The sequence below is a fragment of the Tuber melanosporum genome (assembly GCF_000151645.1).
Source record: "Tuber melanosporum whole genome shotgun sequence assembly, scaffold_59, strain Mel28".
Classification (NCBI taxonomy): domain Eukaryota; kingdom Fungi; phylum Ascomycota; class Pezizomycetes; order Pezizales; family Tuberaceae; genus Tuber; species Tuber melanosporum.
Genome location: NW_003299105.1, coordinates 365,056 through 428,818, shown reverse-complemented (window position 1 = coordinate 428,818; position 63,763 = coordinate 365,056). Strand labels below are relative to the sequence as shown.

The 63,763-nt window shown below is 43.8% G+C and overlaps 5 protein-coding genes; 2 read left to right on the top strand and 3 right to left on the bottom strand.

Moving 5' to 3' along the window:
• Nucleotides 1-9,329: 9,329 nt before the first annotated feature.
• On the bottom strand, nucleotides 9,330-10,784 carry GSTUM_00009584001 (uncharacterized protein). XM_002840795.2 has 3 exons: nucleotides 9,863-10,784; nucleotides 9,625-9,801; nucleotides 9,330-9,550 (listed from the first exon to the last, which is right to left on the bottom strand). Exons 1-3 carry the CDS (start codon nucleotides 10,612-10,614, stop codon nucleotides 9,439-9,441), a joined length of 1,041 nt encoding a protein of 346 aa, XP_002840841.1. The 5' UTR covers nucleotides 10,615-10,784; the 3' UTR covers nucleotides 9,330-9,438.
• Nucleotides 10,785-11,495: 711 nt separating this feature from the next.
• Nucleotides 11,496-13,807, bottom strand: GSTUM_00009583001 (uncharacterized protein). XM_002840794.2 has 5 exons: nucleotides 13,365-13,807; nucleotides 12,787-13,273; nucleotides 12,201-12,730; nucleotides 12,011-12,140; nucleotides 11,496-11,955 (listed from the first exon to the last, which is right to left on the bottom strand). The coding sequence occupies exons 1-5, from the start codon at nucleotides 13,464-13,466 to the stop codon at nucleotides 11,702-11,704; spliced, it is 1,503 nt and encodes a 500-aa protein (XP_002840840.1). The 5' UTR covers nucleotides 13,467-13,807; the 3' UTR covers nucleotides 11,496-11,701.
• A 19,875-nt stretch (nucleotides 13,808-33,682) lies between these two features.
• On the top strand, nucleotides 33,683-34,229 carry GSTUM_00009580001 (uncharacterized protein). XM_002840793.2 has 2 exons: nucleotides 33,683-33,984; nucleotides 34,044-34,229. The coding sequence occupies exons 1-2, from the start codon at nucleotides 33,715-33,717 to the stop codon at nucleotides 34,194-34,196; spliced, it is 423 nt and encodes a 140-aa protein (XP_002840839.1). The 5' UTR covers nucleotides 33,683-33,714; the 3' UTR covers nucleotides 34,197-34,229.
• A 154-nt stretch (nucleotides 34,230-34,383) lies between these two features.
• Nucleotides 34,384-39,128, bottom strand: GSTUM_00009579001 (uncharacterized protein). XM_002840792.2 has 4 exons: nucleotides 38,413-39,128; nucleotides 36,018-38,307; nucleotides 35,292-35,951; nucleotides 34,384-35,220 (listed from the first exon to the last, which is right to left on the bottom strand). Exons 1-4 carry the CDS (start codon nucleotides 38,959-38,961, stop codon nucleotides 35,117-35,119), a joined length of 3,603 nt encoding a protein of 1,200 aa, XP_002840838.1. The 5' UTR covers nucleotides 38,962-39,128; the 3' UTR covers nucleotides 34,384-35,116.
• A 1,737-nt stretch (nucleotides 39,129-40,865) lies between these two features.
• On the top strand, nucleotides 40,866-49,963 carry GSTUM_00009578001 (uncharacterized protein; the record flags this gene model as incomplete). XM_002840791.2 has 4 exons in its annotated part: nucleotides 40,866-41,459; nucleotides 41,541-43,836; nucleotides 43,914-43,953; nucleotides 49,863-49,963. The coding sequence occupies exons 1-4, from the start codon at nucleotides 40,969-40,971 to the stop codon at nucleotides 49,961-49,963; spliced, it is 2,928 nt and encodes a 975-aa protein (XP_002840837.1). The 5' UTR covers nucleotides 40,866-40,968.
• Nucleotides 49,964-63,763: the final 13,800 nt, after the last annotated feature.

Below are 63,763 nucleotides of genomic sequence, written 5' to 3'. Positions count from 1 at the left end.
GACAGGGTGGAGAGCCATCCGGAAGACCAAAGGTGTCCTGTGATATCTGTAATATACTACTGATCTTGGAATTCATTACACACAGTCAACAATACAATTTGTAAGATCTTTCCATGGCTACTTTGATGCAGATTGAGCTGTTGATGCTCAGGACCAGAAGTCTATGAGTGGTTATTTGTTTCTCCTCGAATGTGGGGCTGTATTATAGAAAGCACAGAAACAGTCAATTGTGGCCTTGTCGACAACTGAGACGGAGTATGTAGCTTGTTCAGAAACTTATTACGAGGCAATAGTACTTCAAAGGATATATGCGGATCTTCTAAAGATTGTATCACATCATGATCAGAACTACCTCTATTACCCCCTTCCTCCGACTATGATACTTGTTGACAATTAAGATGCTCTAAATCTTGTGCAAAATCCCCAATTTCATCGTCGAACAAAGCACATTGAACTCAGGTATCACTACGTATATGAAATGTATCAGTCCCATGATATCGATATCGACTACATCTCTACACACTTGATGACAGCGGATACATTCACTAAACATCTCACTCGCAAGCTTCACTGGAGAAATGTCAGTGTTAGGTGCAGACAACTTGATAGACTTCAAAGTTGTCTAGGCCAATCGAGATTCGTTTCTGTAGATGGAGAGTGTCTAGGAAGGCTCAGATTTGCTCATTTCGTTTATGACTACTAGGAGCGAAGTAAAATAGGTAAAGTAGTGTAAAATCTTAAAAACAATATTATATTGTTCAGGTCTCTTCTCCGTTGCTTGATGATGTCTAAAATTTGGGAAGTACTTCGATATTTATATTCTGCATCTGAGTGTTTGCGGACTACATCTATTTATCATACAACTATGTACTTCTTCAATCGTAATTCGCGACGTCGAGTTTTCTTCCAAGGTGCGAACACCTATGGACCATGAAAACCATCACACCCTCTTCGGTAATTACGATATTTCTTCTTAGAAAGCATGCTGTCCCCAATAGTAATATCCCGATTAGCAGAGTCTTTGGACTTATGGCCTAGTCCTTAAGTCGAACTGAGTTGGCTCCAATTGTCTTTGCCATTGATAAAATGATCAGTTTCATCCACGGCTATATCTGCAAAGGTGGTCGTCATTACAACCATCGTAGGTCGTCTGGCTCCGATCCTTTGTAACCCCATACCCAACCAATAGATTTTCTCTGGATGATTTCCTATTAACTCGTAGGAAGCTAATCCACCAGATTGGTAATTAATCCCACGGTCGGCAACCCTTGGTTGTTCTCTGGGTGGTAGGTTTCAGTAACCATTATAGTATTGAGAATCACCCCATGATTACGACATGTTCTAAAACCCAGTTGCAACACTCCGTGAAGATCGTTGGCTTCTTTGGTAGTGTCCTTTGGAGTTCTAGACTCTTCTGGTGGATGTATATGTATTGGTCTCTAGTAGAGATCCTTTACCATTTGATACTATCTCTTTGTGCGAAACCGTCCTGTTACCTACGGCCTGTGCCAAAGGTATCATGTCTTTGGAGCCAAGTAACTCCCTTAATGGTTGATGGAATCACTCCATTCTACTTCCCAGACCTATCCGAAGGTCCCCCATCATATACCCTGCAAACAGGATCTGGTCGGACGGACAGCGACGACATATATTGTGATATCCTAATACCTTTAGTTCTGTGGTAATATAGTCACAGGGCCCAACTGAGATTGATATATATGATGACGCGCGGGCCCCGTAAGGGAGTTGGAGGGGGGTGTTCGAGACCAGAGATTCCGATTCCAAGTGGGGTTACCCTACTTAGGATGGTTCCTAGGTATCGGGTTCTGGTATTCCTAACAGTCGGCCACATTGGTATGATGGCTTCTATGAGAAAACTCCTAGACTATTAGAATATTTTGCTTGCTTTCACTTGTTATAGGTATTTGTGGAGGATGGGTATGTATTGGGTTGAGTACTCTTCCCCTAACTCCTGGAACCTTTTTTCCTGATTTCAGGTTTTTGGACCAAGAGCAGGGGTTTAAGGAGGCTGCCTATTGGTTGAATTATTCCTTTTTTTTTTTTTTATTTGTTTATCATCATATCATATTTCTTTCAGGTTAGAGATATGGAGCGAGGAGAGGTATTGCGTCAGCATTCCATATCTGGTTAGTTATGTGTTTGGACTAATCACTATGAAGTAACCATGAGTGATAGTCTGTGTTAGTGGAAATGAGGCCACGCTGTACACAAGTATTAGGTTGTAGAAGCGAGCTTGCTAAGTATATATAGAGAGGCTTATCCCCACTTGGTAGCAAATTAAGTCAAGAAATCTCAACAGAATGAATAGTTGAAAAGTGTAAAGTTCCTAAGAGTATTGGGATATTCAGAATACCTGAGCAAAAGTGGCACAAAAACTGCATTCATGGGACTACAAATGGTCCTGGGATAAAGCTGATGGTTTGAGCTTGGATTTGGGATAAAAATAAAGGTCTACTGATTCCCATTTTTGAGAAGAATATGAATAGAATTGAATATATTAAAGTTTTAGAAGATGGTTTAGTTGATACCTGGCGTGAGGTGGAGAACACAGCTGGAGATCCTTTATTTCAGCAGAATCGTACAAAGATACATACTTCAAAGAATACTATGACTTGATTTGAGGAAAACAATATACAGGTTATGGAATGGCCATCCAATTCCCCTGATCTCAACCCTATTGAGCACTGTTGGAAGAGGATAGAGGGAAGACTATACCAGCACTTTCCTGACATTCATAAGACTCAGAGTGGTCTGGAAACTGTTAGAGGACATTTAACAGAAGCTCTTAATGAGGTTTAAACTCATAATATAGAGGGAGAGTTTTTGGATTAGATGTGGGAGTTTATGCCTAAGAGAGTAGCTACTGTTTTGGATCTAAAGGGATGGTACGTAAAGTATTGATTTTTTTATTCAATAAATTCAGATGAGAATCTTCTTATATCTATCGAATCTCTAACTAAATTTTCACTTTATTCAGAGTAGCTGTAGTTATCTAAGTAGTAAATTTATAATGGTAGTAGTATTGTAGTTATATCGCAAGACGAAATGATTTAGTCTAGTACTTTAACTGAGAGAAAAAGCCTAGAGTATAAATATATAACTGAGATCACCTATTCTATCCTTCCCGCAATTACTTTTATATCAAAATCTCTGATATATTCTCTACTAATCTCTCATTTACTCTGTGTACTCCTCAAGCTAATTAAAAAAAAAATAAACAATATACTACCCAAAGACTATCTAATGTCCTCCTCTGCTCCCACTACCTTCAGTACTCTAATTGGCCTTCTGCACCCCCACTAATTTTCATTCTACCACTTCCTTCCGTCTACTTCCAGCTAATAAAAGAAAATAAGGGAACGTAGACTCTATGTTAGGCAGAGACGATTTGATAGACTTCAGAATTGTCTGGACCAACTAAGATTCGTTTCTGTAGACAGAGATTGTCTAGGAAGGCTCGAGTTTACATGTTTCGTTTATGACTACTAAGAGTGAAGAAAATTTGGTAAAGTAAAATATAGAATCGTAAAAACAATATTATATAGTTAAGGTCTCTTCTCAGTTGCTTCATTATATCTAAAGCTTGGAAAGTACTTTGATATTTATATTCCGCATTTGAGTATTTACAGACTACATCTATTTATTATACAACTATCTACCTCACTGATCATAACTCGTAATGTCAGCTATTCTTAACAGGTGTGAACACCTGGAGACCCTGAAAATCATCACACCCTCTTCGGCAATTATGATATAACTAACCAGGAATCATACAGTTCCCAATCGTAGTTATCCAATCATTATAGTCTGTAGACTTGTGACCTAGTTCTCAAGTTGAACTGAGTTGGCCCCAATTGTCTCCATCATTGATGAAATGATTAGTTTCATCTGCGGGTTGTATCTGCTAAGGTAGTTGTAATCACAACTTTTTTTAGGTCACCTGACTTCAAACCTTCATAACACTTTACTCAACTGACAGATATTTTCTAGAGAACTTCCTACTAGTTTGCAGAAAGCTATTCCACCAGATAGATAAAGATTCCCTCAGTTGGCTATCCTTAGTTGCTCTAGGTAACACATTTCGCCATTGTAGTATTGGGAGTCTTTCTCGCAGCTATCACATATTTTAAAACCTAGTTGCAATACTCTGTGTAGTCCATTGGCTTTTACAGTAGTATTCTTTAGCGTTCTAGAGTCTTCAGGTTATTGTAGAAAGAATGTGAATGTTTTGGTCTCTTGTTGAGATCCTTTACCATTCTATATGATCTCTTTGTACAAAAACGTCCTGTCACTTATGGCCTGTACTACAGATATTACATTTTGAAGCCTAGTAACCCTCTGGGTAGTTGACGGATTTACTCTATTCTACTTCTCAGACCTAACCAAGGATCCCCTCCCATATACCCTGCGAACGGGATCTGGTCAGATGAATAGCGGTGACATATATGGTGTTATTCTGACACCTTCAACTCTGTACTAGTATAGTCACAGGACGCAACTGAGACTGATATGTATGATGACATGCGGGCCCTATAAGGGGTCCAGAGGGGGGTGTTGGAGACTAGGAATTCTGATTCCAGGTAAGGTTACCCTACTTAGAGTAATTCCTAGGTATCAGATCCCGGTATTCCTAACACTATAACCAACTTGACATTCATATACCTTACTACTACAAGTCCTTCTCCAAAGTACACATTAAGAACTCTTTTATTGATAGATAGAAAGACACACAAGGAATGAATGAATATACTGACAATGAAGGTATGGCTTGATACAAATCAACTGAATAAAGGGACTGAAAATGAATAAACAGATATTGTAACCATTCTACTCTCTCTTACTTAGTTCTTCAACAAGTAATAACCTTACCACTTCTGTTCTATTAATTACTCGATAGCTCAATGAGCTCATATTGTTACCATCATTTCTCATAATAAAGATCATTGTTGCACTCACATTACCTCTTGTAATGGAGACCTCTTTCGTATGTAGTATCACAAAAGGTGTGTATAAAGTATTGATTTAACTTGTAGTGTAGGAAAGAACTTAAGTGATTGTGTGAGGAGCCTGTACAGGAGGTTCTTTTTTATTTTTATTTTTTTTATAATCATTTAGTTACTTGTTTAAGGTATAAGAATATCTCATGCAGCGCTAGCTATGGCGTTAACAAAACTCCTCCACACCGGACCAAGAGAAAATCCGTACACCGAAGACCCTCTGGTATGGGCCCAACCACACTCACTCCAAGGGCGATCAACTCAGGTACCCAGCCCGCAGGCCTCATGACTTGAACACGAAAGGGTCTCGCCTAGAAGCCAACCAAAGGCCCAAGAAGATTCCTCGCCCAAAAGAAAACCCCACCCACTAACTACATATAGCCAACAGGAAGGAAACCAAACAAGCTAGGCAGGAAAGCATAAGGAAAAACTCCATCCCGTAAACTACTAGACCCATAGAGGCCACAAAGGAAAACAACCACTGCTCACCGTACCTCCAGATTTGCCATTATTTAAAGAACCACCCCCAACCAGCTAAGCCATAGAAGTAGTGCAATACCATGGCCCACCAATCGAGAACAGAGGCCACAGTACCAAGCCTAAGGAATGGATGTTTGGCAGAGGGGATGCCGCCCAGCAGTAGGGTGCCAGCCAAAGATCAACCACGGGCCGGCAGCAGGCCAAAACCCCAGAACGCCACGCGGCAGAGTGAGGAGGTAGTAGGGTACCAGCCAAGGAGGAGAGGCAGTAGGGTGCAAGTCGACGCGACCAAAGTGGAAAGTGGAGGTAGGGCCAAAGGCCCCAGTACAAACCCAACCGTAGACCGAACTGACATATTACCGCGTCTCTCATGTAGTCCCTTGTTCTCCGAGAGATAGCATCACTTAGTGGAAGGGATCCCACCAGCAGTAGGGAGGCGCAGGGCGAGGTGAGGAAGGCAACCAAAACTTGAACCATGTGACTAGGAGGATATGGTCAGATCTGACCGCAAGATAGCCCCCGAAGTTACTAGCCAAGGCGTTCCCCAAGAGGGATCATGCAAGTGGGGAGAAGGACTTCCACCGCTGCCAGTGCCGCCAGGAAGCGAAGAGAGGAAGCCGACTGTGCTAAAGCTAAGCGAGCCCCTATTAGCAAGACAGGACTACTAGCCGAGCCCAGATAACTCCTCCATCAAGCAGATAAGAGACAAGCGAGGCCAAAGCGGGAGAGGATGGAGGCGTTAACTGTGCACCTAGGCAGGAACCATCATGGGGGGAGAGGGGAGTGGGTGGGCCCACGATAGTTGATGTGGTGTTGCCAAACTATGTGGGAGGAAAATAGGAGTGACGGAGCGTGTGTACAGGAGGTTCCTGGACCTCGCTATTTAAACAGACACCTCACCCAACCCTAATCCTGTGTGACTCATACCTTCACATTACCATATCCTATGACTCACAATTATAAGTCATGTGAGATTCTCAGTTGACTTGTATGAGTCAACTGTGCAACATATCTAAACCAATCATAACCCTTATAATAACTTATCTGTAGTAGATGCATGTTGGATGGTAGTTGTTAGCATATCAAGAAGCTATTTGCAATGAAGAAAACCTCTAAACTACTTACAACAATGTAAGGAAGTGATACAATAGAACAAGTATCGATGCTACTAATGAATACAGGTTTCAACATCTACTGAACAAAGAATAGTAGTGACAAATGAGAGTATAGCTACCTCTTTAATGTAAAAATAAAGACCCTGTAGCAGGAAATTGGAAAATATAACAGATCATCAATATATGACTAACTTCGACTATGATTTAATAGTTAGAAGTTGAACAAGTGAAACTTTTAAAAGATGGAAGGTTAAAGAAGAAAATTGCACAAAAGGACAGAATCTAAGGGATGAAAGTTAAAACAGGATTGAAATATTGAAACTAAAAATGGTAACTGGCAACATAGTAACAACCAATCTCGAATTGAATCATACCATGAGATAAATACCATATTATATCAAAAATGGACAACCTGTAATGACAAATGTGATGCTTGACTCAGGAGTAATGGAAGGCTTCATAGACTACAATTTTTCTATGAATTATCAATTATCCATTACCAAAGTCAATAACCCACAAAATATCTATATAGTTGATGGTACAGTATTCGATTCAGGACCTATCAGGCATATAACAGAAATGTTGATGGTCATGAGAGGCTACCAAGAAAAAGTAACATTGCAGGTGGCTAACTTGCTTAACCATGAGGCTGTTTTAAGGATGATATAGTTAAAAAACTATAATTCTAGAATAGATTGAAGCAAAGAAAAAATGACTACTATTGCAAAAGATATAAGCTAGTATGCCATGAAAAGTCTCCCACAGTATGAATGAGAAATAAAGCAGAAGCCACCAGGGAGAATATGAGAAATGTGATTTTTAAGGTTAATATAACAAAGAGATGTAAAGGAGACTCCTGCTAGAAGAATGGATCCCAAGGTTGTGACTGCATTGAAGTATTCTCTCTGAAAATAAAGATAAAGATAATCAACAGCTGAGTTAAAAAACGAAACCGTAAAACTTAATATTATTAAGCTACAGCTTTACTCAATTAAGTTCTAATCTGTAGAGGTAGTTGATTGCTAGACTAGAGGAGAACTTGCAGATACTTAAGTAGACTTAACATACTACCAGATGCTTATCCTCACTTCCAGGCCATCAAGCAGGTCAAGAGGCAATCCTGGAAGGATTTCCTAGCTTTAGTCTCCCCTTACTCTGTTTGGTGGACTAAGAAGGCCGCCTATAGCGCTAAACCAGAGAGGTACCTTGATCTCCCTGGAGCTTCCTCCCCTCTTCAACTCGATACACTACTCCTCAATCCCTTTTTCCCCATAAAGCCACCTCTCCTATCTGCTGCCTTACTATACTGGTACCCTGGCATGCTATTTATCCCTACTGAGGAAATCGCTAGGGGCCTGTCCAAGTCATTTAACAGTTCCACCCCTGGCCCAAATTCTATCCCCTACAGGATATAGAAGAGGGTCAATGCCTTCAACCCTGCTATCCTGGTACATCTCCTGAGCTCACTCTTGGAACACAGATGCCACCACCAGGTATGAAGAGGGCCAATGGCATTGTCATCCCTACACCCAAAAAGCCAGACCACTCTATCCCTGCCTTCTTCAGAATAATTGTATTACTTGAGACTACCTTCAAAATCCTGGATAGAATTGTAACTACAAGGCTGGAGCTCATTGCCAGGTCTGTTGGCCTCATCCATTCACATCAGTGCTACTTTCTAGCAGGCCTCTACACTTTCAATATCTCTACTACCATTGTTCATAAGTTCAGAATGAGGCAAACTCTCCTGTCCTAGATGTCCACCGTCTTCCTTGATATCAAGGGGGGTTCGACAACATCTCTGCCTCTGCTTTATCTTTTAAGCTTTGCTTAAAAGGGGTACCCACCTACCTGGTTTGCTGGGTCCAGTCTCTCCTGACTGTGATGACTCAGAGTTGTAAGTAATATGATATTATGAATTTCATGCATGACTTATACTTATGAGTCATGAGTCTCACACATGTGATGCATTTACTACAGATAAGTTATTATAAGGGTTATGATTGGTTTAGATATGTTGCACAGTTGACTCATACAAGTCAACTGAGAATCTCACATGACTTATAATTGTGAGTCATAGGATATGGTAATGTGAAGGTATGAGTCACACAGGATTAGGGTTGAGTGAGGTGTTTGTTTAAATAGCGAGGTCCAGGAACCTCCTGTACAGGCTCCTCACACAATCACTTAAGTTCTTTCCTACACTACAAGTTAAATCAATACTTTATACACACCTTTTGTGATACTACATGCGAAAGAGGTCTCCATTACAAGAGGTAACGTGAGTGCAACAATCCATCCACTACAACCACTGCAAATGTTTTTCCTGCCACATCTCTAAAAGGTAGAGCGGTCCAGATGTTATTATGGATTGTGAGGACTGAGTTTTCCTGTCAGACGTGGTACAGTGAAGGTCAATTGCCTCAGTTAGTTAGCTCATGGTGGTATAAGTCTTTTGCGATACAATTTGAAACAATTCTGGGAGTTGTTCTTCTCAATTTGTGTTCAGGTTCAACACAATGTCATACAAGTCTCTTTGTTGCCGGCAGTTTACCCTCGACCAGGTGGCACCTCCTACATAGGCCTCCAAGACCTTTAGGTTAAACCCAAATAACCTGTTTTCCTCCCACCCAGACACCGGCGCGTATCCCCCCCAGTACTGTAACAAGTATGTGAAGGCTCACATAAGAGCAATCAGTATTCAGCAGTCACACAATCGAGCCAAATTTGTTTTCATAAGATAGCACTAAGTAAGCCATCCGCTGAAGACTACATCTGAGTATGGTGCTAAGTAACCCCCCCCCCGTACAACGGAGCCACCATCGCTAAGCATAAACTTTCCCCAACCGCTCAATAACCTCAACTGCCTCGCGCCTAACCTCCTCCACAATCTCCCCAGCGGGTAATACCTCCTTTACCAATCCCACTCCAGTCCCACTACAAATCGCTCATCAGTTCTCACTCGCCCCATTCCACTTCAAACACCCATTGAGAAAGGGGACGCAACATACGCAAACATGGTCAGCCTGTTCCAATCCTCTGCCTCCCTTGCTTTATCATAAAGCTCCTTGTTTCTGAGCTTCGATAGCCCGCCAACGTCATCCTGAAACGTATCATTGACAATCGCCCTACCATCGTACTGCTCCGGCCAATCCCCCGTTCCACGGAGTTCGTCGTAAAGCCTTGTCCTACCATAACCCCACTATTAGCCCCATACCCCATACTAAACGCCAAAGTATGTAAACAAACCTAACAGTACCACTCCCTCCATCCCTAGCCCCAACCACGGCTCCCCGAAACCTAGCATGCGCCTCGGACTCCGTAGAAGCAATAAGCCTCGTTCCGAGCACAACCCCCTGCGCGCCCAAGCCTAACGCCGCTGCAGCCCCTCGTCCATCTATGATCCCGCCGGCAGCCAAGACAGTCAAAGGTTTGTTTCCCCTACCATCTCTCTGGCCAAGCATATCTACAACCTCAGGTACAAGCTGCATGACACTCCCCCTACGCCCTGAGATCCCATGACCGCCCGCGTCCCCGCCTTGGAGTACCAACACATCGACATCCAACTGAACGATGGACTGTGCCTCCGCGAGGCTGCCGACTTGCGCCCAGATACTCACACCCGGAGCGTTACTCTTGATAGCGTACACCCATTCTTGCATCTGCGATTCGTCCTTCGGCGCGAATAACCAGACTGCGGCCGGGCGGTACGTCCTCAGCACATCGAGCACCGGCTCCAGCGGAGCTTTCCATAGGAGAAAGCCGACGCCGATGGGTAGTACCTCTGCAGGATCCGAGAGGGCAAAGGCTTCGCGGGCGGCTCGGAGAGCGCCCGGGACCGGGTCTACGTCGTAGCCTGGTCCGTAAAAGCCTATGCCACCGGCTTTGGAAACTTCGACTGCGAGTTGGTGGCCCGAGACTAGGCGCATGGGGGCGGAGACTATAAGGGGTGTTTTGATCCATGGGAATGTTTGGGAGAGTGCCGCAGGTCGGGAGGTCATCGTGGTGGGGTCTCCAGGCAATCTAACAACTCTCTCAAAGCTTTGGTATGTGGGGCTAGATATCGCGAGAATCATTCAAGTGGAGAAGCAAACTAGAGGAACAAGGGAAAAGGCAAGGACGGATAGGTGAATTGTATGCGGCACGCGCTTCACTAGTAATAACTCGTTGGCGGTGTTTGCCTTTAAGGCCCACGAATAATACAGCACCATCAAAGTTACCCTCGGTAGACTCCGGGTAATATCCTGGGTGGCCACTACGCGAGTACTGGAACGCGGGAATTACAGTGACACGCTGGTGAACAAAATAATATCAATCGCCTTTGTATTTGTAATTCAAAACGAAAATTTGATAAAAGTCAAGGTGTGGCATTCATCTGCTCACTAAGTTATATCAGAATATTCGAGTGATAGCAGATAAATGTCTTTTGGTGGCGGCAAAGTCTCATCCAGCCACACCCACCCTCGCCCAGACGCATGCTCGAGCAACATCAACGCGAAGTACCCGGCACAGTACCCGTGCCAAGGTTGTGGCTCCACCACAACTCTTGATTGCTCGCTTGCTCACAATCTTGGGCACTCTCGAAAGAGTGCCTAACAACTTAAGGAAAGTACCGTACCGGTAACAGCTCAACTCAACTTTCACGCTTATCAAAACCAAAGTCCCACCGTAAGAAAAGCATCTGAGAATGTTTTGTAGTGGATCGTAATTACAAATTGGAAGTTTCGTTGAGCTGTTACTTTCGGTAAGCTGTTAGACTAGGCACTCTCTTGAGGGTACATTACGAGTACCGCAAGATCAACCTCGGCAAATGCCATCTTAAACACTCACGATGCCAAACCCCCGAACCAATCATTACTCCAATTCCCGACAAAACTATCACTTGATACCAACCAGCATACCTCCAATTCACGCAGAATTGAATGTTCGTATTAATTGACAATTATAAACACTGCTCGTTTCGCTTTTCCGTGGGAGCCCCACCACCGCCGTCTATATACCAGTGTATGCTTACAATACTTTTTTCACCTGCCCACTATTTTGAAACCAAATAGCGCCCCGAAATTTGAAATGCAAGACAACAAAATTTTAATCCCTCTTAACAGAAAGAGCTCCGGAGAGCTGGTACTGGGTGCTAATGCCCTCAACACGATGGAAAGCGTTCAAGTTCTTGTGGAGGACAATCTGGTAGCAAGTAGCACTACCCTGGCGAGAGATAATGCTCGAGTAGGCAAGGAAGAATTCCCAGATGCGAAACCACCTGTTCCCATACTTGGCCTCAACCTTCTCGCGGTTTGCCATCCAGTTTCTGTACCACCTCCAGAGAGTAGCGCTGTAGTGAACTATAAGTTCATCAGCCAGGGTTCAATGGCAACGTGGAATGAAAGATATTTTTACCTCCGATAGTATCAACGCTCTTAACTTCGAAACCAGCACCCTCGAGTTTATCAACGAACCAACCAAGAGGAGTAGAAGCATCAGCACCGGGGAATACATATTTGTTCATAAACAATCCCCAAATGAGGTCCTATTGAAACCCATGTTAGTCATCCTAGGCAAAATATCCGAAATAGGAGATGCTTATTACCTCGAACTGCCAAGACTTTCTCAAACCAGCGATCTGCAAGAACAAGGTTCCATCATCCTCGAGCATGTTGTAAACCTGATTCAGGAACGCTCCAAAGTGTCTGACGCCGACGTGTTCGGCCATTTCCAAGCAAGTGATCTTATTATATTTTCCAGCGGGCACGGGAGTATCACGGTAATCCATGCACAGAATTTTCGATTGAGATTCCTTGATTCCATCACGGCGGAGGCCAGAGTTTCCCCATGCGGTTTGGTTGCGACCGAGGGTGATACCGGTAACGTGAGCGCCATAGCTCTTGGAAGCGAAGCGAGCGAGAGTGCCCCATCCACAGCCAAGATCGAGCATACGGTCACCATTCTTGAGATCAATTTTCTCACAAACGACCTTGAGCTTGTTGTCCTGGAGCTGTTCGAGAGACTCCTCCTTGTGGATGTCGGAAATAAGACCGGAAGTGTAGATCATGCGTGGGCCCAAGAACCAACCATAAAAGTCATCACCACGGTCGTAATGATCACGGACCTGTTCCTCATCTGTATTTTGCGTTAGCACAAATTCGGAAATAAGGTGATAAAGTTAAGGTTCTCACCCTGAGAGCGGGAGTGCACAAGCAACTCCGGAATCATGCCCAACAAAAAGTGCTTGAAAAGACCCTTTGTAAATTGGAAATTGGCCCAGTCGTGACGGTGTTCAAGAATTTCCAAGCAGTCTCCCTTGAAGGAAACATCGCCCTCAAAATACATTTCATAGAAAACTTCCATAGGAATCTTAGTACCACCCTTGTATTTCACGGCATCCTCTTGCTTGTGGAACTGGAGATAGTGCTCAACACCCTTTCCAGGGAGCTTGACTTTCTCATTCTTCCTCGGCGAATACGTGGACATGACAACCCAGAACCCAACCAGGATCGGAAGATCCACGATCAGGGCGAAAAACAAAAATGTCTTGAATCCACCGCCAACCTTGTACTTCAGGTAGTAGGGGACGCCAAGCAAGAGTCCAAACATGAGCATGTTGGACCAGGAGTCGTTCCCTGAGCCTTCAGCAGGGAGTGGCGCATTTGGAATAGCCGGATACTGTAGAAAAGTTAGCTCTGATGCTCCCCAGTTGACAGGTGGTGACAAAGTTGACAACAAGGGGATATCACGGGAATTGGATGGTACTCACGTCAGTGGTCCGGACACCGCAAGAGTCGGATGCCGGTTGAGGTGTCGACGCTGGCGGGGTGTCCACGAACTCAAAGGAGTCCTCTGACTGAGAACCGCCCATTGTGGATAATGTGGTTGATAAAAGAGACCACGGTGGTGAGGGGGGAAGGGGAAGGGGAGGATAAGAAATGGAAGAGAGGAGCGGAGATAGGGGGTATTAAAAAGAACCCGTAGTCAAAGAATTGAAAGTGTTGCAAAGGGGAACACAAGATAAGGGGGGGAAAGCAGAAAGCTCGATGAAGAAAATGGCTGGGCACTGCGGTGGGAGTGGTGAGCCGTGCGTGTGAAGGATGCTTGGCGAATCCAGGTGATGGCAGAGATTGTGGGAGGCGAAGCGAAAGAAGACAGGAGGAATAATTCGTTGGCTCAGGCGATGCGTACTCAGTTCTATGTGCGAGTGCGAGTGGGGGAGTACTCTACAAACTATTTCACCGTTCAACGGTTGTGTAATATAGGTAGACGACCGGATACCGTATACCCCCACAAGAATACAGTAGAGCACTGTGTTTGGGAGTGAGCAAAAGGGGGGAGACTTCAGTTTCCTCTGGCCAAAATTTGTTGAGTGTGACCAGAAGAATAAATCTTGGCGAGTACAGGTACCGGTACACGGGGTGGGGGTAAAGTGTTGGGACAAGCAGTGGGCTTGATCTCTGTGAATTATGAGCAGTGGGATTGAGGATACCAAATTGAGCAATTTGCACAGACAGAGAACGCTCCTACTCGTCCCAATACTTTCCCCCTACACAAGTACTACCCGAGAGGTCGAGTACTCGGATATGGAAGTAAAAATCGAGTTCCACAGGGAATTCTCCGAGAAAAGATCAGCAAGTGGAAGTATAGTCCCTTGTCAGAATTAACCGCGCACCTAGCGCGCCAGAAAAAACTGCAGCAATTGGAACCATGCTCTCCAAGCAACCCCACCATCATGGTGGTGGAAGTAAAAATAAAAAATGTAAGTACATAGCTGAAAGTAATAATTGGTAAAATTTATTTCTCAAGATGATGTTGAAAGGGTGGAGTGAAAGAGAGCGTTGTGTTGAGATGGATCATTGGTGCGCGGTTAATTTTGGCAACGAACAATATCCTAGCACCCAGACCAAAACAAGGCAGACCTTCTAACCATGCCAAGGTTCCCACAACCTAGAAGGATGCTAACAAGCCGATAACCTTTATAAATTCGGTTATTTGACAGAATACCCCTCGGTGGCGCTGAATTTCACAAAATGCCCACCGGAAAAAATGTTTGATAGAGTGCCCCCCTCCACACCTTCCCGTAAGACCACATTGAAAATTGGGCCCTTGGTAAGATGGTGAATCAAGATCGACAATTGTAGATCTATGTAGTTTTTAAGGTATTACGCTAATATACAGTAATAAGAACTAAGTATGAGATTGTTGGCATGTCTGAGAATAATGACCAACTTTATGGCAAGTAGAACATCAGGGAGGTGCCCTACTAGCAGTTTCTCCCCCAATAGTAGTCGTACCAGATAGGTAGTCTCCAACTCTTCTTCTCTTTTTTGCTGGCCTTCCTCAAGGTACCCGGGTCACAGGTGGTTCTGGCACCAAATCTGACCCAACACTAATCCCCCCCACCTGCCCCGCTTCCGCATCTAGGCTTTCAAGAGAGCTAGAATTCTCTTCAGCTACAAATGTAGAAACATGCTCAATATTCACAACCGGTAAGTTGATTCTGTAGCTCTTCCTATAGGTTTTGGCTCGGCAATAGCTTGGCATGTAGTCATTCGGTGCCTTCTGGAGACAGTATATGACCGCAATTGAGTGAACACATGGAATATCAGTGTCAAAAAAGTGATGACAGGTGCATTTCCATGACTCCAAATTGACGGTATATCTTCTAGCACCATTAATAGTCCCTTGTTACTAGTGCATTATCGAGATCAGATATTTGAACGGTATACTGACAGGCAAACTGAAGTCCATCTTTCAACTTTTCAGTTCCAAAGCTGGTTATGAGAAATCCTCCAGGCTGCAACCAGGCTTCCACTTTCTCATAGCGCTGATAGTGGCGATCCATTTCCTTATACCAAATTGTATTTAACATTGTAAGAACTGGCTGTTCTTACTCCTCCAAGTAGATTGAATTTATGCATTCTACAATATTACAAGTGTCATGAGTGTAACGACAGCCAGGAAAGTGGAGTGAAGAAAAGAGCTCTAGTGTAACGATCCCTCTCTGGATAGTTAGTTATTGGCGACGGGGAACGATACTTCTCGTTTCTATCTCTTTCTTCCTTTGCCTTACGATAGCTCTAGGCCTTTGCCTACGTTACCGATAGTACAAGACCTTTGTCTTCTATCGGGAACACCTATCGTAAGCTTTCTCTAACTCGTCTTTGTGAAGAACCTTCCTTGGCATAATAATAACGTTGCAATAAAGATAAAGATCGTAAAGATGTTTTATATTCGTTAAAGTAATAAGTAGGAAAGGTACTTAGAACAAAGGGTGAAGAACCTATCCTCCTCGGCCGCATTAGCCTCCTTATATAGTGTTCTTCCACCCATAGTCATGTGACCTAGAGTGGTCACATGTGCGAAACAAAATCATAACAAATTAATCATGTGACCAACATGGTCACATGTTCAAACCCCATGACCTCATAGCGAGGTCAAGTACAAAAAACTTATAAACCAATCATAACGCAATAAACCAATCATATGACTTGACCGAGTCATATGTGCGAAACATAAATCATATGAATAAGGCTTGCCCGCAAGGCATACTCGCAAGGTACACTCGCAAGGCACACTGGCCCTATGTACGTCCCATGACTCATATTTGAGCCATGTGCGAAAGCATCACAAATCCTATACATAACCAATCATATGACCCGAATGAGTCATATGTGTGAAATAATAACATACCTGTGACTCATAAATATGCGTCACGTGAAAACCCTTTCCTTGCTAAGCCACGTTCGTGATATTAGCTCCCCTCCTCCTAAGCCTGAGTCCCATCAGCCTTTTTCTCCCAGTTTCAATAGTTCCCGTCCTGCCGAGCTCATGGTCCTTCTCAGCTTGTGGAACTTTTCATCTGCCGTCCTCCATCTGACCCTTACCGATTCCAGAATCAGATTCGCCATCTCGATCGTGTGCCGCTGATTGTCGTTCAGCTGTCTAAGCTCCGCGATCGTTTTGTCGTTTGCCGAAATTGTGGCCTTTGCTTGGCCCAGTTGTTCTCGGAGTCCCCGGATCTGCCTGTGTAGGCTCCTGACATCCGGTTCCGTGTCTGCCGAGGAATTTTGGGCCCCTCCCTCCTTGGACCGCGTCCTCACAGCCCATGCCTTTCTGGCATCTTCTCCTTCCAACTCTTTTCGGCTTCCATCCTTCTGCGGGTAGAATCTCGCAGATATTTTCTGTGCCCTCTGTATCCTGCACCCATTTCTGAAGCATTGTTGCCAATGCTTCAGGACGTGGTCTGGGCATGGGCCACGCTTTCGACATTCTCTCGGGAACCATCCCGAGCCTTCTTTGTCGCCAAAATGTATTTGGCAACCATCATCATAGCATACCGTCCATGACATGGCGTTATGCTGTGCTTGTCTTTCCCTTTCCTTGAGTTCTTCGTCAGTTGGCCCCATGAATGAGTATTCGGGGCTGGTGGGTGTAGTTTGGTGGAGGCTATCGCCTCAGCCCTCGTGTTGCTGCAACGGCGCAGGAGTCTTTCCCTCTCCTTTGTCTTGGTTGAACGTGTTTGTCACCTGGGCCAGGCTTGCCTGGGTATCGCTGGTGGAAGGTTGAGATGGCATCTTGAGCGTTTTCAAAGTTGTGTGCGAAGTACCAAGTTTTATCGTGTTCAGGAGAATATCCTGTCCACTTGGCTCGGTATTGGAGGTGACCGTAGAAGAAGCGGGAATCGACTATTTTGTCAAGCTCGTATTCTGGTTCTCCGTCGAGTTCGATCGGAGGGGGAGGAATAAGTGTTTATGAAGGAAACTTATTGTCGTTGTGTAATTCGAGGAGTAAGATGTGGAATGTATTGTGTATTCGCATTGAGGGGGGAAGGTCGAGTTTATAAGCTTGGCTGCCCACTTTTTCCAATATCCTGAAGGGTCCAATTTTCTTGTAGTCCAATTTCTTTGATGGTCATGTTGTCTGAATATTGCGTGGTATTAGTCATACCATATCTCCTGGTTGTATGTTCGGATCCGGTCTTCGGTGCTTATCGTATTGTTCTTTTTACCATTGTTGTGCTTGACTCATCTCGTATTGTAAGGTTTCATGTAGTTTTCCCATATCCGTTTTCTCCGGTATCACATCATTAATCGTATGATATGTGGTCTGACTTTGTAGATGTTGTCCATAATTCGCGAAGAATGGTGTGGTGCCAATCGTTTCTTGCTTTCCATTGTTGTATGCGAATTCGGCCATTGATAACAGCTTGTACCAATCATTTTGTTGATAATTGACGTAAGCCCTTAAATATTGTTCGAGTATCGCATTTACCCGTTCCATTTGTCTATCCGTTTGTGGGTGGAATGCTGTGCTCATTCTGTTTTGTATTCCCATTTCTCCGGTTACCTTTTTCCATAATCCCGATGTGAATAGTATTCCTCGATCGGTGATGATATTCTTGGGTAGGCCATGAAGTCGGAAGACCTCTCTGAAGAAGGTTTGTATAAAATCCCTCTTGTTAATATGTTTTCTAACCGGAATGAAATGGCTCATTTTGGTCAGACGATCCACCACAACCAAGATGCTATCGCAATTTTCCGATGTTAGTAGGTCTGTGATGAAATCCATAGTAATTGTTTCCCATGGTTGTTCGGGAATTTTGTTTGATTTTAGTAATCCATATGGTGCGTGTTTAGCCGTTTTCGTTCTTTGGCATATATCGCAGTTTTTAACATATCGTTTGACATCTTTACACAGTCCTGGCCAATAGAATGACCTCGTGATGAATTCCGTGGTTTTAGCTGTTCCCCCGTGTCCTGCTGTTCAGATATCGCGGTGTTGTCATATGATGTTTGTCCTTATCTCCTCTTCTTCCGGGACCCATTGTTTTCTGTCGTACCACATATTTCCGTCCTTCCATTGGCATAACCCCAGAGCAATTCATTTCATCTCTTTTCTTCCTTCCTCCAAGGCTTCTCTTATTGTCTGAATTGTTTTGTCTTTCTCGTTTGCGTTCTCGATTTCTCTTTCCTCCGTTGATGTGAATTGGATAACCTCCATTGCCTCAAAGTAGGTTTTTGGTAATAGCGTTCGTCTTTTTTGTTTGATTCTTTCATCTTCTTTCATTTGTGGTTTGTCGCTTGCAATCCTTGTGAGAGCATATGGTTTTCCACTTTCTTCGCCTGGTCGGTATTCGATTTTGAAGTTGTATTTGCTGAGGTGTTCCATCCATCTTATCTGGCGGTCGTTCAATTCTTTCGTAGTCAAGAACGGCACCAGGTTCTTGTGGTCGGTTAGAATTCGGACTGGATGGTCGTTGTTCGAAATGTATCTCCTCCATTCTTTTAATGCTTGAACTATTGCTAATAGTCCTTTGTTTGCAACATCGTAGTTGCACTCTGCGGGGGTCATTGTCTTGGATCGATAGGATACTGGCCTCCATTTTCCATCGTCGCATTGTTGCGATAGTTTGCCTGAGCCTACATATTTTGCGGCGTCCATCTCGATCATTGTCCTTCGGTTTGGGTTGAAATGGACCAATACGGGTGCCAATGTTAGATGCGTTCATACTGCATCGTATGCTTTTTGTTCCGTTTCTCCCCAGTCGAAGGCCAACAACGCCAAGATTTCTTGTCTTTTTTCGTTAGGTTATAGAGTGGTTTTGCAAGCCTGCTAAACCCCTCTATGAACCTCCGATAAAAGTTGCAGAATCCCATAAAGCATTCAACATCTGTCTTATTGTTTGGTTTTGCCCAATCCCATATGGCTGCTGTTTTGACTGGGTCGACCTTGACCCCACTGCGATTGATAATGAATCCAAGATATTCCGTTTCTTCTTTATGGAATTCGCATTTTGTTGGTTTGATCTTCATTGGTGATCCTTGTATTGCGGCCATGATATTGCTAATGTCCTTTTGGCATTGTCGTATGTTTTCCGAGTATATGAGTACATCGTCCAAGTATACGATGCAGCAAATGTCGAGGTACTTATTGAGTACCCTGTTGATCCATCTCTGGAATGAAGCCGGTGCATTGGTTAGCCCAAAGGGCATAACCAAGTATTCGAACATTCCGTATCTTGAGGCGAATGTAGTCTTCCATTCGTCTCCTGCCTTGATGCGTATATTGTGGTATGCATCCTTGATGTCAAGTTTGGTGAAGTATTTTGCTGACCGTAGTCTATCCAGTGCTTCTCCAATCAAGGGTAGTGGATATCGATCCTTCTTGGTAACCGAATTGAGGGCTCTGTAGTCTACGCAGAGTCTCATTTTTCCGTCTTTTTTCTTGACGAATAGTATTGGCGATCCCCCTGATGCGAAAGAGTCCCTGATCCATCCTTGCTTCAGGTTTTACTCGATGTACTTCCTAAGTTCTTCAAGCTCTGCTTCTCCTAGTGGGTATAACCTTTTGTAGGGAATTTCCTTTTTTTTTCCTGTTTTTTCGTCTTTGTCCAGCTGAATTTCGTGATCGATTCCTGGTCTTCGAGGTGGTAGCCCTGTAGCTTCCTCTGCTTGGAATAGGTTCGTGAATTGATGGTATTCTTTTGGAATCAATTCTTTCCATCTCTTTTCGCTTTGGTATTTCTTATCCTTGATTGCTAGCTCTGTGCTGATATTGATTTTTGCTAGGACTGTTTTTTTGTCTTCGTATGTCCATTTGAGAATTCCTGTTGTATCTTCTCTTCAATAGTACCTCCCAAAGGCTGGTGCTGTGATCTCCTTGATCTCGATTTTTGTTGTTGTATCGGGCTGGTTTTGGTCTGTGCTTCCAAATCCCTTTTCTCCTCTTGTGGTTCCTTCCAGTTGATCTACTTCGTGTAGATCCTCATTGTTGATTTTTTCTATTATCAACTGTGCGATACGATCGCCCTTTTGGACTTGGTAGTCCTCTTAAGCCAGGTTGGCTAGGACCACTTTGACTTCTCCTGTATAGTCGATGTCGATCACCCCTGCCATGGTCATGAGTCGATGTTTGACTGCCAGACCACTGCTGGGTGCTATCCGTCCGTAGGTGCCTTCTGGTAGTCTAATGGCTATTCCTGTCTTTATCATTGCTTGTCCGTTGGCAGGTATCTTGATCTCTTCGTTGGCATACAGGTCGTGTCCTGCTGCCCCTTTGGAACTCTTGGTAGGCACTCTTGCCTCTTGGTCCAGTCTTCATATCCGGACTTTCTTATCTTGCCGTATCTTGTTAAACTTTGCATCCAAAAAATTTCTTCTTATGCTTCTCGTATCAGTGTCGAGTAAACTACCGGTGAACTATTGAGACATTGTGTCGCACATAGTTCGCTGGTAAAGATCATTTTATTCTCGTTCCAATTGATCGTCGGATTGTGCTTTCTTAACCATGGCATCCCTAGGACTATCTCATGGTTTTTAAGATTTGCCACCTGGAAGGTTGCTGTTTCTCTATGGCTGTCAATGTCCCTAGGTACTGTCGTCGTATGGATTATAGGACACATAGCGCTTGGCTTCCCATCCGCTAGGTAGACTTGTCTTATTTTCTTTGCTTGTTTGGTGTGGAGGCCGTATTTGTCGCAGATTTCTTTGTCGATGAAGTCTTCGGTAGCTCCAGAGTCGAGCATTGCATATATTGTTGTTTCTTGGTTTTCTTTATTGTATATCTTTGTTTTGATCATCACATGATCTCTATCTCCCTCTCCTCTTTGCGTGTGTAGTGCCATGTAGTAGTTCACTATCTTGATGGGTTTTCCAGGTCCACATCTTGGATCTCCCAGACCGCCGTTTACTGGGGACCCTCGTCGTTTTCCACCGGTGAATCTTCTGCGATCATTTCGCGATTGTTGCTCCTTTTTTGACTTTGGAAACGATTATTTCCAGCAGCTCTGGTCCCTTGGTATCCGCTGTTGGGTCGGCTTCTGCATTCTCGCATGCGATGTTCTGCTTTCCCGTGTCTCAGGCAGAGTTTCCCGTTCATTCTTCTGGTGTATTCTTCCTTAGACAGGTTCAAAGCAGGTCCTGCTCTTGACTTGTCTAATTCAATTGGCTCGCCTGGTGGTAATGCTCGACTTTCTCTACGAGCTGCTTGTGGTTTGAAGGTCCCATCCACATTCCTGGATGATTGGAACACCCTATGTGCTATAGTGTTTTCCGAGTTGCTTTGAACCATGTTTAGTTTGCTTTCCTTATCGATTGCCCATCTTGCAAATCGTTCTGCTGTGGTATAGCGCAAGTCTGAGATTCCCCATGCATCTCGGAGTTTCTCGCTGCAGTTTCTCAGGACGATGATATAGAGAGTAGTATCATCAAATTCAGCCTTGTATTCCAATAGCCTGCATTCGTTCCAGTATGCCGAGAATGTTTGTTTTCCTTGTTGGAGTTTTCCCAGCTTTCGTCTTGCGGTTTCTTTGGCATTTGGATCTCTGAATTGCGCAAAGAGTGTTGCCTTAAACTCCTCGTATGTGACCCATTCTCTCTGCTTCCTTCTATCTTGGAAGGGCATGATCCATTGTCCCGCGAGTCCTCTGAGTAGAGATTCCACATATGGAATCTTAATTTCATCATGGTGATCTCCGTATCCCTTAACGGCAAAATATCCCTCGCATTGGACTAAGAATATTCATAGCTTATCTTCAGCTCCTTCTTATGTGTCGAGCTCCTTCACTTTTGGTTGTTAGATGTTGCCTTGTCCTGTGTTTCTTGTTGCTGCGAGAAATACCTGAAACTGATTTTCAGTCATCCCAAGTATACTAGTTCCTGGTGCCGGAACGGCTGGGGCCGGTGGCCCAGATACTGCAGATCCCGACATTCTCTCGGGTCGTGAAGTTCCAGCAGGAGAGCTATCGACTGGTGATCCTTTCTCTGAGGTTACTGGACTTGCTTATCTCGAGGGTTCTGCTGAGACGTGGTCTAGGGCGTCGCTGAATCCTCCTAGATTAAGATTTTGATCGTCGAGGTCAATATCTCCTTCCCAGTCTCGGTTGAAGGATGCTGTCTTGTATCGTTTGGGGTGGCACTAGGTGACGCTTTGTAATGTAACGATCCCTCTCTGGATAGTTAGTTATTGGTGACGGGGAACGATACTTCTCGTTTCTATCTCTTTCCTCCCTTGTCTTACGATAGCTCTAGGCCTCTGCCTACGTTACCAATAGTACAAGACGTTTGTCTTCTATCGGGAACACCTATCGTAAGCTTTCTCTAACTCGTCTGCATGAAGAACCTTCCTTGGCATAATAATAACGTTGCAATAAAGATAAAGATCATAAAGATGTTTTATATTCGTTAAAGTAATAAGTAGGAAAAGTACTTAGAACAAAGCGTGAAGAACCTATCCTCCTCGGCCGCATTGGCCTCCTTATATAGTGTTCTTCCGCTCATAGTCATGTGACCTAGAGTGGTCACATGTGCGAAACAAAATCATAACAAACTAATTATGTGACCAACATGGTCACATGTTCAAACTCCATGACCTCATAGCGAGGTCATGTACAAAAAACTCATAAACAAATCATACCACAATAAACCAATCATATGACTTGACCGAGTCATATGTGCGAAACATAAATCATATGCATAAGGCTTACCCGCAAGGCATACTCGCAAGGTACACTCGCAAGGCACACTGGCCCTATGTACGTCCCATGACTCATATTTGAGCCATGTGCGAAAGCATCACAAATCCTACACATAACCAATCATATGACCCGAATGAGTCATATGTGTGAAACAATAACATACCTGTGACTCATAACTATGCATCACGTGAAAACCCTTTCCTCGCTAAGCCACATTCGTGACATCTAGCCCAATATCCTTAATATACGATACAGTTTTTAGCTTTAGATCAGTCAGGGCTTTCATATGTTCATTAAATTGAGCTGTATTGGATGATTGTGCAAGCTTCCAAAATAGGTCTTTAGCACCCACTCCAAAATCCTTTTTCACATTCTTGCTGATATGCTGACAACAATAGGCTCTTATAGTCTTATTCAGAATCTGATCAGCAGCTATTAATCCTTTATCCTGATCACTGATAAAGGTAGTTGTAGACTCATGAATTTCTAGAATCGCACTATTACTGAATCTTAACATAAGTCTAGAAAAGGTAAACCAAATTCAGAGTACCTTATAAGATTGTGAAGAAAGTACTCCCATGAATTCTGATTCTCACTCTCGACCAGAGACCATGCAAGTAGTATTACATGAGTATCACTATCAATTCCTACAGCAAAGAGAAGGGTTTGACGAAACTTTGACTTGGTAAAAGTGCCATCAGCAGCGACAATTTGGGGAGATCTTTAGAAGAGGTGCCGGCTAGCAGAATGGCTGATGAATAAGCATTGAAACTGCCTACTCTCTTGGTAGCCACTGAGGTGAAACCGACCCATTTGGTCAACCTCAGAGAGTTTCTGAATGTAAGACGACAATATGCGAAATTGTACTCTCTCTAGACTCATATCTTGATTATTAAGATATTGAAAAACATTACGTGCTATAGGATAACCGATACGAGTATTATGGTGAAGCTGCATGGCTTGTTAAATCTCCTTAGGCCTTGTATTCCTGGTTATTGTAAGTATTTTAGCAACAGCCTCACAGAGGTAAGCGAACCGACTTGAGGAAGCACAGGATACTGGTGCAGCCCCTAGGCAGGTGGTATGCATTGGATTTAACGCAATTATGATGACTCGTTTCTCCTCTCTCTTCCATGTTGCATGAACATGAAATGGACAGTCAGCTGCTGAGTGACATTTTACCACACACCTTGAACAGTCCAATTTCTTGATTTTTATCACAAAGCTTTCTGCAACCGCCTATTTGTGAAGTTGTACTTTGAAGTCAGAGAATGTCTCAAAGGATTGCTTTAGTGATAAAGCCATATTGAGACTACTGGAAGATATAAAAGTGTCACAAGTATAGTGGAAGGATGGAGCTGAAGATGGAAAGAGATCTTTGGGTTCATAGCAGTTATTACTTAGGAACAAATTTTCAATAAGGTCTGGACCCTCATTTCTGCTCTTGTACGGTATTGCAACCCACAGAAGGGCACTCTATCAAACATTTTTTCCGGTGGGCATTTTGTGAAATTCAGCGCTACCGAGGGGTATTTTGTCAAATAACTGTTATAAATTCCATTTCTGACCAACCAAACAGGGACGGCACAGGGAGAAAGTTACAATATAGTATATATATCTCTAATATAGAGATTTGTGGGTAGTATTCTATCGTCGATTTTGGACATCGGATTATTGGTTATTGATGATGAGAATTACCTCCAAAGAAATAGTATCTTTATTAAGAGTTTCTTAGTAGTGCCCAAGAGGGCAGAAAGCTTGGTACAACTATAAGTAGTAAAGACGCTAATATAGTAATAGCATGATAGTAATAAAATATAACATTTCTAAATCCTTGTTAATATAAAGCGATGGGCATTAATACCTTTCTTCTATATAGATATATATATATATATATAATATTATGTATATCTTTTAAGACTTCTTCTTTAATAGTTCTTAGACCCTTCGGCCTATGTTATTAATACTTACTTGGGTAACACCTATCATCATAAAGTGATAAAGATATCACTCTTAGGCTCGTAAGAGATGTAAAGAATAAAGTGTGTAAAGATGTTTCATTCAAATAAAGTAATAAGTAAGGAAATTACTTAAAACAAAGTGTAGAGAGTCTATCTTCCTCAGCCATACCAGCCTCCTTATATAGTGCTCTCCTTACTAATCTGAACCCTGATTACTCCTAATGATATGTCACGAACATGGCTTGGCACAGAAAAGGATTTTACATGACTCATGATTATGCGTCATAGGTATATTATTGTTTCATGCATATGACTCATTTGGGTCATATGACTTATTATGTTATGATTTGTTATGTTTCGCACATGCCTCGATTATGAGTCATGAGACATGCGCCTGGCCAGTATGCCTTACAAGTGTGCCTTGTGGGTATGCCTTGTGCATATAATTTATGTTTTGTACATGACCTCGTTATGAGGTCATAGGTTTTACGCATATGACTCAGTCGAGTCATATGACTTATTTATTGTGTTATGATTAGTTTATGAGTTTTCACACATGACCTTATTATGAGGTCATGGGTTTTGAGTGTGTGACCATTTTGGTCACATGACTAGTTTGTTATGCTTTGGTTTCGCACATGTGACCACTTTGGGTCACATGACTACAGGCGGGAAGAACACTATATAAGGAGGACGATGCAGCCGAGGAGGATAGGTTCTTCATGCTTTGTTCTAAGTATTTTTCCTCCTTCTTTTACCCTGTATCAGACGTGAAGGTTCGGTGTCGATCCAATCAGAGCCCTTGATTTCTAACTGATGATAGGTTTTAAATCTTTAACTTTGAATACCTTTTGGGGACTTCGTTGTTATACCTCCTCCTACGTTTGCTAGAAGTTTTTTCTTCCTTTTACTTATCTTTTCGGTTGTTTACTACAGTCGCCTCCTGACAGTCGCAATGGCTAAGTGAGCCTCCGCCCCCTCCACCACCTCTGCTCTATGTTCGTTAGTGGTTTTTTCTCGTACTATCGAGAAGAACTTCGCCCTGGAGGCCAAAATCTCTCGCCTTCGGCATCAGATCTCCATCCTTTCTTGGCAATTTCATTGCACTGGAAAAGAGATATCTGCCTTGTTGGCTGCCTTCAAGAATGAACGTGCTATTGATCGCGGTTATCTCACAATGTTGGCGGCCGCAGTACCTACGGTTATCCCCTCTTCGCCTGTCTCCTTGGTCACTTTGGTTACTACGGTGGTCTCAGTTGGGGGGGGAGAGCTAGATCCTGAGAGTTCTCAGGGTCTGGCAGAGGAGCTCCCTCGGGGGAATGTTGCACTGCCAGTTATCCCGGCACCTCCTGCAGCTTTGTTGTAGGTAGTGGTGTGGATGGAGCGGTCCCTGATTCTTTGGAGCCGGTTGAGGCACTTGCTCCTGGTATGGGTAGAGTGGATCCTAGTGTAGTGACACCAGCTACGGTGGTATCACCCTCTTTGAGGAGAAAGGTGCTTGAGTCCTCTGTGGCTGAGCATGTGGCGGGTTGGGGTAATGCCTCTGGTGGTGTTCCCCCTGTGAGGGTGGGTGGTAATGAGGGTGGCCCCTTCACTCCTGTTACTAGACCTACACCTGGGAGTGGGAAGGGAAAGAAAAACAAGAAGCGCTGGGTCAAACAAGACCAGACCTCACCTGTGCCACTTGTCCCTGATTCAGAAGAGTCATCGCCTGTGCTGGTTTTCTACCACAAACCGGCTACTACAGAGTTCGCAGCTGGTTTGCCACCTGCGGAGCGAGCTGAGGAGTTGGAGGAGGAGCTGAATACTTGGGCATGTTCAGCCAAGTGCCAACAGCTTGGTGACTATCTCATTCTGGCTGCTTACTGCGAGGCCTTTTAACTGCGCTGCCAGTGTGGTACCCCCTGAATTCTCTATGACGGTTCGTACCCCCTTGGCTAGGGAGCCTTTACCCTGTAAGTCAGCTTTCCCTTAGGTCTATGCGCTTGGGTGTTGGATGTTTTTTTTGTTTGGGATTGGGAATGGGTATTGGGATGGTCAGCAGGGTGTCCCGGGATCATTGAGTGGGGGCACTTGGGTGGGTTTCTATTGTAGAGGAGGTTTTTGCAATGTCACATTCAGGTTGCGGTAGTGGAACTTTTGTATTTTGTATGGGTAACTTGGCTGGCGGGTAGGCTGGGCTGAGGAGGACTTTTCTTTACCATTGATGGCTTTGTATTTAGTATTCGTGTTGGGGCATAGCGTGGGCATGTTTGAGGTACGGGGTTGGAGGTTTAGTTAGTTTGTAGTTGGTGGTATCTGGGATGCGACAACCTGGTGGCCCAGCCCTGGAACTCATCGTATGCCAGTGTTGGCGGTATGATTTTAAATAAAATTAGATTAAATTCTCAGTACTTTTCCTACTTATTACTTTAACCAATATAAAGCACCTTTACGATCTTTATTCTGTTGCAACGTTTATAGTAAGCTGAGGAAAGCTCTTCATGAAGAAAAGTTAGAGAAAGCTTATGATAGGCGTTCTCGATAGAAGACTAAGGTCTTGTACTATCTCTAATGTAGACAGAGGCCTAGTGCTATCGTATGACCAAGGAAAGAGACAGAAGAGGAAGAGAAGTATCATTCCCTGTTACCAAGAACTGACCATACGAGCAGGGATCGTTATACCAGAGTCCTGTAAAACCTCATAAGCAGGTCATATGACTCGAGTGAGTCATCTGTACAAGACCAATGACTTATAATCAAGTCATGTACAAAACATAATAAATGATATCATAAACAGGTCATATGACTCAAGTAAGTCATATGCGCGAGACCCATGACTCATAATTAAATAATTTGTTCAACATAACAAATCTTAAGATAAACAAGTAATATGATGTGAGTGAATCATATGTGTAAAATCAATGACTCAAAATCAAGTCATGTGCAAAATTGTATTACATCTATGATATAGAAGGAGTTTTTAATCCTAAAATTGTGTTAGGATCGCCCTTCAATCACTACAAGGATATATTGGTAAAACAGGTACTGTAACCACTCAGTACATAGAGACCGTTGCCGAGGAGGTGATTTTCAAGACTATCCGCTTTTGGAGCTCCACTAGAATGACTAAAACAACACCTTACATCTGGCAATACAGTCAAAAGCACGCGAAATTGATCGCAAAACAGAAATCTTTAACGATGCCGCCCACAAGAACACCTCTGAGGAGATTGAAGTAGAAGGATGTGAAGGAGCGAGGATTGAGATATCGAGGACCTCAACCAAAGTCTCTCAATCTCCGGAAAATAAGGCTTATAGTATATGCCAGTCATGTTACTTACACAGCATATGTGGGCGATAGCTAATTAGGTAATAAGTAGGTAACACCAAAGCAGATGGTGGAGTGAACCTACACCTGGTGGCAGAAGATCAAGGTGTTGAACTGGCTGGAGTTCTACTGGGTACCAAATGATGTGCAAAACACCACTATTAAGATGAGAGCTCACACCACTTGATGGCCTCGGCCTTCTTCAAAATTCCCAAAACCACAATCAGCAGGTGGAGGAAGCCTGAAATTTTGCACAAGATTGTGAAACCGGTAGGAGGAGATGGCTCGTGTCGTGATACTCCAGTAACCGTTATGTATCTCTGGCCGGAGATGGAGCTAAAGCTAATTGAGGCTGTTTTAGCCCGTCAAGCTCATGGTTGTCCGGCAAGAGATGGATGGTTTCGCAAAAAGGCAAAGGAACTTTAGAAAACAACATATCCTGATCTTCCACCAGGATTGTTTGTATTCTCCCAATGCTAGTTTCATAGATTCTTATCCGGTCATTGTGTTGTTTTGCAGTTTGTCACCAATATGGCTTAGTCTCTACCAGATAGCTATAAGAAGGATATTTTGAGCTGGTTAAAATTTAATTGACAAAATTGAACCCTTATTTCTCTGGTTTTTTCTCCCCTCTAGGCCTCTCCAAGTCCCCTCTCTCCTCACTACATATGTAATGATGATCATGGTAGATTTCCTGAACATCATATTTGCAATATGGATAAGACTCTTCTCCCATGAGAGTTTTTATCTGGTACGATATATGATATACAAGGGGCAAGAACTGTATAGTCTAGAAGTGCTCGGTCTGGATCAGAAAAACATCAATGTATACGTTTTCTTTATATATTTGCTGATGGGGTGCCTCGGGTATTTCCTGTTCTTATTTTTACAGCACTCAACAGGCCAAGATAAGGGAATGCAAATCTCACCTGTGGAATAGTTGCGTTCATGTAGAGTTTTCACTAACTGGTTGGATGAATGAAGTGCTCTTCAAGAAATTTATCCTATAATTTCTGGTACCAATTGTTGGAGACCAAAGAGCCTTGTTTGTTTTTGATCACTATTGAGCCTATCTTACCTCCTCTGTTATTGAAACCTGTCAGAAACACAAAATTATCCCTTCCCTGATTCCCGCCGGTACAACCCCACTTACTCAACCTTTGGATATTGCCCTAAATAAGCCTTTTAAAGGCTTAATCAAAGAGTGCATAGAGGAAATCCGAGAAGAGAAAGAAGCTCTTGAGGATATTGAAAGATGAAGTACAAGTCAATACTGTATTATTACTACAGAAGCAGTTGGAAGAGCTTGGGAAGAGTGGAATAAGGCTCAATCACGACAGAATATGATTATTCAATCCTTTAGAGATACAGGTATCCTTACCCATTGATAGCTCTTGTGATCAAGAACTTAATATCAAAAGATTTGGTTCAGGCAAACTCGTTCTTGGTAATTGGACGAGGTCTGAAGGCGAGATGGTCTATGGACTTTTGGAATAGGAAAATGTAGAACTCCCGGTAACCTCTGATTCTACAAATACCAGCCTTGAATTTGCTCTGTTCACTGAGTCCTAAATGAACAGGTTAAAGTCCTTGGTATATTGGTAGAGATATATGTAGCTCAAGAGTGGGTACTAGATACTCATATTAAAAACCTCAATCTTTTTTATATGTTTTACTTTTTTTTTTCTATAAATAGTTTAGCCTGAAAATGATCATCTAGAGGTTCTGCTTGGCAATAGTCTCGATGTACTAAGTGGTTACTGTAACAAGTCCAGTTGTAGTAAACATATGTGATATTATTTCCTTATTGTGAAATATAGTGACTGTCACTTAGTTGTCTCCTGTTTCTTATAAAAATACTTTTATTTTCTTTAGTATTTCAACATTGTTTACTATACTTGTCATAAGCTTTTTCCCATAGGTAGATCTATGAGACGTAAATATGAGATAATATTCTATATTATATATGTTAAGAAAGAACTTAAGTAGTTGAATCTAATTTTATTTACACACTAGCTGTTTAATGGCAAAAGGAAAATATGCTTGATATTAGTAGAGATATGGGCTATTATACATATGGTCTTTTCTGGTAAGGTTCTGACTATATGCTATCTTTGATGCCAGATTCCATCCTGAATTCCCGGACATGCAACCTGACACTTTGCATCCTATACCTACTTGACGTTCAATTCCCAATTTGTAAAGAAGATATACTGGGCATTCATACTGGTAGAGATACTTCCTATAGTACCTATTAGATTTTGTAATACTTCTTAATCCTTACTCAATTTTTGAAACCTAGTTACTGGATCTAGAAAGATAAATCTTAAAGTACAATATTGAAGCTCTTTTTACAATAACTCAGGCATAAGTTATGCTTTGTATTGTCCATATCCTGTGAGTTCTGTATTTAAAGAGTAGTATTCGGAAATCAGTTATCATGTCAAGCTGTCTCCAGTTTGTAGGACTGTAGCTTGTTACGTCCTGTTGCATCCTGTTATATCCTGTTACATCTTGTTATATCCTATTATATCCTGTTACATTCTGACTTCAGTTGTCAAATCTACATGTGTCCTGAATCACGGCCAGCATCCCAGCACCCAGTGTGTCAGACCCACTGAACCCACTGTATGCAACTGTTTATATTTGCTAATGTAGTTCTAACTTCTTAGCACTACTGCTAAATATTTTAGTTTTTATTATATTTGAGAAAAAAGAAAGATTTAACTGAAGCATGGTGGACCACTGATGGGTTGCTATTACCTGTACAGTATCCACCGGAGAGCAGTTTGTACTCAACAGACAAAAGGTAGTCCACAAAGTATTTAAAGCAGTAGGTCTCTAACTCTCAAATAATAGGAGTAAGTACTAATACTTACTCATTAAAAAATTAGTAAATAAATACCGTATAAAAGGCTTGAGAGAGTAGGAGGTTAGGGGGATTGAAGGAGTTAAGGAATTGGAAAATGTTATTAAAATTGAGTAAGAGGGGGTGGAGGATGTGATTAGGTCAGAAGATAAAGAGAACATTAATGATATAGAGGTGAGAAATTTTCACAATAAGTAGTGGCCAAAAATTAGTGAAACCCATATTGATTCAGATACATGAAAATCTCTTAGCAAAACATACTCTCTCTTAACTTCTCAGTACACTGTCCAATTATTGAAGTTTTTAAGGTATTGAAAACACAATATTACATTTTTCATATTACAATACTTATATACAAGTTCTTGTACAATCATGTCTGAAAATCTACGTACCCCTCATGGCAACGGTACTACCACTACAAATAATGACATTGACTACAACAAAAAAAAGATATGAGTACAATTTTAAAATAGATAATAGTAGAAATAGAAAAAAACAGTTTCTCAATGCTACTATTTTGTATGGCTTCCATCTGCATCTAATACAGTATGAAGTCTCTCAGGCATCCTCTGAATCCATCTATCAAATATCCTCTGGAGAATGAGGTCCAACTTTTCCTTTGCTGCCTGAAATAATTCAGCAATACTATAGGACCTTCTCTCAACCTGGGAGATTCGCTTTCTGAGTGCTCTTTTGAGATTTGTCCAGGTATTCTCAATAGAATTGAGATCTGGTAAGTTGGGAGGTCAAGTCAATCTTTGATATCTATAGTCCTCTTGCAATTTTTTGTTTTCTGCTCCATTATGCCATGATGCATTATCAGCAGCTATATAGATAGTTTGAGGAGCTCTGTCTATGGCTTCTATAAAGGAGATGAGGTAGGGTTGGTAAATCTCAGTTACATATTGGTGGAAATTGAGATCAAGTCTGTCTCTTTTGCTGGCCCTTTCCTCCTCAGTCCTCTTTCTCACAAGAATGAGCTCAGTCCTCCCTCCATGCATCATTGCAGTATATACACCTATCTTAGTGTGTCCTGACTTAAAACTAAGCTTTAAGTTCTTTTCTTCCAACTCTTCACATAGTCTAAGTCTGATCTTTCTTCCTACTAGATTTAGATCATATTCAATTGTGGCTTCATTCACAAAAACCACCTATTTCCAAACTCTTGTCTGGTTCCTCCACACTCTAGCAAACTCCTTTCTCTTCTCCTTCTGTCCTTTTCTCTAAAAAGGCTTTTTCCTAGGTATCCTGAGCTTAAATCCAGCTTCTTTGGATATCTTGCTAACAGTATCTTTGCCAAGTCCAATATTGGCTTTTTGAGTAATGTCTCTTAGGACTAAATAAGGCTCAACATCAATAATATCAAGAATTACTTGCCTTTTGGCATCAGTATTCTTGGTTGGTCTGCCAGATCTGGAGGTATCATATGTGTTTCCATTTTTAAATTTCTCCTTTTTAACCACTGTTGAAACTGTTGACTTGGAGAGGTTCATAAACTTTGAAATTTTACCATACCCCATATCAGTATATTTATAGAGGGCATAGATTTCCCTTTTCTGATCATTTCTGAGGGTTTGGGAGTGTAGTGATGCCATAGTAGGAGATGATGTTGAGGTGATCGTTGGTTGCAATGTTGTCAAGCAAAAGTACGTAGACTTTTCAGACATGACTGTACCTTAATAATGAAAACATGATATAAAATCAAACATATATATATAGTAATATTCATGTAATAGTAGGAAACTTCCCAAATATAAGTACTAAGTACTATTAAAATGAAAAATGTGAACAGAGCTCAGACAAACAACCTGATTATAGGTGAAGAATAAGTAGGAAGAAAATATAGAAGGACTTAGTAAGAACCAATTTATTAAGGAAAACTTATTAGCAAAAAGGAAGGAATTCTCTCCAAGTGTGTCAGTTGAATGGGAACAAGATTGCCTATTTAAGGGAATAGCTATTAGAATAAGTCGGTCAAACTTTATCTGAAATATCCCAATACAAAAAGCATGTCCAGATGTACCTCATTCTGACATACCTATAAAAGTTTCATTTATAGTTACATTTTCTCGTTTATTAGACCTACAAGAAGTATAGGGGGGCAGAAGAACAATTATGTTGATATTTTTGGTAATCTTGCTTAGTCTTCTCCCACTTTTTACAACTTAGGTGTTTCCATCCTTTGTATCTTTAACTCTTTTGACCCTATAATTAACAGTTAATTTCGAAACATAGGTATGATATAAATCTCCTTCTTCAAGTCCTCTTTGACTCCGAGATGATGTGGACGAGTCGTGGTGGACGAGTCGTGGCAATCCCGGGATGCGAAGACTAACGGACGGGACTGAACGTGACCGCCAAAAATCCATCGTCCAATTTGCCGAGTGACAATATATGACTGCAAAACGCCAAGTCTCTTTCCTTCATCAAACTCATATTCCACATCACCTCTCATCTGTCCAGTAAACACCTCTACCAACCCCCCCGGTGTCTATCGCCATGAAGATCCTAACAACAAATTACCTGACCTGTGCGCTCCGCACTTGCAAATCCCATCCGAATTCATTCCCTCTACATTTCCGCGATGCTGAGCTGCAGCAAGATTCCTCGCCCTTCAACGCCTCCTTCATTGCTAATATCCTTCCGCGGTTAGACTGGTCCGCGCTCCTGACCACCGCAACCGAGCTCGGTTTTACCAACTTGCCGCTAGAGAAGCCGACTGTGGTGGATGAGAGGGTTGGGATGGCGCTACACCGAATATTGATTGAGGTTTGTGAGTCCCTCGGGGCCCGGGATGGGGGCAGGCAAGGGGACTAACGGGAGAGTAGACGCAAGTTGTTGAAGGGAAGTTAGTGTGTAGGAATTGCGGGCATGAATATGCCATCCACCAGGGGATTGCGAATTTTTTGTTGCCTGGGCATTTGGGTATCTCTCCCCTTCTGTTGGTTTGGGGTGGGGCGCTCGCTGAGATCTATGTATAGTCTGAGAATAAATCAATTATTGGTATAATAGTGCATCCTAGGAAGTGTCTGGAACGAAAAAAAAATTCTCTCACTGCCTACTACTCCTTTTGCTCTCCCCCTAAATCATTCAGGTCCCTCAATTCCATCTACGATATTTACACCTTCCCCTCATTTCCCACCCTTCCCCAGTTCCATCCACTCTATCCATTCATCCTATTCGCATCGCAACACCAGAGAGAATAAAATAAAACTAAAGCCCACAACAAACAACAATCGGGAATAAATGAACCCCCGTACTACAGTACATACTGTATGCTGAAATATGGTACATGAAAATCCCCCTCCCCGCCTCTCTCACGTACTCCCTTCAGACCTCTCGTGCACACTTGAATTTCCTTGATACATTTTACCAGACTCTGGCTATTTGCCTCACGGCAGCAACTCCATACTGACTTACTTCCCGCCCCAACTGCTGCCCGGGACAGTACCCATGCACCAGGTAAGACCAACTCCGCGAAACACACCACACCCATATATGGTAAACCGACGTGTGGGAATGAAAATGGAAATGGGGAAGATGAGGAAGTGATTTGGTACAAGAAGTGTAAAAAGAGAAAAGGGTAAACCAGCAGGGCCTGAATACAGTGATTATAGGCAAAGAAAGGCAAAAAGAAAAGATTAACAAAACCCCAAGAAAACTTTTTTTTAAATACCCCTCCGGCAAGCAATCAAGCATCATACCTTGCAGTAAAAAAAGACGGAATGACGAGAGAAGAAAAATTGTAGAAACGCAGCCCAGGCCCTAATGAAACGAATGCGGTCATGTAAAAGAACCCAGAAAAACGGAGAGAAATGACAGCAAGTGATATAGAAGGAATGGCACTGATTTATTAGATGAGATGGGGAAGGAGATCAGGTGATGGAGAACAGGAAGAACACTAATTGAGGAAGCCCTTACAACCACTTGATCCGCAAAGACATGGGATTCTCTCCTCGCTCTCGAGCTCGCGTTCGAACTTATAGTCGTATGTGAGTTCCTCGTCTAGGAGTGCGATAGTTAGCGCACACGCACAATAATGGGGTGAACGCTTGGTTGGAGAAGGGGAGCCATACTTTCGCGGATATCCCTCAATGCATAGATGACAATCCTCTTGCTTCCCTCAACTTTGATAATCTTCGCGGTGCAATTGGGAGTACAGCTATGGTTGATGAACCTGGCTATACCACCCGCCTTGGTAGCGTCGATAACAGTGGTATCGTCAATACGGAAAAGATAGGAACTACCGATTCCACTCTTGAGATACTTCTTCTCCCGCATGTCCGCCACCTGCTGTCTAATGATTTCGCCAACATATTCAATGATCATGTCACCAGCGGAGATGTTCTCCATCGCGTATAGACCCCAATTATGGATGGCGGAGCGGGCAAACTTGACAGGCTTCTTGCGCTTCTTAAGCTGATTAAAACGCATAACGTCCGCGTCGGAGGACAGCATCTGCTTTTGGTTGTTCAACCCAACAACAAGACGACGATTGTTAACACGGTTCATGCGTGAGGTTGAGGAAGGATTCTTTGTAGGGTTAGTGACAGCGGCTGCGGTAACTTCTGGGATTTTGTTTGCTGCTGATTTGACCTTTGCTGCGAGCTGGAGCCGATGGGGAAGATACATTGACTTTTCGGCTTCTGGGACACGGCGGTAACCTTCAGTGCGAGCGCAACCTGTTGGGTTGGGACGATAAAATCCCTCGATTTTCTCTTGGCTGCGGGCAATGCCTATAGCAAGTATTAGCAGTGTAGGAAGAGAAGGGGGTTAGAAGAGAGCGAGTCAATGAGACTTACTTTGTTTTTGCGCGACTTTCAGTTGCTTTTCCTTATATGCCCAAGCTTGAACGTTCCCCAAATCTGCCGGCTCCACAGCTGCCAGGGCTTGAGCTAAAAATTTGAAGTCTTCCGCGTCCTTAACGAGATTTTGCAAGCTATCGATATCAAGAATAGCATCTGGGTCATCCTGGACTGTGACCATTGGGCCTTCTGTTGTAGAAACACCCCATGAAACCTCAATGTCCATTCCAGCCATCTCACTATCATGTTTCTCCTCATCCGCATCGAAAGACGGGACAGCGAGAAGATCCCTGTTGGTTCTGGACTCCGTAGTCTTAATCCTTTTACGGGGTTCTCTCGACAGGGTAGTCCTATTGGGGATCTCAATCTCCGGACCTCTATCATCTTCATCGTCTAGCACATTGACCAGTTCACTCTCATCTTTGGGATCTGCCTTGGTGAACACCATCTCATCCTCGTAGTATTCACTATCACTTTCGATAGTTCGAGATTTATTTTTCGTGATCGGCTTTAATTGAGGAGTGGTAGTGGATGTACGATGTGGAGTGGCAACAGCAGGCTCCTCATCTACCTCGTCCCCCATAAACACCTCCCCATCTTCGTAGGGCCTAGGGTGATCAATTCGGGGTTTCTTCAGATCATGTAAACCCTGCGACCCATCATCTTTCTCAAGACTATGATCCTCATCATCTGTAGAAACAGCAGTATCCCTAAGTTTGGAGGTAGGCCCAACGCTCCTTTTCCGTTTTCGATATCCTTCATTTGCTGAAAGTGCAACGCTAACAGAATCGTCATCCCCGGTATCCAGTGATAAGGCACGAGACCCCCGGGAAACAGGCCTATTTTCAGTGATAGTTGACTCGTCATCTGATCCAGCGTCGGAATTATACTGATTCAATCGATGTGCTAAAGGCCGGGCATCCGCCTTGGAGAGTCTCGTCCTAGATCCGTGTAATAATGGAGATGCTTCCGGTGTGCTTGAATCTTCTGCCTTAGTTAATATTCGCTTCTTAAACCGCGGAAGCGCAGTCGGCTTCTGTAAAGCCGACTTTGCCACCGCCGAGGTCAGCTTTTCGGTGGATTTGAGAGCCAAGGTAGGCAAGAGCGTAGTCGGTGAGCGAATGCTTGCTTCCAAAGAAACGGCTAGAACCTGGTGACTACCTGCAGTAATTCCTTGTACTTCTTCCTCCTCCACCTTACGCCGTTTATTAAACCTTCCAACTTCAAGGGAGTCGTAAATCGTTGGGGCAGCCAAGCGTTTCCTCAGATCTTTCATCAAAACTAATTTCATATCCTTCATTAGGGCATTTGTTGCTTCCACGACAAGCTCATTAGGTCCCATTTTTCTTAGCTCGGGTCGAGCTACCGGGGGCGGAGATGGTGACCGATTACTGCCGGGGTGTTTTTCCATTATCATTGTATAGGAGAATAGCCTGTCTCCATCGCAAACTTTAAAACAACGCTCCATATCCCGCCGTTCCCAGAACACAACATAAAACCCAGTTCTATCCCACAAGATGTCTTTCAAACCAAAGTTTTTTAACCGACCGTTAAGATGTCGAACATAGCGCTCATCCCCGGGAATGCACCGCGAAGTGATAAATATATAGGGCAGTCTTCCGACATGATCGAGTGCCCTGTAGTTATCAGGCCTCGGTGCTGGGGTAGGACGCTGATCCCGGCTCCGATCGTCACTCCTACCATCTATCCGGGAGTCTCGACGAGAGGGCGAACTCCCACGGGCGCTCGGCGAGCGTGGCCGAGAACCTAATTCCCCGTAGCTTATGTTGAGGGGTTGTTTGAGCCGATTCTTCTCCGCCTCCGCCTCCTTCCGTCGCTTTTCCTCAAGTATTCTCCCGGTCAGCTTTTTACACTTGAGCCCATCTCTATCCAACTCTACCCGAACTCGTTGAATTCCTACTCTTGAACCGTTAACCTCCTGTGCTGCTCTTTTTGCAGCCTCATGGGCTGGAGATCTGGACCTTGGACCATCTCGATAAATGATTGAACATATTCCTAAAGAGCCTCCGGTCGCAGGGTCAATCCGAATCTCCAATGTTTGAATATCCCCGTGTGGTCTAAAGTGCATCGAGATTTCCGTCTCAGTTGTGAGGGGGGATAGCCCCGTAATCAAGATCTGGGAGGGCGGGCCAGGTCCAATATAATTCTCATCCCATTTCCATCTCGTCCTATAAAGCCCTTGCGACCGAAGCCGTTTCTTGCCAGTCTTTGGGCCATCGGTGTACCGTCCAACCTCTAGCCGGGGGTCTGTGACGGGGGTCGTAATCTATAACCGTTAGTGAACACAAGCCCCGCTGATGAGGCGCGATGACAACCACAACAATCCCACAGCACAGTAACGCAGAAAGGGGGAGAAAATGTAAACACATACCCCTTCTCCATCCCAACGCAAAATAGGTTCTCTGCTCTTCCTTGTGGTACTTTTCTTCTCTAGGAATGGATCATATTTGACTTTCCAATTTCTGCGAGAAGGATCAGACTTGATAGCGGGGGGTGTGCCCTTTGGAGTCAGGGGGGCTAGTGGAGGAGGAATGGGTGGTGGTGGTAGCGGATAAGGTTCCCTAGCACTTGTGGATTGAGCCGCCAATTTATTTGGAGGGTAATCGCCCTTCGCAGTTGTTCCAGCGGAGGGACTAAGCAATGGCGGAGGAGGTGAGGAGCTGGTTGTAGTTGGTGTGAGAGTCGATGTTGTAACGAGATGCCCGGAAGGCAATGAAACACCAACAGAAATTGGAGCACAAGAGCTAGAGTGAATGTGGCCCGGATCAGAAACGGAAATAGCATTAGATTCCCTATCATAATCATCAGGGACATTGCGAGCCCTTCTATCTTGCCTCTCAGCCTGTGCTCTCTTCTTCTCCTTCTCCGCCAGAACCGAGGGGGCTGCAGGGAAGAAGTCGGCATAGCCTGCGCGCGACATTGTGGGGATCCTACAGAAGAGGTCGCATCTACAGAAGGGTCGATTAAATTAAACGAAACCTTGGTAGATGGGGAGAGCGACAGGCGAAGCTAGAGAAGTGTAAGACGGTTGATAGGGCTAGGAATGAATGAGGCGAGCAGAAAAACGCAAATAGAGCTAGTCGCGTGGGCAATGGAAGGGTAAAGTTGGAAACGCGAAGAAGCAAAAGAGCTTTGTGCGTATGGAGGCGGGGGGGTGGTGGGTGGGTGGGTGGATGGTGGGTATGGGAAGGTTGGATTATTAGCACACACAGCAGCCAAACGAGGGACAGGCCTGGCAGTAGAAGCAGCAGCGCAGGTCAAGACAAGGTGAGTAACTATGATAATAGCTACAATACCGGTAGCAGTGTTAGGATATGCAGCAAGTGAAGAGGCGACGGAAGCGGCGCCCGGCTTCTAGAACTGGTGTCGAAATGTCGAAACGGGAGGAGTGAGGCTGCTGGGTGTCCCAGAGATGGGGAGAAGAGAAGAAAGAAAGTTGACAAGCGCAAGGTTCAGCGAAGACACCGACGGAAGGAAGTGAGGGTAGATGAAGTGAAGCGAGTGGTAGGTAATTAGGTGTAGGATCGGGAGAGTTGCTGGGGCTCGGGCGAGTTTAGATAGATTCCTTTGGCGTTGAATGGAAACCTTCTCGGCGTCCCAAAACTCTCAGCGAAGGGAATGGATGAGGGAGAGCTTTGGGATAGTAGGGTGAGACTTGGAAAAATGTGTTATCGAAAAATAGGAATTACAAATGAAAAAATGGGCAACAAAAGTTCGGGCGGATTATCATTGTATTATCATTTTTATTTATTCGGTGAGGAAAAAACAGGGCGCGCCAACCCAACCTTCCAGACGTGAAGAGGCGGGAAAAAGCGTAAATTTCCTCCTGAGTGCAACACGATGGCCGTCGATGATCTTGATAAGGTTTAGCGTCCGTTCGTGGGGGGTGATACATACGATATCATAATAATATTACCATAGAAAATATAGATGCTTCCCTTTGAACCCTCCTCCCGCAACTCTCCTTCCTTCACCCAACCCAACCCTAAAGAATATACATCAAAAATGTGGTGATATGCTTATCCATCTCGCCTCATCCCCCCTCATCTTGTGTGCAGCTCATGAACTGCTGCTACTAAACCCGCGTGGCTTGCTCGAGGTCTAACTGAGAGTATTGGAGGAACAATCCGCCAGCTCGGGTAACGCGCCTTGGGAATCCAGGGACTATGACGACATCCGTCACGCCCTCGCCAACTGCCATCACCCGTTCCAAACCTCAACACCAAAATGCCACCTGTGCTTGAAAGACAGATGAGAAGGGTAATGATGTCGAAGGACCGATCACCTTAATTCGTGTGTGAAGCGGCATGCTTCACTAGGGCTCCCATTTCGCTTCCACGTGTTGGGCATGTTTTCGGGAAATCTTGCTCAACATCGGTCAGAATATTACGGTGCGATGTGTGAGGAGGGGGAGGGATAGGTTTTTTGAATCGGAAACTCTACAGCACGTCCTATCCTTCCTCCGTCAAATACAGGCCTTCATGTAGAACTGCCATTCCGAGTGAGAGCTTGGGATTCTTCTTGGTTTTCGCACCTTGGCGTAAAAGAACAGTTATCATTGTGCGATAGGTCACGTGATTTAATAGTTTCGGGTGGACTTTCGATGGAAAGTGTATCCGCTTTATTTGTGCATGTTGTTGAATACGGGGAGGAGTGCAAGCCAACTTGATCTTCAGTTCCCCGCTTGCCATATGGAGGAGCCCGTGAGCCCCAACTCCAGCATGACAGATACCCGCTGCAGACCAACGTTACACAGGGGTTTGAACCAGAGGTGTCCAACTGAGCAACCCTTCAACCTCGCGGACAGCAGTGTCGATAAAACTCACCCCCATCCCTCTCTCGCCCGAACAACCAACTCACCAGGGCCCCACAAACCCCCTTCCTAGCTCTTCTACTTCATTTCTGCCATTCGTATCGCCCTTCCGCAATGCGTTTATTCTTCCGAGCCCTGTTGGGTGTGCTCCTGCTATTACCTACCGTGAGTGCTACTTACAGAGACGAGGCTTACCAGAACGACTGGCACATCGCTCTCATTGGAGCGTCAATTCCATCCTCCACCTTCTTTCATAGACCGGCTTTAGACGCCAAAGCTTCCCTCATATACACTCTCACCTCTAGGTCTATTCTCGCGGCCATTAACCCTAGGGATGGATCTATTATCTGGAGGCATCTCTTGCAGTGTGGAGCCTCGTCCGGCGTTGCCCGAAAAGCTGAGGGGGTAGTGATCGCTGCCGTTGATCGAGATGTCAAAGCGTTTGACGCTATGGATGGTAAACTTATTTGGGAGACGGCGTTTGTGGAAAAGATCAAGGATTTGCAGGCTACCGGTGGAAACGCTGCCATTGTTCTGTTTGAGAATGGAAGTGTTGCGAAAGTTTCTGGAGGGAAGACAATTTGGGAAAGTCCGGCAGCAGATGGGTACGCTTCCCTCTTGTGGATTACCTGGCCTTTTTATAACAGGTTTCAAATATCAAACTGACGTTATTTTATCCATCACAGCAAGGACATTCCACAATCACTATCCATTCAGGGGAACAACGTCTTCAGTTTGTACCAACAACCCTCGAGTGGTCTCCGCATTGCAACAATTCCCACCGAAACCGGTATACTCTCATCGTCCAGCATTTCAGCTTACATCCAACCTAGTGATAAGATCTATGGCTCGGGGCCGGTTGTCGCTTGGACAGAGAACTCTTTGAGCCAGATCAAGTTTCTCGTTATTGGTGCTAAATCCTCCGCAATCTCTGTTGCTGCTCCTGGGGGCGTCGTGGACATCAAGTTTCAAGCTTCTGGCAAAACTATCCTCGTACACTATGAAACCGAGGACAAGTCATGGGCGGAGGTTTATGGCGTGGATCAGGTGAACGGCGCTGTTAATAGTTTGTACTCACTGGACGCAAAAGCTGCTCGAAGTGCTTTTTCTGTTACTGAATCTGGAAGCGAGACCTACATTACATGGACTTTACCCAACGGAGAAAGTTTTCTATACGGGAGCAAATCAGCTGATGTTCTAGATTCATATGCCCCCGACTCTGTGAACAGCGGAGACGTTTCTGTCCTTAATGCTATCTCGGAAATTATCCCTAAGATGGAAAAGAAGTACGCCGTTCGCACATTCATTACCACGTCCTCACCCGGGTTTCATGGCAACACTTACCTCATCCGCAATGGCAAGCCTATATGGTCAAGACCAGAATCTCTTGTTTCTGCTACTGCCGCTGCCTGGGTGGAGCTCCTGGACCCCGCTGCTGAAAAGGTCGCAGAGGAGCTTGATGTCGAGGGTCACAAGGATGTCGTCGGAGCTTATGTTCACCGTCTTACCAGGCACGCCCATGAACTCATCACTTATGGCCCTGGTTGGCTTACAAGCATTCCTGGACGAGTTATGGATGCTTTCCTGAATAATGAAATCAAAGACGAGAGGGGTGGGAAATGGAGAGATTTCTTTGGATTTAGAAAGTATGCCGTCTTCGCCACAAAGGAAGGTGGGCTTGTTGCCCTTGACGTCGGAAGGAGGGGTGCCATCGTTTGGGAACTGTCACTCGTGTCCAGCGAAGACGCAGGCCAATGGGAGGGCGTCCAGCAGATATACGAAGTTTCGAAGGGCACTGCGGGAATTATCACATTTGGAGGCGAATATTGGGAAGTCGACGCTTTCGAAGGGAAGGTTTTGACTAAGGGGGTCAATGGTGGTGGCCGTGTTAAGAGCTCAGCTATCTTGGAGAGGGGAGGAAAGAGCAAGGTCATAATGGCTGTGCTAGAAGGAGACAAGATCGCTCTTCTACCACCAGGATCTAGTCTTGGAGAACCCACATATATTGTTGTCCGGGGAGATGCCGGACACCTCAATGGTCTTCGAGTAGACAACATCACCTTAGCCACTGTGAAAACGTGGGATTTTGCGCCCCAACCTACCGAGAAGATACATTCCATCATCAACCGCCCAGCCTACGACCCCATAGCCTCCATTGGAAGAGTTCTCGGCGACCGCTCAGTCATGTACAAGTACATCAACATGAACCTTATCACAATCATTACTACCGACCCCTCACATTCCTCCGCCTCAATCTACATCCTCGAATCCGTCTCCGGCGTAATCCTATACTCAGCAATTCATGCGGGAGCTGACACCACCAAACCCATCACCGCGGCAATGTCTGAAAACTGGCTGGTATACAGCTACTTCGGCACAGAGGAAGCCAACGGCAAGCCCGCGGCAAAAGGGTATCACCTGGTTGTCAGTGAGCTCTTCGAGTCCCGGTCGCCAAATTCCCGGGGCTCCCTAGCTGCAGCGCAGACGTACTCTGCCCTCGCGGGGGAGATTGGCAGACCACATGTCCTTAGTCACTCCTACATCTTCCCAGCGGAGATTTCCTCCATAGGGGTCACGACGACGAAGCAAGGTATCACCACCCGCGAAGTGTTGGCCATGATGCCGTGGTCTTCCTCCATCATCGCCCTGCCAAAACGCCTGCTTGACCCCCGCCGCCCCGTCGACCGCGATCCTAACGAAGCAGAAAGAGAGGAGGGCTTGATGAAGTACGCCCCTGCACTGGAAATAGACCCTAGATCTGTAATAAACCACAAACGCGAATTACTCGGCATCACAGACATCGTCACAACCCCCGCGCAATTAGAAAGTACCAGCATAATCTTCGCCTACGGCGGGGACTTGTTCGGCACTAGGGTAACGCCGAGCATGCCGTTTGACGTGTTGGGTAAGGGATTCAGCAAGATTCAACTTGTTGGGACGATTTTGGCATTGGGGGTTGGTGTTGGGTTCGTTTCTCCCATGGTATGTTTTTCTTCCTTCTCCTGCTCCTCCTCTTGTTCCTGCAGAGTTGTGAATGAGACTCTAACGCGGTTTTACAGGTAAGGAGGAAACAGATTAATCAAAGATGGCTGGCGCTGAGTTGAGGGTAATGTGTCTATTTTTTTTCTAGTTCCTTGTTTGTAGAACCAGCTTGTTATAAATGTCTTTACTATTCCCCCTTTCTTTCCCGGCTTTCCGTGATGTTTTTCGGGAAGATCAAAATAGGAGTGGGGTGGTTGGTTGATTGGCGTATGTTGCAGTGCCTAGGAACGGAGCAGTAACTATGACATATCCCTTGACATAGTTGTAACACTTTACCAGGTCCATTGGCTTTCTTGGTAGGGTCCCTCGGAGGCTTAGACTCTTCTAATTATTGTAGGGTAGATGAGAATTTGTTGGCACTTTCTAGAGATTTTTTAATGTTTAATATCATATCTTTGTATGAGAAAGTCCCATCACTTACTGTCAGTACTACAAATTGTCCATGCTTGAAGTGTACTAGCTCTCTGAGTAGTTGATGGATTAACTCTGTTTCACTTACTGGACCTCGCCGAAGGTCTCCTCCCATATATCCCACAAAAAAAATCTGGTCAGATAGGCAGTGGTAACATATATGGTGTTACTCTGGTAACTTCAATTGTCTGGCATTATAGTTGCAGGACACAACTAAGATAAATATGAATGATAAAGTAAGGGCCTGTAAGGGGACAGGAGTGGAGTGTTGGAGACCAGAGATTCCGATTCCAACTGGTGTTACCCTAATTAGGATGGTTCCTCAGTATCAGATCACAGTAATCCTAATACCTCATATACTACTTCTAACTTCAAACTGGTCTTACTTCTTTAGTTCTGGTACGTTTTACAGGAAACCACTTGGAGACCATTCTCCTGGTTCTCCTTTTCCACCTCCTATATCCTGAGGATAGCTTCTGGTCGACTGGATGGCATGAGCACCTATGGTATTACAGCAGCATCTCTACTTGTAGACTATTACTAGACTTATAGCAACTATCCAGGCTGTAGTCTATAATGCTAGGGACTTATAGCAGACCCAGAGTAGGGTCTTAGCTACTACAACTCTAGGTCACAAGTTGTTTGGAGCTTAACTAGTTGTATGGAAGTAATCTGTATGACTTGAGATGGGAATAACTGATCTAGTTTTGCATGACAAACAATTTAACAGCTTCCTCCAAAGTCCTGCCTAACAAGTAACTTTTAAGCTATGATAACTTGGCTCCATCGCAGGGTAGTGCACGGCATAAGGTAGGGTAACTCTAGTCTGATGGTAGGGTAACTCCACCTAAACTCACCATTGAGTGATTCAGGTTAACTCTCAAATTGACTACTTGGATTACCTTATATAGAAAGGTAACAATAGCTTCTTACTATTGCCTATAGACTTCTTAGTATAGCATAGCTTGTCTGACTGTGATACCAAACAAACTCTAGCACTACTCAGTAGACTATTGTCTACCACGATTCCTATTGTGGTAGTCTCATACTACTAGTATGGTTAAAGGTTTGGCCTAGTGTAATAGTACTCCTTGGAGTCTTGTTACATCACTTTCCTCTTCTATAATGCTCTACTTACGTGAGTCTAGTGACATCTCTTATTTTCATGACTTGGTATATCTACAACTCTATAGTCCCTTAGTCTATATAGGTACATTTTGTGAATATTTCTTAAGGTTTACATGCCTGTTCATTTCAATATCTTGAACCATTCCCAAGAACTTTCTTCAGGTCATATCCTTTCCCTAATATAAGGCACTGAACAAACTGAGGAGGAAGCTCGGCTTTGTTCCACCATACCACTGGCTTTCTCACTTTCCTAAGATATCATAACTGGGCTCATCTTTCATGATGTCAGGGATACGGACATTCTTTACCCTTCTCTTAGTCTGATCATTATGGTAGAGTTCTAATAATTCAACATTGAATACTCAATAGATTGACCAATAGGCAGGCCACTGGAGTTCATATGCTCCAGTATCTATGCACTGTGTAACTACAAACTGGTCAGATATTCTGTGATCTAGTTTCTCTATAACATTATTTGTACAGTTATTTTGGTCATTTAGCATTACCTGATCTGCCTTAATTGCTCTGCATTGTCCTAGATCATCTAAGAGGACATACTCCAGCGATGGTAATCTCTTCGTATTATGCCATTTCCATTCCCTTTTCTGTACTTTCTGTAATGTTTCTCGTATGTCTTGTCATTTACCTTTCCAATCCTTAACTAACAGCACTGTACTCCTATGAACCTAGATGTTATAAGGAACAATTCCAGACAAATTTGTCCTCAGAGTGAATCCATAGTTAATCTCAAACAGTGATATACTCGTGGACTAGGTGGTAGATGTTTTGTAGGCACACTCCACTTGTGGTAGTAATGATGCCCCGTCATCTTGCTGGTAGGTCCAATAACCTCTCAGATATTGTTCCAAGGTCTGATTCACTAGCTTACTCTGACAATTATTTTCTGGATGGAATACCGTTGAGACCTTGAGTTTTACCTCCCATTGTTGCATTAAGCTAACTCAAAACTTTAACATGAATTGACAATCTTGACTGGAGATAACTGATTCTTGCATTCTATGCAGTATTTAGATCTCTTTGAGAAATATAAGTACAAGTTCCTTGATTGTTATCTTTGTAGCTAAGAGGATGAAATCTGCCATTTTTGAAAACCTATCAACTATGATAGTAGGCAGAAACAACCTGATAAATATGAGAGTTGTCTAGGCCAACCAAAATTTGTTTCTGTAGACGGAGATTGTCTAGGAAGGTGCGGAGTTCACTCATTTCGTTTATGACTACTAAGAGTGAAGTAAAAATTGGTAAAGTAGAATTGAATCGTGAAGACAATATTATATTGTTAAGGCCTCTTCTCCATTACTTGATGATGTCTAAAGCTTGGAAGGTACTTCAATAGTTATATTCCACGTCTGTGTATTCACGGACTACATCTATTCATTTTACAACTATGTAGCTTTCTGATTATAACTTGCAATATCAGATATTCTTTAAAAGGTGTGAACACCTGGAGACCCTGAAAATCAACATGTCCTCTTTAGCAATTACGATATAACTAACTAGAGACCATACTGTTCCCAATAGTAGATATGAAATTATTAGAGTCTTTAGACATATGGACTAGTTCTCAAGTCAAACTGAGTTGGCCCCAATTATCTCGGTCCTTGATAAAATGATGAGTTTCGTCTGCTGATTGCATCTGCAAAGGTAGTTGTAATCACAACCTTTCTTGGTCACCTGACTTCAAATCTTCATAACTCCTTACCCAACTGATAGATATCATTGACAGGACTTCCTACTAATTAACATAATACTATTATGCTGGATTGACAAATATTCCCTTGGTCAGCAACCCTTAGTTACTCTTGGCAACAAGGTTTCAATCGCAGTTGTAGTATTGGGAGTCATCCTTGCAGCAACAAGGTATTTTGAAACCTAGTTGCAACACTCCATAAAGTCCATTGACCTCTATGGTAGTGTCCCTCGGAGTTCTAGACTCTTCTAGTTATTGTAGTATAGATGGGAATGTATTGGTCTCTTGTTGAGATCCTTTATCATTTGATATCATTTCTTTGTACGAAAATGTCCCGTTACCTATGGCCTATGGTAAAGATGTTACATTTATGAAGCCCAGTAACATTCTGGATAATTGACAGATTTACTCCGTTCTACTTCCCAGACCTTGCCAAAGGTACCCTCTCAAGTAACCTGTGAACAAGATCCAGTTGCAATGACGGCGGCATTGTATACTGGCTTACTTCAACACCGTCAATTCTGTGGCATTATAGTCACAGAATGCAACTCAGTTTGATTTGTATGATGACTTGTGGGCCCTGTAAGGGGGCAGGAGGGGAGGTGTTAGAGACCAGGAATTCTGATTCCGAGTGAGGTTACCCTACTTAGGGTTATTCCTAGGTATCAGATCCCGGTATTCCTAACAAATGACCCAGAATTTCATAAACCTTTCAGATTCTGGTAACACCACAATAAATTTCCTTAAGATTGCATTCCATGGCCTCATAGGAACCTCTATTGGTTTTAAGAGTCCAAACTTTCTCAGTCTGACTGTCTTTACCCTTTGACAGATATTATAATACTCAATATAGTCTTCAATATAGCCATCCATTTTGGGCCAATAGAAGTTTGCTTTAATGTTGTTAATAGTCTTATAAGTTCTAAAATATTGGACTAGGTGAGAGTTATGATCCACCTACGTGATCTGTATCTTTAGCCCTTGATCCACTGGTCTGTACCAATGCCTCCTCTACAAGAGGAAGTCTATCTCAATAGAAAAATTCTGGTGACCCTTTTCATCTCAGTAAGTGACAGACTTGGAAATTCTTCGATAAGTATTGTCTTCAGTGATCGTGCTTTATTATGTCTAGTATTGCTCATTCCAACCTAAAGCTTTGGCGCAGTTGCAATAACTATTGTAGTAAGATATCTCACTTCTGATTTTCCAAATCCTTTCCAGGAAGGAAAAACATTTTTCCCTGACCCAATTTCGCAGAATTACTGCCCCATTCAGGATGGAACTCATAATACCTCGACAAAGTATCAATCTTGCCATCAACGAACTCTTGACAATTGACAACTGCATAGTTAAATGGTTGAAGGAATTCTGCTCCTTGATGCTGCCTGTAATTCAGTATCTTAGTATGGCAGGAGGCAAAAATATGTTGACATTTGTAGTAAGCCCAAACACCTAAAAAATGTGAACGTATTTTTGCCCCCCGCTGTACACCTAAAGCACTCCATATTCTTACAATTATTGCAAATAGATATATTATCAGATACTGAATGGTGATGATCTCATTCTTTAAATGACACTACAATTACTGACATTACTTTATCATTCACATAATCATTTATCTTCATGGGTGAGAACTTCCAACTATTGTAGGCTATCAGGTAACATCTATGATCTACACGTAATTTTAATAGTATGACTTTCATTGTAAAATCAATAACATCAGTTTCCAATTTGGTTAACAGTTCCAGATCAAAATGGGCTAGAATGGGGCTTGCCATAAATCTTGCTTTAAGGGGACTAAAGGCTACATCATACCTTGGACCTTATTTCCATTTGATATCCTTTTTCATTATGTCAGTCAATGACTTTGTTATCGTTCTTAAAAATTTTAATGAACTGACGATGGAAGTTTGCAAAACCCAGAAAGCTTTGTACATTAAGAACTGATTTTGGTGGTGTGCAAACTTCAATTAACTTTATCTTCTCTGTGGTCATCATGATAGCATGGTCGATTATATGGTGTCCTAGAAATTCCTCTTTGTTTTGATAGAATGTAGATTTCTTACTACTTACAATAAGCTTAGCTTCATATAGTCTTTCCATAACCTGTTGAATGAGAGGGATATGTTGTTCTAGAGTTTCACAGTATATCAGGATATCATCTATATAAGTGATAAATCCTTCATCTAAAAAGTTTCAGAATACATGATTTATCATACTCTGGAACTTAGACAGAGCATTGCATAGTCCAAATGGCATTACTGTATACTCATGCAACCCATAATGACAGTAAAATACTATTTTTGCTTCTTGTTCTTCTCCCATCTGAAGGAGATATTACCTATTCTTCAAGGCCAACTTAGTGAAGACAGTGGCCTTTTCAAGTCTATTATACAGCTCATTCATCAATGGTAAAGGATATTTACCATTTACTATAATATTATTCGTCTTTCTATAATCAATACATAATTTCAATAAACTATCAGTTTTGGGTACAAAGAGAATTGGGGGTGTGGCAGGGGAATTAGATCTTCTTATCTTTACCATTGCCGGCATTGTATCAAGATAGGTTGGTGACACTTTGAGCTTGTTCTCAGACTAGGGGTATATAGTACCAGAAGAAGGTGTTGTTTGTGGTATGAACTTGATCTTGTGATTATATTCTGAATACTCTGGTAACGCATCTATTGTTTACTGACTCAATATATGGCTATAGTTCTCATATTCAGCAAGAAGACTAAAAGCGATATCCTTGCCGTCTTCTCCGGTAAACTGGGTATATCTAAGAAGATATACCTGAGCTTGGTCTTCTGCTAATAGCTCTTCTTCAATTATGAATTCTCACTGTCTCTGTCCTACTAGGCACTTAGCTTTACATAGAACTTATCACCAAGTGAAACTCTTAGTCTCTCCGTCTATATGGGTATCATATTTATGGAGCCATGACACCGGCAGATAACTATTGATCTTCTTATCAGATATATCTGCCAGTTCAAATCAAATGTCATTGACATGACCAGCAATATACATCTTCAGGATCTTACTATTATGAAGACCTGAGTTGGAAATATCATTCCAGCTAGCATTCTGAATAGAAGCTACAAATTTCCTCAGGATGCAAGGGACTTGTAACTCTGTTACCCATTTTATGCTTAGCAGTGCTCCTGTAGTGCTACTATCCAATAACAACAAAGCTTCAGCTATACTAACTCTTATGCCACAGTACTATTCTAGTCTAATGCAAACCTAGATAGACTTAATATGTTTTGGAGGGCCTGAAATGCTTACCAGCTTCTTTGAGTTTTTATTTATAAATATAGTAATGTAAGTCTTTTACCTTTTAACACAAGAGTGGCCACAATTGGTCAAAGATGTTTGGGTTTCAAACCATGGGGTATTAATAGCGAGGGTGTTTACTATCACACTAGCATGATTTCGGGTACTAAATCTGCCTCAAGCAAACTTGTTAACTAAATTCCCTTGCTCTAATCAAGAGTAGCCTGATGTGAAAATTAACTAATTGAAATAAAAGAAAACAAATCCACTTCAACTACTAAGAAAATATTCTATCAAAGTATGAAAACAACATATTCCTGTATCAGTATAACAAGAATACAAAGGAGAAATAAATTAAGACAATGTCAATAGAGAACCCTCACATCTGCCTTAAAATTCTTCAACTACCTTGTTTCTTTGCAGACCACGACAGTACAGAACATTTAAGAGCCCTTATCAGTCTATATTGACTGCAGGATTTCTAGGGCGTGCTGACTCCAGGAGTTTTCTGCATAACTTCCAGAAGTTATGTTAGAGTTTTTTTATTTCCTTTGTGGGAAGTAACTTACTTATTTCTCAGCATCTGTATTGACTTCTCTAATATCTGGAGATGATCTTCGGACTTCTAACAAATTCTTTGAATGTAATGCTTCAATACTATAGACTTTGTTGTTAGATACTTTATTGATTTCTGCATCTTGAGCCTTTCGTTTCTTGCTCATTAACTTAATCCCTTTGGCTGTACTAATAACTGGGTCAACAGAGAAACATTTTTCTGAAAAAGCAACCCAGCTCTCCACATTGCGTACACTGTGACTCTTTTGTTTGCTTATCATTAAGTATAGACAAGATGTTGTCATATGTGTTAGCATGCCTGGAATTTTCTTGCTACTGTGATGTACTAGAAGAAGATATGTGGTGCTTAAAGTTTGTCTTACTCAAACTCTTTTCTTTCTGTTTCGGTACATTTCTTGAGGTTGATAACCTCTCCTTGTACTTGCCCTGAGTTTCACCTCAGCTCTTGGTAACTGTCTTACTGAAAGTAATATTGTCTTCCAGGACATGGCCTCTCTTCCACTGAAGGCCTACATATTTGGACATATTGGTATGATGGGGTATCTCATAAACCCAGAGATTTTGTAGTTAGGATGTCATGATTATTTGGATCTTGTCCTTGATTATCTTAGGGTCCATGTAATCCAGTTGACCGAGGAGATCCATTACTGAATCTAAGTAGTGGTCTACTTATCAAGCCTTTATCTGCAGTTTTGTCTACTGGCTTAAGGCACGGTCCTGATCAATTTGGGCATCGAACTTACCATTATGGGCTTTCTAAATACCCGCTATGTACGAAACACATGGTTATGGTCAAACAGCATACCTACCTGGAATTTATCATCACTGATATACTAGTATAGACCCAAGTTGCAAGTTTTAGTAGTACCGTGAATAAGAGAGATAACCACCCTGATCTTGTCCGATTCTTATGAGACAGAGTCTCAGAAGTATTAAAACGTGATTTCCAAGACACTAATGAACAACTGAGTGTCGATTGTATCTCCCTTGAAAGTGGTTGCTTTACCTAATTGTTTGGCCTTCTTAGACTTAATCTTTGGAGAACCTGTATTATCACAGAACTTAACAGCTCCAGGTACTCCACTCAGTGACATCAAGGCATGCAGCAATCTGCATACCCATTGGTCATAGGTTCTCTTCCTCTTTCCAGACCAGGTTGGCTTTTACCTTTCTAGGAATTCTGAGAAATCAGGTTTGGAGTCAGCATCTCTATCATTACTGCTAGCATAGCAACTGTAATCACCCTGGTTTCCACTAGCATCAACATTTCTGCCAGGAGGGAGTTGCTCTCCACTACCGCTAGTGTTCCGACTGTGGCCACTAGTGGGTCTATCATACCCACCAAAGGAGTCAGCGCTTTCCTGTAATCTGTCACTTAGAGGAACCACCTCCAGAAGAGACAAAGGTATTGGAGGTGGATCAGGTAAAGGAGAAGCTACCGAAAAACTCGGAGTCACTCTATACCAACCCTTAACAAACCGATGGCATTCCAGACAGCCTTCCAGTAATGCTGGAGGTCACACCTACAATCATGAACTACAGTAAGAATATTTGTACTTTTTGATCTTCGGACCTTTAACAGGCTTCTTGTACACTTGACTTGAAAAATGATTAGGACAGTTCAGTACATTGGTAGCCCTTGAGAAATGAGGCCAGGTCATGATCATACAACCAGTGAAACAGATAGCTAAAACCCCTGTGAACAAATCCCTTTGGACTCATTCTTCCACCAGAGTATTGCTTTCTCTCACCTGCCTTCTTTGCCTAAGTATCTCAAAGAAAGTGGTTACATCAGTAGGTTTTGTTAGTACATCAGGTACACTAGGCATTAGAGGGACAGGGGCAGTTTAATGATAATAGTACGATACTACAGCCTTGGCAGGTGGGTGTTTACTGCCACTTGGTAAGGCCGGTCAGGTATAGGGACATTTGGACATAGTATTGGAGTATCCTTGATATCTGGCAAGTCTATTTAATGCTTCGCTGATTGGAGAATTCAAGGCAGAACTTTGAACCTATTCACCCTTTGAGCACTATCGCCTGGACGAGACCTCAAAGCTAGGTTTGGGGTTTGTTGGTTTCTACAGTACAGTATTACAATGAGTGCTTCTTTGAGTTGGGCATGGAAGTGAGAACTAAGAGGAGAGACTAGCACATGTGACTGTTGACCCACTATCAGTATACCTAATTCAGTCAAGTATTCCTGATATTGAGAGTTAGTAAGACAGCTGTTAAGGTCTCCGCAAAGTTGACCTGATGGTATCATTGTCAGGATCAATCTAGTGCCAGATATGTGTATCCTCTTCCAGTACGGAGATCATTTTGGCTAGGACTCGGGTGTTACTGATTTTCTGTATAAATATCCCATGTTGTAAACACATCCGCTCAGTAGCTGCTGTAGCCATTCCCATCCTAAACTTAGTCTGTACTTACTCATTCCAGTATTCTATTTGTTTTTGAGCCTCCATCTGCTTCATAGCTTCAAGAAGGATAGAGGAATCTATGACTTCCTAAGAAAAATGAGCAAGACTAAAACCTTACACTTGTCCTTCTAGCACTAGCAGAATTCGAAGCTGCTGCTGGGTGAATTATTAGAATAAGACAGCAAGATCTTGAACAATAACTTCCTTGTAATCATGTAGGAGATTAATATTGGTAACATCAAGGACTAGGTCTATGGGTTCACAACTAAGGCTATGGGTATCCGCAAATGCTTCCTGTCAAAGTCATTACTTGTACTCATCTACTGTAGCAGAGTTGAAGTGACCGGCTTGGTTTGACATTGTAATTTCCACACGATGGTTTAGTACTAGATCTGTAACTTGTACTCAAATAATATTAATTCAAGCAGGTCAAAACCAACAATTCTCCAGAGTAGGAAGAGTTATGCAAGGTTATTCGCTTAACAATATACTGTAACATGGGCTCCCTCTGCGAAGATTGATCCTGAGGTTGTGACCAAACCAAAATGACTTGTTTTCGCAATAAATATAAAAAAACTTCAACATCTCCGCAATAGAGTTTGAGGAAACAAAATTCTAAAATGTAATATCATTAAGGCAGAGCTATTACTCAATTAAGTTTTTATCTTGAGAGGTAGTTGATTGCTAGAGTAGACATGAACTCGCATATGCATATGTAGATTTCATATACTGCTAGTTGCTCCCCATCATTACTCTGTGTTCATGAGCAGCCAACTCCAATCGGCTGTCTAGTCAACCTCCCCAGGTCGGACCAAAGATCCTCTGTAACCAACGAGACTTCTCTGTAGTTTTCTAACATCTACCAGCCAGAAGTGTTTTAGCTGCTACATCTGCAAAGCAATCATGGGAGTAAAAACTCTTTACATCATGGAAATGTCAGTGGCCAGGTCTTATGCCTATGGGGATACTATATCAAGTCTGAAACTCTCTACCAACATGCACTAAGTCTTATGCGAGCATCTGCAGCCTCTCAACATCTATCTAGTTCTACTCTATTCGGTATCATTCTGGATGATTGCAACATAGCTCCCCCAATAGACCCCTACGGTGGTTGCCTACCCATAGGCTCTAATAACAGTCAACCCTCTGAGAACAGGCCTTATCTTCACCTCAAACTAAGGTCTTAGAATCCTTAACAATTCTCTAATACTATTACACTTTTGGGGTAACAGACTTCTGTTACCTTGGGTATATGCCTCTGGTTAACTCACAAACTACTTATAACTTCAACATACTATTACTCTATCTGTTCTAATCTGTTTTGCTGGAAGCCACCTGGAGACCATTGTTCCAGTTCTTCCCTTCTGCCTCACATATCCTGGAGACAGTTTCAGGTGAACCGAACAGCAGGACTGAGTACAGTATTAGAGGAGCATCTCTACTTGTAGACTATCACGGGGCTTGATGCTGCTTTCCTGGCTGTACCCAATAACTCTAGGGACTTATAACTGAAACATGGAGCGATGTTAGCTATTACACCTCCAAGTTACAACTTATTCTAAACTCCACTGGTTGTGTGGGAGTAAGCTGCACAACTTGAGATTTGAACATTGTATGTAGTTTCATGTAACAAATAATCTAGTCACTTCCGAAGTAGTAGTCCTGCCTAACAAGTTACTATCAAGGGAGGATAATATGGCTCCATAGCAGTGGCACTCTAGTCTGAAGATAGGATAACTCTATCTGGACTTACAGTCAAGCGATTCAGGATAACTTCCAAATTGACTGTTCAGGTTATGCGGCCCAGTAGGGTAACCACCGCTCCTTACTAGTACCTACCAAGTTTTTAGTATAGTATAGCCTGTGCTTGTGAGGTACATAATCAACAGTAGCTCTACTCAGCAGACTCTGCTCTGCCACAATTCCTATTGTGGTAGTCTCTTGACACCAATATGGGTATATGTTTTGCTTACTGTCATAGTACTCCTTAGAGTATCATTATATCAGGTGTGCTATGCTTGCCATATCTCTGGTTGCAACTAGGCACAACACCAAATTCTCTGTACTCTAGCTGATGCAGCACTGCATTCTCCGTGCATAACTAGACATAGCAGCTCATTCTTAGAGGGTAACCAGATACAGTACTACAATCTCTGGATTTACTACTTGCTAAAGGGTTCCTCCTTGAATAATTTGTAATTTAGTAGATCACAGTTCTACTTGAATTAGTTAAAATAGCATTTCTGATGGAGATAGTTTTAATTCATTATAGTACAACTAGTAATACACATCATAATTCCTCCATCAATGTTCCAGGAGCTATGTGTTAAAAATAGTACATGTCAGAATATTGTCAAAACCTTACTATGAAAGTCTTTATCTATAAAAGGCTGTAGCTCTACCAATGATACCGGTGAGTAAATGCTATTTATATTGGTGGAAAGCTGGTGTTATGCAAATACAGACAGAAGGGTATCGGACCATACAGCCAAAGGATGCTTTCAGAATCTGTCTTTAAAATTAGTACATGTTGGTATCTCACCAGGAAAGACCACTTTCATAAAATACTGTACCTCTACTGGTAATGCCGGTAGGAGGATACTCTTTTCACTATTGGAAAGCTGACATGGAGTAGACTCAGGCTACCAGGTCTCTTATTTTGCAGCTAAAAGACCCCTGAGGCATCTGGTATCAAAGTCAGTACTTATCAGAACCTCACCAGAATCTAGCTAGGAAAGACTACTTTCATAACAGGTTGTAGCTCCACCAATTATACTGGAAGGAGGATGTTCTTTACATAGCTGGAAAGCTGACATTGAGTAGAGCCAGGCTACTAGGTATCGCAGGCTGCCGCCAAAGGACAACCTAGGGATATGACAACAAAGTTAGTATATATCATAACCTTTCCAGGAATGACAACTTTCAAAATAGGCCATAGCTTGACCAATAATGCTAATTGGAAGGCGTTCTTTGTACCATTAGACAGCTGGCATCGATTAGACCTATGCTACTGAGTATCGGGTACTGGAGAAAAAGGACATTGGATGAATCTGCATCAAATTTCGTACATGTCAGAACTTTGATAGAGAAGACCACTTTTATAACTGGCTGTAGCTTGGCTAATAATGCTGCCAAAAGGACATTCTGTAGACAGTTGGAATGCTGGCATTGAGTACCCCTATACTGCAATGTATCGGGTACCACAGCTATAGGGCCCTCAATGAATATGGTGTCAATTTCAGTACAGATGTCACGAATGTGGCTTGGCAAGGAAAAGGTTTTCACATGACGCATAATTATGAGTCATAAGTATGTTATGGTTTTGTGCATATGACACATTTGGGTCATAGGATGTTATGGGTTGATAAGTTTTGCAAATGACTTGAATATGAGTCATGGGAAGTGTGCTTGGCGAATATGACTTACAAGTGTACCTTGCGGGTATGCCTTGCACATATGATTTATATTAACTAAATGACCTCATTATGAGGTCATGGCTTTTGCACATGTGACTCATTCATGTCATATGACTTGTTTATTGTATTATGATTGGTTTATGAGTTTTTGCACATGACCTTACTACGAGGTTATGGGTTTTAAGCAAGTGACCACTTTGGTCATATGACTAGCTTGTTATGATTTGATTTTGCATGTGTGACCACTTTAGGTCACATGACTATGGGCGGGAAGAACATGATATAAGGAGGCCGGTATGGCTGAGGAGGATAGGTTCTTCACGCTTTGTTCTAAGTACTTTTCCGCATCCTTGCCGTCACTTCACCACGAGCGTTTCTTTCGCACACACAGTGGGCCTTGATGCCTTGGATTCTGGGGGAGATATCTGAGTTCGCACAGTTGTTTCAGGGGTTCTTGGTATTGAGGTCTGTTGGCATTGCATGGCGGATTACTTGTTTGCTTCTTGTTTCGTTGCCTGCTGGTTATCCCACGATAATGGCACTTTGAGCTACTCATCAAGGTCACTTACAAGCCCCTTTCTGTAAAAAGTAGATGGCTTCCTGTATATCGTCTACTCACCGGTTTCATGTTCGATTGGGAGGGATTGGATATCTTGTTTCTGGAGATCACCAATGTCGTTCTCTGAGCCTGCTCATATTTCTTGTTGGGTTTTAAAAGAGTCTGTAGTTCTCATGATGCAAAATGCCATTGGGTTAGAATGGCGACCTTGCCGAGTATCAACTCGTTGTACTGACTGCATCATTCCTCAGGTGGCAGGGTCGTGCCTGCCCAGCTCCTTCTCGTTAAGTTTTTGTTTCTACAGTCGGAATCCTACGATGTTGTTTATTACTGTTCCCTGGGAGTTTTTGTCCTTGCGGCATTTACGATAGTTCAGTCAGGTATCTCCTCCTTGCCTTGGCAGGGATGGCTTTGACTCTGAAAAGTCTTACCCCCTTGGCGTGATTTTTCATTGCTGCCTGGTATGGTGTAGGATGATTGGCTGCCAGACACTCGCATTGTTTGGATGTTAGGGTTCAGTTGTGGACTGTGGTTGGCAGCTTCACCCATTGCAAGTAGGGCCTACATTCTGTTTATCTGCTCCTGTTCGCTCGTCCTCCCCCTTCATGTTGCATCAGTTGGCGGTGCCTCTTGCCCATTGTTTGGTCTGTGCTTGTTCCCAGACCTGTGGGGCTGGCTTTGGCTGGCTCTGCCTACTTTTTCCCAGCTTGGTTGGACTTCGGTTTGACTGTGTTAGACGGTGTGGCTGGCACCAGTGCCTTCGGGTATTGGTACTGCCTCCTTTGTGGCTCCCAGCTGTGGCTAGTCGGTCCCCCTTGGCTGCAAGGTGCTAGGGGTTGGGGCTCTGTTGGTGTGGCCAAGACCAGTGGCTGCCTGGCGGGGCTAGGTATGGGATGTCCTGTGACTATCGGATGGTTGATCTGTCTGAGCGGCTGGGGGGCTGGATGGGCTCTGTGGCATCTGGAGTGTGGGGCTTGGGGAGGCTGATTGGGGGGGGAGAGGCACCAGCAAGCACTGGTCGGGCCTGTGTCAGGGTGGGCGAGGTCTAATTAAGTGTTTCAAGTCTGGCTTGGACTGTTGGGCGAAGCTGCTGAGTGCTGTAAAGCTCACTGACAGACCAGCTGGCTGATGGCCACCTGTGCGGAGAGTGGGTTGCGACCACCTGGTTGGACTTGTTTGGGTTTTCCGCGTTGGGTTTTGTGGGGTTTGTTTGGTTTCTTTGGTTTGGCTGTGGGTTTAGTAGGAGGAGGCATCGCACCATGGGTGGGAGATAGGCTCCACTGACCTTCTTGGTCTGTTACTACCTCTATGTATTTCCTATGTTTGTGTTTTTTTGGTTGGGGGAAAAGCAGCAGGTACATGTCCTCCTCACCTGTATGCACCTTGGAGGCAACCACCAAAGTGGGTTCATAGGGTTGACAGCCTGGCCTGGGGGTGCGAGAGGTTGACATGTTGGTTGCCTCCTCCATGCCACTGTATTGCCTGTAGGTTTGGTTTGTTTGGTTGTTGGTTGTCTACTGTGGTGGAGGTTTCGCGGGACGGTTTTCAGACAGGATGGTAGTGATTTTATGTTTGTTAGACAAGGAACCAGGTCGGGTTAGTCTTTCGCTTGGCTTCGGCTACGCTTACTGCTGGTTGCCTTCATAGCAGAGGGGCTACAGAGTTGGACTGTGGAGAATGCTGGGTTGTTTGATGGTCTTGTAATTAGTTCTCATGCGGACATCACTTAGGGATGGCAGATGTGGGGCCATAGAATTAGTTATCTTACGATTAGTGGTATTCCGGTTAGCGGAATTCCTGTGCCGGTGGAGGCTCGTCGGATGCCAGTGTTGGCAGTATAAGTTTAAATAAAATTTGATTGAATTCTAAGTACTTTTCCTACTTCTTGCACTCTTTGTCGGAAGTGAGTACACCAATACTTTACCTTATTTCGCTTGCGATAAATACTTCATCACTGTTACTTGTTTGTATTTTCATTTTGGACCGTCGGTTAGTAGTAGTTCTTGCTTACAAGGTACTTCAGGGTGAGATATCCATGGCCTGGTCCCGGTAATTACTGTGTGTAGTTTGGGTGTGAATAGCGTCTTCAACAGCCTCGTCTTCCACAGATTCTCCCCCCCCTTCGAAGATATTGTCCCCCGTGCTGTACGACTCCAACCCCTCCTCCTCACTTGAGACAGCCTGTGCAGCCTTGTCTCTTGCGCCAGCTATCGAGTCTGGCCATGGCCCTATCCCTACAACTACGTGGTCATATGTTGCACCCACAGGGAACTTTAGTTTCCTACAGTTTCACCACTGTCACGCGTGTCAGATTGCGGTGAACCTGCAATTTGATAATCTGGTTGCGCAAACGGTCACTGTTACGACTGTTACTACAATGAAAGAAGTGGAGGTTTTGGTCAAGGGTTTCCTAATTGGGTGAGGCTGTTCAGCCATGCGTGGCTTGAATAAGGACACTACCTCAGGACTCTTCATTTGGTTCAACTCTGATCATGGCTGGGAATATTCCGCAGCCCCCGCATCCTCCCCCCCCAGAGACTCTCAAGCCATGGTCCCTGAATCCAGTGTACTGCCGCCAGAAAGCAACTCAGTTACGAAAATGGTTGAGGCAAGTTCATTGTCAGTTACCCCTCCCCTCACTAGGCCCATCCAGAGCATGATGCCCAGTTTCCTATGCCGGGCCCATGTATGCAGGGCTGGCTTGTCCACTCACTCGGTTTTGGCCAGGATGTTGTCTGGCAAAAGGGCTCTCTATGAGCCCACAAAGTTCAGATTAGATGACCCTGAGGATGAGGACTACAACCCTCCTACTGCTGGGACAGGATGCTGTACGCGGTCGGCGTCCTCCCCCCAACATTCCATTGCTCCGGCTCTGGGGCCACAATTTCTGAGGGTAATCAATGCCGATGAAGGCCAGAAAAAACATAATGTTCCCGCCCTCCTAGGCTTGCCACTTGACATACATCACGGGAGCCTGACTATTCTCCCCCTTGCTGGACTCCCATTGACCATGGAGGCTACACCACCCTCCCCATCTCCACTGGTAACGGAAGACATCCTGTATACCTCTGAGGTGTTGGCTCAGGACATGCCCATGGATTTGGAAGAAGGATGTAACTTCGAAGCCACTGGACTGGGCGACAGCATCCACAGCATCTCTCCAGCAATGGCATTGTTGCCACTGGCCTTTGTTAAAGATTGGGCTTTGCCTAAAGAATAGCTGTTGAGCTTCAGGGAAGCCTCACAAAATGTCCAAACACTGTTAGAAGTTTAACTTCCAGATACCTAACCTGTGGAAGCCGATGCCGCTATGGGTCAGGTGGACTCAATTATGGCAGGAGTATTCGACATGCTGGACACAGGTAGGACTCCCTCTCTAGGGCCCTGCTTGGGTAGTATAATTGGATCCATGTTGGAAGGGCTGGAGGACATCCGCTCTGGTAACACGCAGCCCCTCTTGTCGTCCGAATTCAGGTCGATTGAGGACCACATGGTACATGATATCCGGGCTTGGATGAACAATGGCACCCCATTTAGTAGTGATGGACCAGAGGGTGGAGTGAATTACTGGAGCCAGGTAACCCTGTTGGAACAGGCAGTGAAGGTGCTAACAGACATTGTGGGCAAGCAAGGGGAAGAGATAGAGACCCTACAAGGTAAGTTGTCCCCCCGCGGACGATCCCCTTCAGTGGTGTCTGGTAATACCCCGTTTGGTTTTTTGGAAACAACACCACCCCCTGCCCCATTTAAGGGAAAGGAAACTGCTACTGCAGCTCCTACATCTAAAGCCTCCATCATGGAGGTAGTGAAACAGATGGCATATGTGCCCAAGCCTCTCGCTGCACAGAAAGAACAAGCATACTCCACCCGCCCCATATCAGGAGCCTCCTCCCACCAGTTGGGAGCTCCCCCAGCAAAGGGGGGTTACTCTACGTCTGGCTCGTAGGGGAGAAGGCAAATTGGTATACTGGGAAAAAGTGGATGGGGAGGAAGAAGAAAAGAGAGAGGGAAGGAAAGGTGGTAGATGCCTGAGCGGTGCTACCAGAATGAGAAGAAAGGCTGCCAGAGGACCTTGTAGCGAGAAGGAGACGGTGACTCCGGCCATGACTCAGGGCAAGAACACTGATAAACAAGAACTGACTGTAGTGGCAGCGGCGCCTTCTGCTCCGCCGGCTCAGTCGGGGCCTGCAGCCATGGCCAGTATCAAGGTAGTAGGAGCCCTGGGGCAACTGGGGTACTGACAAGTTCCAATGGGGTATCCCAACCCTCTCAACTCAGTACCAGCACATCCGCAGTCATGGTGAACCCCGGATACCCGTGGCAGGCATATTTGTTCAGTCCCACATTTGTGGGATGTTCGAAATGGCGAGGCACAGGGAGAGCACTGCCGGTATTGGTTATTGGGAGAAACGGGTGAAGAAAGTGCTTGCTGGAGTTGACTTTCGACCCGGCTATACTAAGGACCAATTTGTTGGTTGGTTTGATGAACTCGGGGAACCAGACATAGTGTTTGGTGACTTCAATGCCAGACACCAAGATTGGGACCCCAATGTGGACCACAATAATAGTGGTGGACGATGGCTGAAACAGTGGTTTACGGCCCAGACTTGCGACATGAAAATGGTCCCCGCAACTGTACCAACCTTCCGTGATGTTTCCAGAATCCAGCTTTGCCTGCATCGGGCACCATATGTCAGGCATCGATACCTGGACGCCACTGGCTGTGAGCATAGTTCTCAAGCCCTTAAGTTAGCGGTTGACCTCCCTGATAACATAATGCATAGGAGGCCAGCCTGGAAGAAGGTAGTATGGGAGAAGGTTGGGAAACAGTTGGATGTCCTGCAAGAGGTGGAAGATGGGAAGTTGTGGGAAGTAGGGAGACAAGTGGTAGACACAAACCCATGGGCCTCCATTGGCAGAGGTTAGTGCCAGTAGTAGACACCTGAGGTGGACGGGATGAGGTTAGATGTGCCCCAGCTACGTCGATACTCCAAACATACGGCGGAGTGGACAGAGGACTACAAATTGGCCTGATGTGTTTACCGGCAAGCCTGCTGAGGGGTAGATTCAAGCAGATCAGGGAAAAGATAGCTGAGAGCCAGGACCCAGACATTTTTAGGTTGGCAAGGAAACTGCAAGCTAAGTGAACCCTTCCCTCCATAGCCTGCCCAGATGAGTCCTATGCTACTAGACATTCAGACATTAGTGACCTGATTGCACAACAGTTGTCTCCAGTTAACCCCACCCCTTGGGAGGATTCTGAGATCGACATGGATAGTGCTCATGAAATGGAAATTGCCCTTGCAAGGTCCCCTATGAAGAGAGGGCCAGGCGAGGATGATATTGGCTATCCCTTCCTGCGGTTTTGGAAGAGAAGGGATACAGCAACATTGAAACGCCTGGTCAACTATGGGTTACAGCACGATATCCCAGACTGGCACGAGGCTGAAGTGGTACTAATACCCAAGCTAGACAAACCCAGGTATGATATCTTGAAATAGTGGAGAATGATACATCTCCTACCAACACCAGCAAAGATTGCAGAATGCGTGGTTCTGTTATGGCTAGCTGCCTGCCTTGATTTGGGAGAAACACAGTTTGAGTCTCTCTGGAAGCGTGGGGTTCATGATGCCATGGCAGTAGTCTTTGAATTCTTGTGGCATGATGAGGGTTACAAACGACTAATCTTGTCAATGGACATCGAAGGAGTGTTTGGTAACATTGATGTCGATCTCCTGTCAGACTTTCTGGTGGCCAGGGGCTACCCCGTATAGCTTTACTAACGGATCTGGCAGGAGGCTTCCTGTCGGTCGGTCCGGTTTCACTTTAATGGATGAGTCTCCCGACCCTACTATAGCAGTAAAGGAGTACCTCAGGGCTCCTCCCTTTCCCCGATCCTTTTCGGTGAGTACATGGCAGATGTATTCAGGCCACGCATGCGATACTCCCCTTGTGTGTATCAACTGGTGGTCTCATATGTTGATGATGGGGTTATTGTGGTAGCAGCAGAATTGAGTAAGGCCACCCGATACCATGCTGGCGAGATATTTGCAGACTGTAACTGCATAGCCAGAGCCAGGGGAATGGGATTTAGTGCACTCAAAACTCAGTGGATTGGGTTTAGAGATAGGGCATGGGAAGGAATGGAATTATTAGAAGGAATGGTGTTGCCTTCAGGGGACCTACGGGTTCTTGGGTATAGGTTTAAGGCGTTTTTTAATTTTTCTTCTCATGTAAAGTATTGGCTGGAAAGGGGGTTGGGTGTTAGGAGGAGGATTTCGGCATTGGGGAGGAGGTTTGGAAGTGTTGGTAGATTGGGAGCGTGAGAGACTTACTGCTTGAAACAGGCAGCCTACCTCCCAGCAGT

Excerpts from the sequence above, each read along its gene's own strand:
- GSTUM_00009584001 (XM_002840795.2), bottom strand. The coding sequence starts at position 10,614 with ATGACCTCCCGACCTGCGGCACTCTCCCAAACATTCCCATGGATCAAA. Across the intron at positions 9,802-9,862 it reads GGAGGGAGTGGTACTGTTAG|GACAAGGCTTTACGACGAAC; the intron begins GTTTGTTTACAT and ends GGGTTATGGTAG. Across the intron at positions 9,551-9,624 it reads AACAGGCTGACCATGTTTGC|TGGGACTGGAGTGGGATTGG; the intron begins GTATGTTGCGTC and ends AGCGATTTGTAG.
- GSTUM_00009583001 (XM_002840794.2), bottom strand. The coding sequence starts at position 13,466 with ATGGGCGGTTCTCAGTCAGAGGACTCCTTTGAGTTCGTGGACACCCCG. Across the intron at positions 12,731-12,786 it reads TGTGCACTCCCGCTCTCAGG|ATGAGGAACAGGTCCGTGAT; the intron begins GTGAGAACCTTA and ends CGCAAAATACAG. Across the intron at positions 11,956-12,010 it reads GAGCGTTGATACTATCGGAG|TTCACTACAGCGCTACTCTC; the intron begins GTAAAAATATCT and ends ATGAACTTATAG.
- GSTUM_00009580001 (XM_002840793.2), top strand. The coding sequence starts at position 33,715 with ATGAAGATCCTAACAACAAATTACCTGACCTGTGCGCTCCGCACTTGC. Across the intron at positions 33,985-34,043 it reads TACACCGAATATTGATTGAG|ACGCAAGTTGTTGAAGGGAA; the intron begins GTTTGTGAGTCC and ends ACGGGAGAGTAG.
- GSTUM_00009579001 (XM_002840792.2), bottom strand. The coding sequence starts at position 38,961 with ATGTCGCGCGCAGGCTATGCCGACTTCTTCCCTGCAGCCCCCTCGGTT. Across the intron at positions 35,952-36,017 it reads GAAAGTCGCGCAAAAACAAA|GCATTGCCCGCAGCCAAGAG; the intron begins GTAAGTCTCATT and ends TACTTGCTATAG. Across the intron at positions 35,221-35,291 it reads ATTGAGGGATATCCGCGAAA|ACGAGGAACTCACATACGAC; the intron begins GTATGGCTCCCC and ends TCGCACTCCTAG.